The 72,089-nt window shown below is 35.1% G+C and overlaps 1 protein-coding gene across 1 annotated transcript; it reads right to left on the bottom strand.

The window, feature by feature from the left end:
• Nucleotides 1–19,030: 19,030 nt before the first annotated feature.
• Nucleotides 19,031–54,471, bottom strand: LOC143403894 (calcium-activated chloride channel regulator 4-like). The gene is made up of 14 exons (XM_076862210.1): nt 54,313–54,471; nt 52,876–53,016; nt 52,591–52,738; nt 42,792–42,900; nt 40,985–41,162; nt 40,455–40,673; nt 38,146–38,373; nt 33,583–33,760; nt 33,043–33,149; nt 28,464–28,679; nt 27,432–27,699; nt 26,074–26,244; nt 19,808–20,041; nt 19,031–19,446 (listed from the first exon to the last, which is right to left on the bottom strand). Exons 1-14 carry the CDS (start codon nt 54,469–54,471, stop codon nt 19,031–19,033), a joined length of 2,772 nt encoding a protein of 923 aa, XP_076718325.1.
• Nucleotides 54,472–72,089: the final 17,618 nt, after the last annotated feature.

Genomic DNA, 72,089 nt, shown 5'->3' on the forward strand with positions numbered 1-72,089 from the left:
TCCTCTCTAATCCATATTGAATGTTCCAAATTAAATAAAATGAAAGATAAAATTTGATTATGAATGTATTCTATGTGTATATAAATAGTTGAAACCTTTCTAATTATATATGCAAGATATAATTCAATCTGGGTCTGGGGTTGGGGCTGTAACTCAGTGGTAGAGCACCTGCCTAGCATATGTGAGGCATTGGGTTCAATTCTCAACACTGTATATAAATAAATAAATAAATGTCCATCAACAACTAAAAAAATTTTTAAAAAATATAATTCAATATTACGAACTATCAGATTCAGAGCAGAATTTTAAAATGTTGCTAATCCAGTTTAAAATCTAAATGAATCAGTCATTAGAAAAACACAAATTAAAACCTCCAAAGTATGCATTCATTTAAGTATCATAATGAAACAGGCAAATTTCATATTGCAAATACAAATCATCAAAGTAGAACCAGTCATAGAAAACTTGATTAGACAAAGAATCAAATTCTGCCTAATGAATCTATAAGGAAAAGATGAATATTCTACCTGAAAGATGAATCATATATAAATGCCATTCATAAATAAAACAGCCAATAAACATATGGAAGACTATAAATTAATTAGTAAGTAAAGAATTTAAAATAAAAACCACAATGAAATATTTTAAATATTAAGTGACAAAAATTTTAAAAGGACAGTAATATCCAACTTGGTGAGAATTTCAAGAGGAAAATACTGTCATATACAGTTAATAGTAAAATGAGTTGCTAACACTTTCTTTAGAGTAAACTGCCAATGTGAATTTTTAAAAAGTAAAAAAAGGTTCTTGTCTCTGAAAATTCACTTCTAGAAATTCTTCCTAAAAAAACCAGTAAAAGATATGAACTAAGATTTTGCTATAAGAATATTGATTTATAGAGAACGTCATTTTAAAAGAGTGAAAAATTAGAATGGATCTAAATTTCCTTGAAAAATTTTTGTTACATGCATATAAGAATATTAAACATGAGTTTATATTTCAATGTTAGTGTATAGCATTGAATTTAATAAGTTTGTAATGTACTTCAATGAGAATGAACAAAATGTAACACTACACAGTGATATAGGTGACTCTCACATATATATTTGAGTGAAAGCAGTCATTGACAAGAGTATGTACTCTAGATGATTCCACTTAGATAAAGTTCACAAACTGGCAGAAACAGTCTATGCTGTTAGAAGTCAAGATAATAGGTATCTTTGTGGGAGATGATGACTGGAAGAGAGCAGAAAGGGGGCATCTGGGATGCTGGTAATGTTCTTTTCTTAATGTTGATCTTAATTATATGGATGTATTTGGCTTCTGAAAATTCATCTAGTAAATAACCAAACCTTGTATATACTAAGCTCCAGAAAAAAGAGTAGAAAAACTGATAACCTAATTAATAAATGGGCAAAGGAACCAAACAGAAACTGTTCAAAAGAAGAAATATGAATGGTCAACAAATATACGAAAAAATGTTCAAGATCTCCAGCAATTTTAGAGAAATGCAAATTAAAACTACACTGAGATTTCATCTCATTTCAGTCAGAATGGCAATTATTAAGAATACAAGTAACAATAAATGTTGGTGAGGGTGTGGGGAAAAGAGTATACACTCATACATTGCTGGTGGGAATGCAAATTGATGCAAACACTCTGGAAAGCATTATAGAGATTCCTCAGAAAACTAGAAATGGAACCATCATTTGACCTGGTTATACCACTCCTGGGTATATATATTCAAAGGATTTAAAATTAGCATACTATAGTGACACAGCCACATCAATATTTATAGCAGCATAACTCCCAATAGCTAAACTATGGAACCAACCTAGGTGCTCTTCAACAGAGAATGGATAAAGAAAATGTTGTATATATACACAATGGAGTATTACTCAGCCACAAAGAAGAATGACTTTACAACATTTGCCAGTAAATGGATAGATCTAGAGAATATCATGCTAAGTGCAATAAGGCAATCCCAAAAACCAAAGGTCAAATGTTTTCTCTGATATATGGAAATTAACCCAGAGTAAGGGAGGGTGGGAGGAGAAGAATAGAAATTCATTGGATTAGACAAAAGGAAATGAAAGGAAGAGGGGGTGGATAGTAAAAAGAAAGACTGTGGAATGAATCTGACATAAATTTTCTGTGCACTTATGGTTACACCACAGTGAATTTCAGCATCATGTACACCCACAAGACAGGGATTCTAATTAGAATAAGATATATTCCATGCTTGTGTAATTATATCAAAATAGATTCTACTGTTATTTATAACTGAAAAGAACCAAAAAAAAAAAAAAGTCACCACTGAGAAATGTACAAAGGAAAAAAAAATGATAGTGACTGGGTTGTCGAGTAGGCCTCTCTGAAGAGATGAAAAGAGATCTGAAGAAAAAGATTTAGTAATTAAAAATCAAGTAGATGGAACAGCAATTTCAAAAGAAAAGATGACTTCTGGGTTTGAATGCTGGGTGGATCAGTGCTATTGTTTGTATAGGATGTAGCAATGTTTGGAGGGGTTGAATTTCTCAAGAGTGAAATAAGTTTTTTGGCTGCTTTTGGATGAGTCTGGCCTTTGTATCTTTGAAGTTGATTTGAAAGACCAAAGTCACTGGCAGATGTGGAAAGGGTCACGGGGGAAGTGGGAATCGAAGGAACATATTAAATGAAAGAAAATTCATGTTAAGATCTGAATCAACCTAAATGCAGGCTGATGGCTAGTTGGGAGATTAATTAAGAGGAAACATTAAATCAAAGTTTGTTATTGTAGTAACAATGAGGATATAGTTCAAGGTACATTTTCCTTAATTTAGATGGGATGACTCAGCATTTATGTCTAAAGATATCATATTTCCTTCCTGTAGCTTATGCCATGATTTTCAGGTTGTTATTGGCTTCTATTTGTGATCCTTTTGTCAGTCCTGTGACTGTTTCATTAAAATTGATACTTAGAAGAAGATGGACTTCATGCTATAATTTAACAAATTTTTACTTAAAAGCATAGTGATGTTTTTGAGGCATCATGATGAATAAAGGATTGTCTCCTGCCCTTAAGATTCTTATTTCTTGAAGGGAATAAAGACAAATAAATGGCGATTATGATACAAACAATTAAAGTAAACTCCAGGGATGAGAATGAGGTGTGGTTAGAGGAATTTAAGCCAGTGGGGGCAGGAGATGGAGGAGTTATGGAGGACTTGCCCAGGTGAGTGTTGGTGTGGATGAGGACAAATATTGGAGAGGGGGCACTGATAGAGAATGATAAGCACCTACCAGTCTTGGAGAGAGAGCTCCTGGAAGGTATTCAGAGAACTAGATGCCTTCCAGGTCATAGGGATGGAACCCTGTGTGTGATGTGAGGAGATGTGAGACTGGAGAGGGGAGACGGGAGAAGGACTTAAGGGCACTCATTATCAATTATACTGTGGGGATGAGACTATTCTGAGTGCAAAGGAGAGTCATTAGAAGGTTTTAAAGAGTGACAGGACCAGATTTTTCATTTTAGAAGGACTGGATACAAGGTGAATAGTGGTTGGAATATGCCTGGGTTGCTAGCACTGAAGTCTTGTGTGAATTAGAAAAACACTTGTACGTTAGAACACTGCGTCCCGTCGGGCACACAGGCTCTCCAATAGTGCCCTTCAACCCTGACCCTGAGAGTGGAGTTGGATGGTAATCCAGGTCCCACTCCTTGAACCTGGGTGCCTTCAACCTGTGGAAGAACTGGCTCTATTTGTAAAAGAGTTTTGTGAGGAATCCTGGTAAGAAATGCAGAAGGCCAGAAGAGATAAGCAGAGGCTCTTTAAGATATTAAGAATTGGCCATGATAGGATTTGGTGACTCACTGGGTGTAGAGGGGAAAAAAAAGGGAGAGGAATATATCTGTGTATTTATGAGTATGTTAGAATGTTTAATACTCTGTCCTTTCCTTTCTCCCTTTTACTTTCCTCAGGATGTAGTCCCCCCTTCCCCCCAAGAAATCACTGAATAGTTGAGGATTGCTGGGGAGGGCAAGTATATGAACAAAAGGGGGAAGTGGTTCACTTTGTTTGAATGGGGGGAGAGGGAACCAAGAAGGGCAGTAGATGTGGCATTTTAAAAGAGGGGCTTGTTGTCAGAAAGTAGAGGAAGGAGGCTGAAGTGGGTGGGGTTAAAAGTGGAGAGGAGTAATGGAGATGGTTTTCTGACAAAGTTATAACACAATGTGGTCTTTGACAAAACTGAAAGTCCATTAATTAAAGCTATAGAACAAGAGGATATGGTTCAATTAGAGAAAGGGAAGCAGAGGCAAGAGCCAAGTGTTGGTTAGCATTCATTCTTTTGACAAATATGTAGATGCCTTGCAAAAATTGATGAATAAAATAGGCAAAGTCTCTGCCTTTTCAGCATTAGGACTTCATTTATGTATGTATGTATGTATGTATTATTTTTTTTTGAGAGAACAGAAAAAGTTTTATTGCTTTGCTAGCAAAGGAGAAACGTAGGGGACTCCTATCCTAGAGACTGTGATTCTGCCCATCAGCAGGAACAAGGGACTTTTAAAGAGGTAATTCAAAGGCTACATTCCACCTGTTCTCTGTCTGGAGTTGTAATTCACTTGTTAATTTGGGAGATAGTCATTTCTGAGATCCCCTAGTACTATCCCCAAAGTCTGGATTACTTTGTTTCTATGGTGGGTGTGTACTCAGGGACAAATAAATCTGCCTAAATGGGAATGAAAGGTAATCTTATTTCTCCTGAGATTAGGGATGGGAAGAGATTAGTGGAGGACCAGAGAGGAAGAGAAACATGCCTATTTAAATACTAAGTTGCAGTGGCAGAGAAGAGCTATATTCAAAGCATAAAGTGGACCATTGTTACATTTCCCCACTGTCAATTTCTACATTCCATTTCTATGTAAAAATGGGTGACAACATCTCCAAGCTGCTTCTTGTTGAAAGAGCATAAAGTTGGGGTAATTAATCCAGAGTCCTTGAGGATATTCAGTATTAGAGCAATTCAGAGGTCCACAGTGGCTAATAGCAGGTGACTGGACAAGGCATATATAGGGCAGGGATCATGCTAAGACAACAATAAACCAAGACAGCACAGCATTATTTTTTGTAAACAATTAGCACAAAAACAAAAACAATTAGTATTTCAGCCAGTCTATGAAAACAGTAACTCATATCAGTGAAGAACAGATGAAGTTCATCACTGTAAGAGGTTAGGAAGATTTGTAAGTATCATATGGACTTAAAAAAAAAAGATTGTGACTCTGATGGTCTCTCCCCCCTCCACCCCCAGAAATAATATACTTCATGAAGGTATGATTATCCTGATATTGAAATCAGACAAAGACAATATCAAAAAGAAAGAAAACCCCAGGGACTGTAGGTGAGAAAATCCTCAAGAAAATACTAGCAAAACAAAATATTAACTATTTTATTAAATATAAAAACTATGTGCTGTGATCAAATTGGATTTATCCCAGGAATATGAGATTGACTTAACATCTAAAAACCAATTATCATAATACAGGATATCAATTAAAAGGCAAAAAAAACCACATGATTATCTCAATAGAAAAAAAAAAAGTATACGAAATCTTTGCTTAGCATCTGGATGGCCATCTTAAGTAACAGCTGCCATTTTAAGAAAAATCTTGCTTTCTTGCCCAAGGGAGGTTCTGAGAAAAGCTCATCACTCCCTTATACCAACCCAGCACTTCACCACCTGCATTAGGACCCACCTGGCTCTAATCCTTGAGCCTGCCCCATAAAAGTCCTGAACATCAATCCTGTTTTGCCTCTCTTGTCTATGGAGAGATGTGTCCTTATTTGACAGCTCTGATGAATAAACTCTCCTGTATATCTCTGCCTAGTCTCTGTCTTTCCTTTCTTGTTTGTCTGTCTCCCAGTTCCTCGCTTTCCTTTCAAATCCAAAATTCTTCTTTTTTTCCCCATTTATATCCCTTCCTCTTCCTTCACTCCACTCTACCTAATCCAAAGTACCTCTATTCTTTTCTATCCCCCTGACCCTTATTTTGAATAAGCATCCATGTATCAGAGAAAACATTTGGCCTTTGGTTTTTGGGGACTGGCTTATTTTGCTTAGCATGATGTTCTCCAGATCCACCCACTTAGGCAAATGCCTTAATTTCATAATTCTTTAAGGTTGAGTAATATTTCCTTGTGTATATATACCACAGTTTCTTTATCTATTCATCTGTTGAAGGGCAGCTAGGTTGGTTCCACAGTTTAGCTATTGTGAGTTAAGCTGCTATAAACACTGATGTGGCTGCATCACTGTAGTATGCTGATTTTAAGTCCTTTGGGTATAAACCAAGGAGTGGGATAGCTGGGTCAAATAGTGGTCCCATTCCAAGTTTTCTGAGGAATCTCCATACCGTTTGCCATAGTGGTTGCACCAATGTGCAGTCCTATTACATCCTTGCCAACATTTATTGTGATTCTGCCCATCAGCAGGAACAAGGGACTTTTAAAGAGGTAATTCAAAGGCTACATTCCACCTGTTCTCTGTCTGGAGTTGTAATTCACTTGTTAATTTGGGAGATAGTCATTTCTGAGATCTTCTAGTACCATCCCCAAAGTCTGGATTACTTTTTCCCCACATCCTTGCCAATATTCATTGTTGCTTGTATTCTTCATAATTGCCATTCTGACTGGAGTGCAATGAAATCTTAGAATAGTTTTGATTTGCATTTCTCTAATTGCTAGAGATGTTGAACTTTTTTTCCCACATATTTGTTGATCTATTGTATTTCTTCTTCTGTGAAGTGTCTGTTCTTAGCCCATTTATTGATTTTTTTTTTTTTTTTTGGTGTTAAGTTTTTTGAGCTTTTTTACATGTCCTGGAGATTAGTTCTCTATCTTAGGTGCATGTGGTAAAGATTTACTCCCATTCTGTAGGTTCTGTCTTCGCATTGTTATTTCCTTTGCTGAGTAGAAGCTTTTAAATTTAAATCCATCCTATTTATTGATTCTTGATTTTACTCATTGCACTTTAGGAGTCTTGTTAAGGAAGTCGAGTTTTAAGCTGACATGAAGATTTAGGCCTCCTTTTTCTTCTATTAAGTACAGGGTCTTTATTCTAGTGCCTGTCTTTGATCCACTTTGAGTTGAGTTTCATGCAGGGTGAGGGATAGGGGTTTAATTTCGTTTTGCTACATATGGATTTCTAGTTTTCCAGCACCATCTGTTGAAGAAGCTATTCTTTCTCCAATGAATGTTTTTGGTGCCTTTGTTTAGTATGAGATAACTGTATTTACGTGGATTTGTCTCTGTGTCTTCTATTCTGTACTACCTGTCTATGTGTCTGTTTTGGTGCCAATACCATGACATTTTTGTTACTACAGCTTTGGAGGATAGTTTAAGATCTGATACTGTGTTACCTCCCGGTTCACTTTTCTTGCTAATGATTGCTTTGGCTATTCTGTGTCTCTTATTTTTCCAAATGAATTTCATGATTGCTTTTTCTAGTTCTATGAAGAATGTCCTTGGGATTTTAATAGGAATTGTATTAAATCTGTATTACATGTTTGGTAGTATGGCCATTTTGACAATTTCAATTCTTCCTACTCAAGAACGTGGGAGATCTTTCCATCTTCTAATGTCTTCTTTAATTTCTTTCTTTAGTGTTCTGTAGTTTTCATTGTAGACGTCTTTCACCTCTTTTGTTAGATTAATTCCTGAGTATTTTTTTTTGAGCCTATTGTGAATGGGGTAGTTTTCCTAATTTCTCTTTCAGTGGATTAAACAGTGATAGATAGGAATAGGTGTTGATTTTATATTATGTTACTTTGCTGAATTCATTTATTTATTTTTTTAAAGAGAGAGAGAGAGGGAGAGAATTTTTAATATTTATTTTTTAATTTTTGGCAGACACAACATCTTTGTTTGTATGTGGTGCTGAGGATCGAACCTGGGCCGCACGCGCACGCATGCCAGGCGAGTGCGCTACCACTTGAGCCACATCCCCAGCCCTCATTTATTAATTCTAGAAGTTTTTTGGCAGAGTTTTTTGGATTTTCTAAATAAAGAATTATGTCAATAGCAAATAATGATAGTTTGAGTTCTGTTTTTCCTATTTTATCCCTTTAATTTCTTTCTTCTAATTGCTCTGGCTACAGTTTCAAGGACAGTGTTGAATAGAAGTGGTAAAAGAGAACATGCTTGTTTTGTTCCAGTTTTTAGAGGGAATGATTTCAATTTTTCTCCATTTAGAATGATGTTGGCCTGGGACTTAGCATAGATAGCTTTTACAATGTTGAAGTATATTCCTATTATCTCTAGTTTTTCTAGGGATAGAAGTGCTGTATTTTGTCAAATTCTTTTTCTGCATCTATTGATAGTATGATGCTTGTCTTTAAGTCTATTAATGTGATCCATTATGTTTATTGATTTCCACATGTTGAACTAATCCTGCATTCCTGGGAATCCCACTTGGCCATGGTGCACCATCTTTTAAATATGATTTTGTATGCATTTTGCCAGTATTTTATTGAGAATTTTTGTATCTATGTTCATCAGGGATATTGTCTGAAGTTTTTTTTTTTCCTTGATGTGTCTTTGTCTGGTTGGTACCAGAGTAATACTAGCCTCACTGAATGAGTTTGGAAGCCTTTCCTCCTTTTCTGTATCATGGAATACTTTGAAGAGTATTGATGTTAATTCTTCTTTGAAGGTCTTGTAGATCTTGGTTGAGAATCCATCTGGTCCTGGGTTTTTCTTGATTGGTAGGCTTTTGATGATGCCTTCTATTTCATTGCTTGAAATCAATCTGTTTAAATTGTGTATGCCCTCTAATTCAGTTTGGGTAGGTCATATATCTACAGAAGTTTGTTGATGTCTTCAAGATTTTCTGTTTTATTGGAGTGTAAATTTTCAATATAGTTTCTAATTATCCTCTGTATTTCAGTCTTGTCTGCTATGATATTTCCTTTTTCATCACATATTTTAGTAATTTAAGTGTTCTCTCTCTCTTTGTTAGCATAGCTAAGAGTTTACCAATTTTTTAAATGTTTTTTCAAGGATCAAATTTTTGTTTCATTAGTTTTTTCAATTGTTTCAATTTTATTGATTTCAGATGATTTTAATTATTTTCTGTCTCCTACTGCTTTGGGGTTTGCTTTGTTCATCTTTTTCTAGGGCTTTGAGATGTAATGTTAGATCATTTATTAATTGGTTTTCTATTCTTTAAATGAATGAGCTCAATGCAATGAATTTTCCTCTTAGCACTGCCTTTATAGTGTCTCAGAGGTCTTGATATGTTGTATCATTGTTCTCATTTTTATCTAAGTAATTGTAATTTCATCCCTGATTTCCTCTATTCATTTATTATTTAATAACATATTATTTAGTCTGCAGGTATTATAGTAGCTTCCATTTTTTATTTTACCATTGATTTATAATTTTACTCCATTATTAGCTGGTATAATACAGGGTATTTCTCTCTCTCTCTCTCTCTCTATATATATATATACACACACACACACACACACACACACACACACACACACTAACACACACACACACACCACACTTTGTATTTGCTTAGAGTTACTTTGTGGCCTAAGATATGGTATATTTTAGAGGAGGATCCATGTGCTGCTGAGAAGAAAGCATTTTAGTTAATTGATGGATGAAATATCCTATCTATGTTCGTTAATTCTAAATTATTGTGTTGATAAGTTCTATAGTTTCTTTGTTTAGTTTTTGTCTGGAAGATCTATCCAGTAGCGAGAGAGGTGTCTTAAAGTCACCGGTGTTATTGTGTTGTGGTTTATTTGATTCTTGAAATCAAGGAGGGTTTTTTGGGTGCACTTAGATGCTCCATTGTTTGGGGCATAAATATTTGCAATTCTTATGTCTTGCTGATGTATCATTCGCTTAAGCAGTATAAAATGTCCTTTTTTGTCCCTTCTGATTAGCTTTGGCTTGAAGTCCACTTTCTCTGATATGAGGATGAAAACCCCTACTTGTTTATGTGATCCAGATGAGTGATATGTTTTTTTCCCCATCCTTTCACCCTCAGTCAGAGGATGTCTTTGCCTATGAGATGAGTCTCTTGGAGGCAGCATATTTTTGGGTCTTGTTTTTTAATCCGATCTCCCAGTCTATGTCTTTTGATTAATTAGATTGATTAGTTTAAGCCATTAACATTCTAGGTTATTATTTTTCTTTAAATTTTTTATTGATTTATTTATTTTAGTTAGGTATATATGACAGCAAAATGCATTTTGATTTATCCCACTCCAGTCATAATGGCAAATATCAAAAAATCAAGCAACAATGAGTGCTGGTGGGAGTGTAGGGAAAAAGGTACATTGATTCTTTGCTGGTGGATTGCAAAATGGTACAAGCACTTTGGAAAGCAGTAGGGAGATATATTAGAAAACTTGGAATGGAACCACAATTTGACTCAGCTATCCCACTCCTAGGTCTATACCCGAAATACTTAGCATGCTACAGCAGTGCAGCCACCTCAATGTTTATAGCAGCTCAGTTCATAATAGCTAACCTGTGGAAACAGCCTAGATGCCCTTCAATAGATGAATGGATAAAGAAACTTGGTATATATACACAATGGAATACTACTCAGCCTCAAAGAAGAATGAAATTATGGCATTTACAGGTAAATGGATGGAACTGGAGAATATCATGCTAAGTGATGTAAGCCAATCCCCTCAAACCAAAGGCCAAATATTTTCTCTGATAAGTGAATGCTGGTCTATAATGGGCACAGGGCAAGGGAAGAATGGGGAAATTTTGGATTGAGAAGAGGGGAGAGAGAGTATGGAAGGGAGGGAAAGAAGAGGGTGTGTATGGGGGGAAGATGGTAGAATGAGATGGACATTATTACCCCTATGTATGGGTATGGTTGCATGAATGGTGTGACTCTACATCATGTATAATCAGAGAAATGAAAAAAGATATGCTTCATTTCTGTTGAAAAAATTAAAAAATTCTATTCTTATTTTGCATGTTAATCATTCTCATTATGATGTGCCTTGGTGTGGGTCTATTGTAATTTTGTACATTAGAGGTCCTGTAAGCTCTTATATTTGATTTTCCATTTCATTATTTAGGTTTGGGAAAATTTATGGTATTATTTCCTCAAAAATATTGTGCATTCCTTTGGTTTGTAGCTCCACACCTTCATCTATCCCAATAAATCTTAAAGTTGACCTTTTAATTTACCCCATAATTCTTAGAAGTTCTGTTCATAGTTTCTTACCATCTTCTCTGTGTGGTCAATTTTATTTTCAAGATTCTATATTTTGTCTTTATTGCCTGAGGTTCTGTCTTCCAAGTGGTCTAGCCTGTTAGTGACACTTTTCATTAAATTTTTTATTTGGTTTATTGATTCCTTCATTTTGTGGATTTCTGTTTGCTTTCTTTTAAGAATCTCTATAGCTTTATTGAAGTGATCCTTTAACTCCTGAAATTTATGTCTGATTTCAGTTCTTACATTATTCTTTACATTGTAGATCAGTTTAACAATGTAAGTTCTAAACTCCCCTGAACTTTCTTTTACCCTGTTGCCAATGGATTCTGTAATTGGAGCATCTTGGTTTGTTTGGGGTATTTTGTTTCCTTTTTTTAAAATGTTATTTGTGTGTCTCCCCATCTAGCAGTGTGGATCTGAGGAAGTATAGTTTCTACCCTATAGATTTAGTGATTCTGAAGGTTTTCAGTACCTTGCCTTTAAGAGGGAGACCAATATTAACAGTGCCCAATGCAAATAATATACAGTCTTAAACCAAATATTTCCTATTAAGACATCTACGGTTTTGTCACATGATAAACTCAAATGATGTTTTCAATTATTGTCTGTAATATCAATAGTAAGTTTGTAAAATGGTTATAATTCTAATCATGGACAAAGAGAGAACATAAGTGGTGTTGGATGTGATGTTTATAAGGAAGGAGAAGATAAGATAGAAGTAAAGGATTATAAGAAGAGTGAAAGAGGAATCAATAGAGGTTGGCTGTTAGCAGGAGAAAAGAGAGAAAGAGAATCCAGGGGAACAAGTAAGTGAGAGGATATATATGTGTGTATGTATACACACACACACACACACACACACACACACACACACACATATATATATATATATATATAGAGAGAGAGAGAGAGAGAGAGAGAGAGAGAAGTAAAAATAAGAGAATACACAACAAAACTGTAATATACTATTCAGATGTCCCAGTCCTCAATAAACTGATGCATGAAAAATATTTGGTTTTAAAAATGGTAGAAATGTGAGAGAGAGAAAAGAAAAAAAGAAAAACATCTCGATAGAAAGTTGAACAATTGTTTCTGTTGGAGTTCAAGAGTTTCTCAGCTTCCCTTCTCAGCCAATAGGTGGTGTTGTTTGGAGTTTGAGGATAGCTCCACCCTCAGGATGGTGAGGGTTGCTAGGGTGGAAGGGCTAGTCCTGGAGGTAGAACTCCTGGAGGTGGGGTATAGCAATTGCCAGTCCACATTGATAGACTATACCCCTGGAATCTCCTCTGGGTTCCACTTGTGTGACGTAGGAGCCTGATCTTAGCCCTCTACCTTGCCTGCAGACCTCAGAATTCCTGGTTTCTGACTTAGACTCCAAACTTAATCTCTCCTACTCCTGCCATTTTGAATTCCCAATTCTCTCCCAAGCGGTCCTGAGGGCTGAGTGCTGGGGACCTGTGCACCTGTCACGGAGAGCTATTCTGTATCAAGACCAGATGCTGAGAGCTGTGGGCTGACCACATAGCTGTGAGTTCTGGGCCTGGTTGGTGGCTAGGGAGGGGTTTGGAGACTGGGAATTAGGGAGCTTGAGTGCCCTATTGGGTGTTGGATCTTGTGGGACCAGGGGATCATTGGATGTCAGACTGGGGAGGGGGTCAGGGACTAGGCTGGTGACAGGGCCTCACAAGTGCTGGCCCAAGTATGCTCTGGGAACCTGGTGGATGCTGGACCAGCTGGCTGGGTGAGCCGAAAGCAAGATGCTCTCATACCCACTTCTAACCTTCTAACCCATTGTTTTCAGCCCTTTCTGCTTCAGGACTCACAGAACTGGGGAGAGCCCAGCTTTCCATAGGTTTGCTAGGCTTGGACAGGCTCACATAGACCTAGCTATGAACTCATGGATCTGGGTTTCAGTTTCTATAGTCTCTGCCATGCTTCAGGCCTAAGATCTCAATGTTATTTTAATTTACAATTAGACACACTACCAGGAATGTGCTCACATAAAGGAAGATACAGCAAGATGGTAGCTATTAGAACATATTAGACCATGTGAAGAAACAGCAAGATGGTAGCTATTAGCACATCTATCAGGAAGACCTCACATGTAAACAAACCTGCATGCACCTTGATAATGGAGTTCCAGGCCCTTGCTCATGTCCCAAGATGGAATTGGGCATGTGGTGATGGTGGTGGTGGCGGCAAACCTGCAGGCATCTTGATATTGGACTTTCAGGTCCTGGCTAGTGCCCCAGATGGAGGCTGCCACCTCTCTAGATGGCAGTGGTGGCGATGGTGGTGGTGTCCCAAGACAGAGGTGGCTACATTCCGAGATGGGATGGAGGCATTGGGTTGGGTGTCAGTGTTGGGTGGCATGGCAGTCTGATAGTCAGTCTCTCTCTCTCTCTCTCTCTCTCTCTCTCTCTCTCTCTCTCTTTTGGTACTAGGGATTGAGCTCAGGGGGCATTCAACACTGAGCCACATCCCCAGCCTCCTGTGTATTTTATTTAGAGATAGGGTATCACTGAGTTGCTTAGTGCTTTAGTGCCTTAGTGCTGTTGCTGAGGCTGGCTTTGAACTTAGGATCCTCCTGTCCCAGCCTCCCAAGCCACTTGGATGACAAGTGTGTGTCACCACGTCTAGCCTGATAGTCTCTTTTGATAGTTATCAAGCACTCCTGTCTAAGAAACTTTCCTTTATAGCTTCCGGCTTTACTTATTTTTGGTGGGACTGACAGAAGTATACATCTTATAGTAAAAAAAAAAAACAACTATTGTTTTTCCTTTTGGATGCCCATGTATGGCTGTCCTTTGACTGTAACTCTCTTGCCAGGTGTTTAAGACCAAGCTGGTCAATTGACCTTTTTCCTACATATTGTTAAGAGTCAGCTGAGTTTCCTCAGGGTGTCACTCTTGGGAACTTGTGAGAAGCCGCTTAGTTTCTCTAGAGGAATCTGCAGGATAGAGCAGGGTCTTGCTAACCATGCATGGCTTTTGTTGGAAGCATCAGGGACATTTTCTTCTCTAATAACTCTCCTTTTTGCAGAATGTTCACTGGTTGGTGTCCTGTTCTCTAGGGTCCCATTGATCCCTGTGTTTGGGATATTGTGTGGCCCAGAGTTGCAAAGCCCTTAGAGAAGTAGGACTTTGTCTTGAAAGCAGTGTGGGGGCTATTTAGGTTTTGCTCAGATTAATTTGGGGTGATTGTGGTTTGGGGAAAGACTGATGATACAGAGAGTCTTTTCCAGAAGATAAGGAAGGCTGAACTAAGGTAGTGTTACTGAAGTGGCAGGAGTAGGTGCGGAGAGAGGTCAGGGTGAAGGGGATGTCACAGACAGCTTGTTCACATATTTGATCTAAGGGGTAATAAAATTGGAGGCTGAAGAGATAGCCTGCCTTTTGTTAGGTGTCAATGACTAGGTGGTGAGATACTTTTCTTTCACCAAAATAGAAATTCAGCAGATAAAGGTGAAGAGAACGAACTTAGTTTCATAAGAATTATACTATTTATTGACCCAAACTCACAAACCTAGATCTAAATATATCTTGAAAGCACATGTTGGCTTAGATTGCATTAGGTAATATTCCTGAGGATGAAGTGAGGATTAGAGGTGCAGCTGGCAGACTACAGTGGACTTTCCTATTTTCTTCAGATAGCATTATCTGACACTAGACTCTTTGGAATTTGGAGAGTTCTGATTTGCACTATAAAGAAGGCCTGATTGAGACTGCAAACACATTTGAAAAACTGTAATGCAGGTTTGGAGAAAACCACAACATTTTGATAGATGATAATTACAAATCCAGTTACAACTTCAAATTGTGGAATAAATGATGGCTCTGATTTTATGCTACCAGACTCTTACTGTCCATTTCTCTTAGGTCTCTAAAACAACTTGTAAAAGGCACTCCCTTATTTCCTGAAGATCAGGTGACAACAGATAGCAGGACACACAGCCTATAGGACTTTGCTCATGATCCTAATGCAGTTAAATGTACCAAGACCTAATGTGCTGATTATCACATAGATTATCAAAGAAAATAGGGCACTGGGACCATAAATCATATAATTAATTTTCAACTATTATCATATAAAGAGGCGTTATTTATTAAACTATGCTGTCAGGTCTAAGGCTTTAAAACAACTTCCTATCATAAGGAACAATATAAAATCATCCACAAAGAACACTTATTTTCTTTTATGTTCGAGTAGGACTGCCACAGGAGGATGCAGACATTGTGTTGTAAAACTCCAGTGGTTATTCATGAAGAGTATGATTTGAACAGATCCCTTTAGAGTTCTGTGATATGGTAGCCCTAGATAAGAGTGAGGGTCATATGAGAGGAAAATACAGAAACATCAGGCTGATATAAAGCACCAGAGCAAAAGTATTGCTGGGAAGCAGAAGCATACAGTAGATGTTAAGGAGCATAGGGTGTGAGATGAAGACAAGTACTTGCCAAGAAGTCATTATGTAAAAAGATTAGGAAAAGGAAGAATGAAGGATCCTTGAAAGAGGGAGAATGGATGATGAAAGTAAAAACAAAAGAGTTCTCTGTAGAATGGAAGGAAGTAGAAAGACAAGTAGGAGTTTGGTGTCCAGAGAGTAGGTCTGTATGTCAGTAGATTTGTCACCATAAACTTAAGCAGTGATATTGTTGAATATGATTGCTATGAAACACGTTTACTTGAGCAATCTCAACTCACTACAACATAAGCATGAAAAACCTCAATATTTCCTGGTAGCTATAATTGTGTATGTTCTGTTGAATTCCCCATCTTATCCCAAATGGATTAAGCCCAGCCACCTTCCACAGTGTCCACTTTGTAAATAAGAAACTCTCCACTCCTTGGTGTACCAAACATACATGAAAACCCATCTCTTTAATTTCAGCAGTATAAAAATGCTGTTCATCTAGTGGTCCAGTCATGCTGAGAGGTTTACCATCTCTTGACTTTCATGGTCTCCTAAGAATCACACTATACTTGGCAGTGAAATTTCAGAACATCTCACTTTCCTTTAATGTCAACTAATTGCTCTCTTCTGGTTTTCTTCTATATTGAGAGTTTCTTAGAACAGTGGGAATGGTGGATAGGACTACAATTTTGGCTGACCCAGCATTTCTTACTTAATGTAAGAAGTAGAAGCTGGAAATTTTCTAAGCTTGAAAGCTGGGATACACAATACTCTTTGTTTTCAGATTTGGTCCATCATAATTGATTTTGGCAAAAAGAAATTCATATAACTATTAAATTCTATTCAATTTAAATAGCAAAGGTTTTATGTTGAGAGGAACTCTGTGGACTCCTGGACAATCTGAAAATGAAGAGAAGGTCATGTTGTGAAAATGCCAGGATTTTTGCTATGGGCTTGGTGAGTTTCATGGGAGATAGGGTTGCTAACTCAGGGTGTGTCTTAGAAAGGGATAGCAAACTACTGGGATCTAGTGGAGCCTACTTATTGTACTGGAGTATTTGGGAGGGAAATAATCAGGCTGGCAGGCTTTACTTCCAGGGATATAGGGTAGATAGGTGGGAAGGACACAGGGAATATATGACTGCTGTATAATATTTCTATTGGCAACACAGAATTTTGGATCTTCATTCTCTTCTTGATATAAGGCCAGTTGTCTTATACTTATTTCTTTTCCAGATTTTCTTCATGTTCACTTCTATAGCCCTAGGCATCAGCACTGACTTATCTGGTACTAGACCCCTAGAGGAACTATGATTGCCAATAGACCTTCTGTCTGAACAGCCAGTCCCCAAATGTCTAAATGCAGATCTCATGTTCCACTGAATCATGACAGTAAATCAGAGCATCCCTGTAATCAAAGGTTTCCCACTTTCATTTTCTCATGCTCTTTTTCCATTCCCATTTAAATGGTAGGGCTCATCTTGCCACATCTGCAATTTAAATGGGAAGTAGAGAAGGAAGCAAATTAATTCGTAATAAATTAATTATGCCAGGCTAATAAGTGTGATTGAAAATTGTTAGGGGTGATACTAGACTCAACTGACATAGTTTACATTTTGGTTTACTTCCAAACCAGCAAATAACTCCTGCCAAGTGTACCTGAGATAAGGATGCAAATGAGAGGATACTGTTCTTCAGGTAATCAGGGAGCTGAATTTTGGTGGTAAAGTTTCCAATATAAAGTGGGAAAACTGCCAGTTGAACGAACAAAGAAACCATATACTTGTAAACTTAGACTTAAAAGTCTACCTACTTAAGGAAAATTCTTTCAGCACCCAGATGGGCCATAGTTATATGGTCTGTGTTCCAGTTTGTTTACATCATTAGGGCCTCAGCATGCATGGCCATATCTTGCCATTGAACTCTGCTCTTCTTCATTTCCATGCTCTTGTTATCGATCTCATTCATTACTGTTTTTAATGCCATCTACATACTAATAGCAGTGAAATGTACATCTTCAATTAGTAACTGATGTTGAGCACTAGGCCTTGGGATCCAATTGTCAGTGTAACAATACTGATTAATATTTATTCACATGTTCCTCAAATGTCTTATCACCAAGGTCAGCTATCCATTACCTTTATAGATATTTCTTCTCCCTGAGTCTTTCCACTTCTCAGTAAATGGCACTTCCATTTTTCTGTATTTTCTGTTTGAAACTTGAAATTCATCATTGACTGGCTTTCCCTTTTTCTCCATACATGACCATATCTTCTCTGCTCCCCTTAATTTATTTTTAATGTACCCACTTTTCCTCATCATTCTCCTCTAAGCTAAACTCATTTCTTTCTGTAGACTATTCCCATAGTCTTATCACAGATAGTATTTCCCTTTATGTGTCTTCAGATTCCCTTTGCTACACAGCAAACACAATCATTGTTTTCAAATGTAATGTATAATATAGTTTGTCAATAACTTTCTCTGTACTTAGAATGAAAGGAAAAAAAATAAAAAAAGGGAAAAAAATTAAAAAAATAAAAAAATTTAAAAAAACACAAAACAAAACAAAAAAAAGAATGAAAGGAACTTGGACTTATTTTCATAATTTTTGGGCTTGTCAGGATGTGGTAGACAACTGTACCTTGAACACTTTCTTTTGAAATTAAGATGATGATGTTTTGAATTCTGTTTCTTTCCTTTAGTCTGTGACTCAAAGGATAAAAGATATAGTGTGTATTAAAAGTATTTTTCATGTTTTTAACCTGAAAACAAGGGCAATATAAAGTAGCTTCATTAATTCTTTCCCACTATGAAAGAAAAAGTATCTAGGGATGTGTTACTTCTTAAGGACACAGGCACAGATTATATGTTTATATTGAGATGAAATAAGGAAAACATGACATCACAGATGGTGAGTGATTTCAATGTTTTTACTCTCAATTTCTATAAACCACAGTAAACATAACCTTGGTTATTATAGCACAATATCAGATGTGATAATGTTAATAATTCTCAATAAACTGAGACCAAATCTGTTTTTTTCCAAATATATTGTTCTTTTTTTCTATTTGTTTCAACTATATGAATATATAATTTTAACTTCAATGAAGTTTGAAATAAATTCCAAAAAAACTTTTGTATAAAATAACATAACAGACAACAATAATATAAAAGCTCTTTTATTCATCACTATATATGATAAAATGAGTAAATACAATTATTGATTATTAAAGTTGATTTAGTCTATATTTTGAATATCTTTGGATGTTTATATTTAATAAAGTATTCTTTCTAGACCTCTTAAAATTATTTTTATGAGTTAATTATCCAAAGAAGAATTTAAAAATTCACAGGTATCCCTCAATTTTGTTGATCATATTAAAACCAAGTCCTTGGTCTACTTGCATTTTTTTTCTTCTTTAAAATATAAATGGTGGTACTTAAAATAATACTAACAACTACCACAGATACAACCACTGACAACATCAAGGTAGAAATGTTAACTCCAGGGTTTGGTTGGCTTTCATCAGGACTAGGATCTGCTTGGGGGATAAACAAAGCTACGTGTGCAATGTTGGATACTTTTGATATCAAATTGCTTTTGTCTACACTTTGAATGGCAATGAATATGTGGGTTGCATTTTCTTCTGAGATGTTTCCTGGTTTAAATGCAAAGGTTTCCTTGGAGTTGGCCTCTTTTGGTAACAGGTTGGTAGTATTAACTTGAAGCGCATCATCAAAATTGTCTCTTAGATCCATAATACTTCTACTTATTCTTATGATATACTGTTGAACTAAGAAAAAAAGTTATGCATGTTGTAGGATCTAGAGTATACCATTTTAAATTCCTTTTTATTTATTCTTTTAAAAATGACTAATCATGCAAAGAGATGCTTATATTTACATCATTATTTACCTTTTGATAGCTGTTAAATTCTGACTTTTACAACTTTGCCAAATGCTAACTTTTTTTTTTTTTGGTGAGAAAAGTTTGGACCAGGTTAACATGTGTCATTTGATTAAGTCAAAGAATCAGATTATAAAACTAATTTTTTGTTAAGTCATCAATTAAAAACTTCCCCACTCCTCCACCTTTATACCTTCAATTTTGCAATGAGTACCTTTCATTTATAACCATAAAACATTCATCCTTACCTTTTCCAACATCAAAATTATCTCCTGGTGCTGTCCATGTTAGATTGATCTGATTCCCCTCAGATGTGGCATCAAGGTCTGTGATTTGACTTGGTGGGAACTGGTCAGGCAAAGGAAGCTGTGGAACTTGGGATACCACAAATGCACCTCCAGATGCTGTTCTGCTGAAACTCTCCAAAAATGTTTGAGTATCCTCATCATTTTCAGGACTTGGTAGATTCTCTTCAATTTTACCTGTGTTAAAAATTTCCTGGTTTTTAAGGAACAGAACAGTACTAGTACTTTTAAAACTCAACAAATGAAATTCTCCACTGGTCTTTTACTTTTTCTTCATATACATGTCACATTTTACTAAGTTTGGTGACAAAGTCAAAGATCAAGAAAGAAAAAAGTGTTGTGAAACTGTAACCCAGAAGTATTATATAAAGGTTATAAAAATCATTTGCTCAGTATTGTTTTTAATGATTTCTAGAATATTCCTACACCTGATGTTTTTAAATATATAACATCTAATTGATCAGATATTCTTCTCTTGACTACTACAGATTACCCCTTTACTATCCTATGTCACACAAATTATATAGCTAACTTGGTAATTCAAACACTGCCTATGCATAGGTGATACTGTTCTTCAAAAGTTATGAGATTCATTGACTTTGTTTTTGTGCGTTCAAAAATCTTTGGTAAGGGAATTCTATCTTTAGCATCCTGACCAGGATATTGCAGGATACAATCAAATAATGAATTGTTTTGTAATTAAGGGTACTTAGAATGGAAATAATGTTACATAATTCAATAACTGCCCTTTTACAGTCACATGATAATTGTACATATTTATTGAGTATAATATAATGTTTTAACACATGTATACATTGTGTAATTGTCAAGTCAGGGTAATTATATATCCATCACCTTTTATCATTTTTTGTAATTGTGGGAACATTTAGCACTATTAATTTATTTTTCTTGCCTAGTTGCTTTGGCTAGGACTATTGGTACTGTCATATAGAACTGGTAAGAGTGGCATTCCTGTAATATTTTCTGATCTTATAGGATAAACTTTTAGATTTTCAACACTGAGTATAATGTTAACTTTAGGTTTTTCATATTTGGGCTTTTTATGTTGAGCTACTTTTTTTCTAGTTTGTTGAATTTTTATCATGAAAGATTTAAATTTTGTCAAATTCTTTTTCTGCATCAATTGAAATAATCATTGTTTTATTCTGATAATGTAGTATACTATACTAATTGATTTTTATTGGACTATCCTTGCCCTCAAAAAATAAATCCCACAAGGTCATGGCATATAATCTTTAAAATATACTACTAAATTTTGTTTTCTGATATTTTGTTGGGAACTTTTGTTTCAATATTCATAAGGAGTTGCAATGTCTGAATGTTTGTCTCCAGAATTCATATTCTGCAATCCTAATCCTTTTGGTGGTAATATTAGGTGGTGGAGCCTTTGGGAGGTGATTAAGTAATGAGGGTAGAGTCTTCATAAATGGAATTTGTGTCCTTATAAAGGAGGTTGAGAGAGTCCTTACTCTTTCTGTTTCGTGGGGTTAAGGCTAGAATACAGATATAAACCACGAAGTGGGCTTTCACCAGACATTAAATTACTAGTGCCTTAATCTTGGACTTCTAAGACTCTGGAACTATGAGAAAAAAAATTCTGTTGTATATAAACTACCCAGTTTGGATTATTTTTATGATAGTAGCTCAAATGGATTAAGACAGGGATACAGTATGCAATGTTTTTTCTTGTAATATTTTTGGCTTTGATATCAGTGCTGGCTTTATAGGATGAGTTTGGAAGTAATTGCTCCTTTTCAATTTTTTGGGGGAAAAGTTGAGGATTGTTGTTAGTTCTTTAAATGTTTTGTGGAATTCGCCTGTGAAGCTATCAGGTTCAGGACTTTTCTTTGTTGGGATTCATTCTTCTTACTAGTTAGAGGTCTATTCTGATTTTGTATTTCTTTTCATTATAGTCTTGGTAGAGTTTGTGTATCTAGGAATTTCTCATTTTATCTAAGTCATTTAATGTGATTATTTACAATTTTTTTAATACTTTCTTCTAGTTCTTTGTGTTCCTCTAGAATTTCGAATATTTGATTTTAGTGATTTATCTCTCTTTTTTTAGTTTATCGAGATAAAATTTCATCATTTGTTAACCTTTTCAAAGAACTCTGATTTTATTGATTTTCTCCATTTTTCTATTTTATTTTTGTCTATTCTGATCTGTATTATTTTATATCTCTGCCAAATTTGAATTGTTTGTTTGTCTTTTTCCTAATTCATGAAGTTGAAATGTTAGGCTGTTGACTTGAGATATTTATTCTTTTTTTAATGTAAGCATTTAGAGTTGTAAGTTTCCCTCTTAGTTCTGAATGTATGTGCACTTAAGAATTGTTTTTTTTCTTGTTCAGTAGATTGTTCTATATAGATCTATCAGATTTTGTTGATTTATTGTGTTGTTAAATTACTATTTTTCATTATTTATTTTTTCTCTGCATGTTCTCTCATTATTGAAGTCTCAATAATTGAAGTCTCAAATTATCATTGACAAACCTTCTGTTTTAGTATTAAATTCTATCAAGTTTGTATTCATAGTTTGAGGGTATATTACTAGGTGGCTATATGTTTATAATGGCTATATAATTTGCTGTGTTAAATGAACCTTTTATTAATATATAATGCCTTTCTTTGTCTCTTATAAACTTTTTAAATGTAAAAATCTATTTTGTCTGATATTAATGTAGCATTCCAGTTCTTTTGATTATTAGTTTCATGGAGTATCTTTTTTTTAATATGTATTTTTTAGCTTTAGGTGGACATAGTATCTTTATTTTATTTTTATGTGGTACTGAGGATTGAACCCAGTGCCTCATGCATGCTAGGCGAGAGCACTCTTCCACTGAGCCAAAACCCCAGCCCTGGGGTATCTTTTTATACTTTTTCACTTTCAAGCTATTTTTGTCCTTGGATCAAATGTAAATCTCTTATAGCCTTTATATAGTTGGATTTAAAACAATCTATTCTGCTATAATCTGTCTTGTGTGTGTGTGTCTGTGTGTATGTGTATGTGTGTGGGGGGGTGTTGCTAAGGATCAAAACCCAGATCTTGTATATGCTAGGCAAGCACTCTATAACTAAGCTACATCACAATTTTTATCTTTGTCTTTTGATGACAGAATTTAGTCTATTTGTATTTAAGGTAATTACTAATAAGTAGGGCCTTACTTTTGCTATATTTATATTTGTGTTCTATATGCCTTATAGCTTTTTTGGTCTCTAATTTCCTGTATTACTGTCTTCTTTTTGTGTTTAGTTAATTTTTTTGTAGTAAAACATTTTATTTCTTTCTTATTTTCTTTTATGTTTATATTATAGCCTTTTTGTTGTAACATAGATTATATTTAAAATCTAAATTAATAACATTCTAATTTGAAATCATACCAGCTTAACTGCAAAGGGATATAAAACCCCTACTCTTATATGGTTCTGTACACATCGCCTCTCAAGTACTGGTGTTATAAATTGTATTGCCTTGTGTGTCCAAAAACATGGGCAAATAATTGTTTTTACTCATTAGTTTCTTAAATCATGTTGAAAATAAAAAATGTTGTAGAAATCAAAAATACAACAAAAGTAGCTTTGATAATTTCTCATGTATTTTCCTTTTTCAGAGATTTTTATTTCTTAATTTGGCTTGAGAATATTTCCTGATTTTTTCATTTTGAACTGAGAGATTCTGTTTAATATTTTTTTTTTCAGGGCAGGTCTAGTGATAATTAACTACCTTAACTTTTGTTTATTCCAGAAAACCAACTTTCTCTTATTTTTGAAGGATAGCCTTGTTGGATACTGGATTTCAGTTGACAGTTTTCTTCTTTCAGCCTTCAGATATTCTCCCTGCCCTGTTCTATCTACTCTTTTTCTTCTGAGACTATTACTATGTGCATATTGATCCACATGAGTTCTTCCACAGATCCTTTCAGCCCTTTTCACTTTTCTGCAACTTTTTCTTTCTGTTCCTCAAATAAAATAGTTTTATTTTCTTAACTTCAAGTTCTCTGTTTTTTCATTCTTCCCACTAAAATCTTTAGAATCTGTGTAATAAATTTTTAATTTCAGTTTAATTGTCAGCTCTAGAATTTATTTTTGGGTCCTATTTATATTTTTTAACTATTGAAATTGCCATTGTGTTCACATTTTTTTTTCCTTGACTGTGCACATCTTCCTTTAGTTCTTTGAGCACCTTTTTAAAGGTTGTTTCAAAGTCTTTGTCTAATCAATCTACACCTGGTCTTCCTCAGGGACATTCCTTATCAATTTATTTATTTATTTTTTTGGATGGGCCATACTTTCCTGTTTCATTATATACACTGTGATTTTTGTTGTTGTTGGAAACTAGACATTTGAATATTATATGTGATAATCCTGGAAATCAGTTCACCCTTTTTCAGAGTTTTCTGTTTTAAAGAAATAATCATAGAGTTCCTTTATGACATAAATGAGCCTGAGGTGTAAACTTAAGGATTCTCTACTCTTTTGTGAGCCTATGTTTTTCCTTAGACATTTCTAAATTACCTACATATGTGGTTGCATTTGAATGTCATGACCTTTAAGTGTTGGGATCCCAAAAGTGGTAATAGGGAAAAATGACAGAGAAAAAAATAATCTGTCTCTTTAAGTCCCTTGAAAATTGCTTCAACTGGATGGGCTGCTTCTGTTTCTATTCTCCATAATCGGAAAGAACATTTAGCTAGTAGTGAGGGTAAGGTTTTATTGCCCACCCTGACTCATTCAACCACCCCCAGAGTATGGGCCATATGCCATGGAACTAGAAGGAAAGAGTAATTGCTATGAGAATAAGAGCTGAAATTAACCTGTTTCCTGCAAAGTATAATTGAAATCTTCCGCTGGAAGCTGAAAGCATTCAAATAAATTCTGGAGTTCCATACTCATTATATTAGACAAATTATGCCAGTACAAGTATTCTCTAGGTAGAGATATGGATTCCTGGTACTGCCTACTCTGCTGTCTTCCCTGATAGCAATTCATCAAGAATGTATACTTTTTTCAATTTTTTCTTTTTTCACTGTGTGCATTATAGTTACACATAATGGTGGGATGGATTTGTGTTACATATTCATATATGCACTTAGTATAACAATATAATTTGGCTGATATCATTCCCTAGTGTTTCCCTTTTTCCTCCCTTCGTCTTTTTACTCTACTGATCTCCCTTTGATTTAAGAATATATTCTTTTTTTTTTTTTTGATACTGGGGTTTGAACTTTGGGACAGTCAACCACTAAGCCACATCTCCAGATCTATTTTGTATTTTATTTAGAGACAGGGTCTTACTGAGTTGCTTAGTGCCTCACTTTTGCTGAGACTGGCTTTGAACTTGTAATCCTCCTGCCTCAGCCTCCTGAGCCACCTGTAATTCACAGGTGTGTGCTACTGTGGGCGACTAAGAATGTATTCTTAATCCTCATCACTACGTGAAATCATACATTTTTTCCTTTTAATTTAATAAATTGTTTTCTTATTAACATTTCTTTTATAGCATATGTAATCTGAGGGATAAATTTTGCTACTGGTTTGTATTTAAGTTCATGACATATAGGCTTGTTTCCTTTGGCCTGAGCTGAAAATTTGATTTATTATTGTTGATCTTTGTAAGGTGCTCCAAATTAATATAATAACATCTGACATTTACTGAATGCTTACTAGACACCAGATACTATGCTATGTCTTAGATTAATTTGGAGGCAAATCTCAATATGACTGAGATCATCAGTACAGAAATATGAGAAGTTATATAGTTGGCCCTTTATTTTTGCAGGTTCCATGTTGGAAGATTTCACAAATGATGGATCAAAATTATGTTTTTAAAAATATTTATGTTTGACCCTTGTACTGAATATGTACAGACTTTTTCTTATCATTATTCCCTAAGTAACATAGAATATCAATTATTTACATGGTATTTAAATGGTATTAAGTATTATAAGTAATCTAGAAATAATTTAAAGTGTGCAGGAATATGTGTATGTGTTATGCAAATACTATAACATTGAAATAAGAGACTTAAACATCCATGAAGTTGGTATCTATGATGGGTCATAGAACAAATCCTCCATATACTTAGAAATAACTATACTTTGAGTTATAAAATCTTTAAAGCTTTAACCATATCACCCCATAAATATTATTCAAACCAGCACTGGATTTCTGAGGTAAGAATTACTCACCATTGACTACCCAGTCTGAGAGACGTGCAGCAGTATTCAGTGGGTGTTTTAAGCTTCTCATGGCAGTATTTGTTCCTCCATAAGCCTGCACTTTTAAGCTATATATTCCATTTTCTTCATAAGCTGTGAAGTACCTGGAGTATACCCCATCATCCTTGTAAGAATCAGCACCTTAGTATAGAAAGAAGGAAGAAGTTATTATTGAAAAAAAGAGAGATTTATTATTTTCTAAGCCAAGCATATAGGGCTACCGTCTCCAAAATAGAGAATATTTCCATTATGCTTTGGTAGAGCATAATATCTTGTGTTGATAGTTTTGAAGAATTATGAAATATATAGATTTGTGGATATATTTTATACTATTTATGGCATTATAAATTCATGTTATTTAATATATATACAATAAATACCTCACATGTATATGATGAGTACCTCATACATATGTGCATGTATGTATGATAAATACCTCTGGCCCTTAACATATTATATTGAGATTGTCCTATTATCCTTCTTATTGTTTTCCCAGCTAAATGGCCTAATTTTAGCTTTATATAAACATTAATTATGCCATCTCTGTTCAATTCAAAAGGCCTTACTAAAGATGTATCTTTGTTTAGTATTGAATTCTTATCCTCATCAACTACCAAGTAGACTTAGCCTCCACTTTATTTATTTTTTAATCCATAGTTCTTGCTTTCTTGATTCATTAGCTCTCTGGTTTGTCAGTGGAAAAATCCCATTTACTTTTAGAATGAATATCTAGGGGACTCAAGAATACTGTGTTATAAGTATACTTCTAGATTATTACCAGCATTGGAGTTCCTCATCAAATTCCCAATTCATTTTCCAGGGGGTTTTATACTCTAACTCAGAGATCCTGAAGTGATATCCTTAGTCCAGGATCATCTGCTTTTCTCTGGATTGTTTTCAGAAATGCATGCTTTCTTCCAGCTATGGGAATTACTCTTCTCTCCCTTTTCCTCCCAAGGGCCAGGGTTAATCCCATCTGACTGCTTGGCTTCATCCTCCTTGGCCAGACTCTTTTGATGATGCTCCCCCTAAGAAGCAAATGTGTATATTGATTCTATCCTTGCTCTCCTGAAAGAGACCTTAACTGGTGATAGACAATTGGCTCTCTAGTGACAAACAATAAAGATGACAATAAATAACATTTATTGAGTGGTTAGCATTCGCAAGACACTTGCACTTTGTGGGTTTAACCTTATAGAATTTCCTGCTGGTTCTGCTATTCCTCCACTCTTTGGGTACCTGTCTTTCTGCCCCAGGCTACCACAGAGCCCCTTACTATATCCTGGGATATAACAATATAAGCTTATTCATAAAAGTCTGTGAATCACCTGCACCATTGTCCAAAAGTTCCAAAACTTGTGTTTTTCCACTGTTTGATTCAATAAAAGCAGTCACACTGGCTCCAATAATGGGGACATATCCTTGTAGAACTTGTGCATAAATGATCATCGGGCTGGGGAAACTGTTTGTGTCTTTGTTCATTTTAGCATTCACTGTGATTGGAGGCACAGAAGAATTTGCTGCCCGAGAGGTTACTGTCATTGTTAGTGTTTCTGGGTTTGCTTTGGCCCGAAGACTGTAAGTCCAAATGCCCACCTAAAATTTTCATGGAAATATAATAAGTTGGCAAGCCATTTTCTGTGTTTCCATTATGCAATTTGAAAAAAAAATCTTGTAAGAGAAACCAAACAGACTTTTGAGGGATTTCATGATATCCCATGATAAGAACTAAGGCAATTATTTATAGAATCTTGATTAATGTCATGAATAGTGTCTACACCTGGTGAAATTTCTGGTTAGAAATACATAGTTTGAAAGGTGGTCTATATTTAGGTCTTTATTCTTTGGCTTGAACCTATACTTTGCATTCTTTTTTTAAATTTTTTTTTTAGTTGTATATGGACACAATATCTTTATTTATTTATTTTTATGTGGTGCTGAGGAACAAACCCAGTGCCTCACACGTGTTAGGCAAGCGCTCTACCGCTGAGTCACAACCCCAGCCTTATACATTGCATTTTAATTGGAGTTAATTAGGAAGGAAATTTTAACAATGTGTATGCCATGTTCAAAAGATCTCTTACATTTACTCTTCAAAACTTTTTTAAGGTAAATTATATTTTATGCGCCACCCCCCGCCGCTTTTTTCTTCTTACTCCTACTTAAGTTCTTTTTTTTTTCTCCTTCCATAAAATTCTTAGGATCACACATAGATGGAAATAACATTCTGTTTTACCATAATTTTGAACATGATATCATTATTGGCACACAGACATTTAAAAATTACATTTACAGCATTAAAGAATTTGTTTTTATGTTCTGAAAATTTTTTGAAAGAAATATAGAAGCTGATTGCTTACCCGTGCATTTCCTGGAATACTGAGATAGGCCATTTTGGAATGACTGTCCACTATGAAACTTCTCATCAGTGTTCCATTAGGATCCCAGAGAGAAATAGTAGGAGGCTGATTATCCCATGTGATGAAAAAGAATGAGTCTTTTCCCACTGTGCTATCAATTACTAGAGAGCCATTCATCCAGGGATTGTTGTTCAGTGCTAATCCCTTACTTTCAAGCTGTTTAAATATATTTTAAAAAATTAATGGTTGCAGAAGAGAATATTATATTCTTTTTAAGATGATTCTTACTTTTTGGCCTGAGAGCAAACTTACATATTACATACAACCATAGATTCATGATCTTTCTAAAGCTGATTGGGATGTGAGAATTGTCAGAAAGCACAGAAATATGGGGTCTGAGTAAAGAATAGAGTGCATTGAAAGTCTTAGAGCAGAGACTGGGTTATGCAGTTGGAAGTATAGCTCTATTATTATTTCATAGTTGTCATGGCAAATACCCACCCAAGGCTTTAGCATTTAAGGATGGTGCAACAATAGAACATAATTAACGGTAGGGGGTGTACTTGTGTGTGTTTGCACGAACCCTTGTTTGTATATCTTCATGACCTAAAAGAAAATACAGGGGCTGGAGATGTGGCTCAAGTGGTAGCGCACTTGCCCAGCGTGTGTGAGGCACTATGTTCGATTCTTGGTACCACATAAAAATAAAATAAAGATATTTAAAAAAATAAAATACATATTGGTGAATAGAGTAATTATTATTTTATTTTTTTGGTACTGGGGATTGGACCCAGGGCACTTAGCCACTGATCCACATCCCCAGCCCTTTGTTATTGTTTATTTTGAGTCAAGGTCTTGCTAACAGGTTAGGGCCTTGCTAAATTGCTGAGGATGACTTTGAACTTGAGATCTTCCTACTTCAGTATACTGAGCTGCTGGTATTATAGGTGTGCACCACTGCACCCAGCTGGATAGAATATTTAAGTAGAGATAGTCAGGGGGACCTCAACACAAAAAGGAATATTAGCATATAACTGGGACAATTTCACCATGGTTTTTTTCTCCATGTGAGAGTTTAATTTTTTTTCACAGACAATAGAGTGAGTAGTCCCTGAGTAAAAAATATGTCCGGGAAGAGAACAAACAAATAGGGCAAGCTGATGTCTATGAAAGTTGAAATCCTGAGAGGAAAGAAAATGAGATGGAATTTCTCTGAGAGGAGCTTTGAAGAAAAAGTTTTTAGAAACTTTGCAGATAATCCTTAGTCAGAAAATTCAACTTTATGACCAAGAAGATGTTTCCTAGAATGGTGTCATTTCAGGAACAGTGGGAAGTACCACTTCTATTCCAATGTAGTCCTAAACCCACCTTGACTCCATTTCTGAAGGAAGTAAGAGAATTCTACCATTCAAACATCAATGATTTGATTAAAATCTCAGTCTTCTATTAAGCCCTTGAGTGGACAAAGTATTATCAAGTTAAATATGAATGTGAATACCTTTTAGGCTTTTATCAGAAATTACTAATAAAGGAAGAGCTCTGGCTCCATAGTAGTACTTAGGGAAGATAATCCAGTGGAGTGTGGAGTGCAGCTTTCCTTCCATATATCACCTGCCATCATTCAAGTACAAGTTCTCCCCAACTTATATGTTATCATCATTCTTTAGTTAGACCAGTTGAAAAGCTCAGAATGACCTGTATTCTCCTTCAGTTTTACCTCTCTTGACAGCCAGGTACATCTCTAAACCAATTTGTAGAACAGGTTTCAGCTAAATTTACAGATAGATTTTCAAATCAATCTGTGCCTATTCAAAGTCTGCATCCTAGGATATCTGCTCTTCATTGTTGAGAGGAAGAAAATAGGTTTATTAATATAGGCTGTAATTTGACGAACTAAAAGATGGGATACATTAGTTTTGATATAAAGTGATATGAAATAGACTTGGTAAGAGTAAATATGGCAAGAAATTGATTTTTGTAAAACATTTTGAAGGAAACAATCTTTGTTGACATTTGTACACATCATGTACATGAACAAAGAAGAGTCAAGGCTACTCAAAGATTTTGAGTCTAAGTAACAACAGTAATACTATTGAGGTTCAGATGTTGGGAAAAGGAATTGAATTCAGAAGAAGGTATAAAATAAAAAGCCAGTTGGACTGCTAGAAGAAAATATAAGGTTAATACTCCAACATATTGTGCAAGTACTTACTTCCCAAATAAGACTCCTGGAGCTCAAGAAATAAAACCAAAAATAAATAAGGGGGATGGCATTAAATTTAAAAGCTCTATATAGCAAAGGGAATGATTAAAAGCATGAAGAGAAAGCCTACAGAACGTGAGCAAAATCTTTGACAGCTACTCCTTTGACAGGGGATTAATATTCAGAGTACTTAAAGAACTCAAAAAACTTAATACCAAGAAACCAGATAACCTAATCAATAAATGGGCAAAAGAACTAAATAGGTATTTCTCAAAAGAAGAAATACAAATGACCAACAAACATATGTAAACATGTTCAACTTCCCTAACAATCAGGGAAATGCAAATCAAAACTTCATTGAGATTTCATCTCATTCCAGTCAAAATCATAATTATCCAGAATACAAATACTATAAGTACTGGAAAGGATGTTGGGGAAAAGGTACACATTGATATATTGTTGGTGGGACTGCAAATTAGTACCTCTCTGGAAAGCAGTATTGAGATTCCTTAAAAAACTAGGAATGGCACCACCATATAATCCAGCTAACCCATTCCTTGGTATTTATCCAAAAGAACTAAAAGAGTATAGTATAGTGATATAGTCACATCAATATTTATAGCAGTGCACCACATAATAGCAAAGTTATGCAACCAGCTCAGGTTCTTCAATAGGTGAATGGATTAAAATATTTTTTACACACACACACACACACACACACACAAAATGAAGTTTTACTCAGCCATAAAGAAGAATGAAATTATTATATTTTCTGGTAAATATATGGAACTGGAGAATATTGTGCTAAATATGGCAATAAATTGATTTTTGTAAAACATTTTGAAGGAAACAATCTTTGTTGACATTTGTACACATCATGTACATGAATAAAGAAGAGTCAGGATTACTCACAGATTTTGAGTCTAAGTAACAATAGTAATACTATTGAGACTCAGAAAATCAAGAGTCAAATGTTTTCTCTCAAATGTGGAAGCTAGAGCAAAGTAAGGGAAAAATCATCAGAAGACGTAAGAATAGAGGGAAGACCAGTGGAGTGGAAGGAGGCTAGAAGGGGGAGGGAAGGAAATTATGCTACGTGTATGTATAAATACACTACAGTGAATTCTACCTTTATGTCTATCTATAAAGCACCAATTAAAAATAAATAGATTAATAAACATAAGGAAGACAAGTAGAAGAGTAGAGGAGGGGAATAAGGGTAGGAAGAAAGAGAGGAAAAGAGGAAGTCTGGGGACTGAAATGGAGCAAATTAAATTTCATACATGTATGATTATGTCAAAATAAACTCAACTAGACATAACTATAATGCACTAACAAAAGCATAAAAAAACCCCAAAAAACCCACTTGGAAAAATGTTTGAAGAGTTAAAAGAAAGAACTATGATCATAGATAAGTAATGATTATTGACTCATTCCTGCTTAATTTATTTTTCAAGAGATATTCTCTCCATTTCCAACCTAAATTGTTGAGTTCAGTTTTATGATTTTGAATCTATTTCACAGTTGGCAAGGGGTGGGGTGGGTGGAAGACATGGAAGTAGGAGATTTTCTAGCAAATTCTTAGAATAATGGATATTATATCTTTGTAAAAAGTCTAACTTTAGGAATGAAAATTTGACATTGTTAGGTTTTGATGTTATTTCTTAAACTAAACATTCTGAGAAAGAAACCCTATATATCTGTCAGTGCTGTGTATTCACAGATGTTCTTTAAATTTAAATATTCTTACTTTATTAGAATAAATGGACTAGAAATTCACAATCTTCTCACTTTTTATTGTTCAGAAACTTTAAAAGTTTATAACAAATCCCCAGGAATTTTACATAGAGAGATCATATGGTTTTACATTCCAAATGAGGAACTGAGACACTGAGAGCTTAAGAGATATTTTGTGGTCTCTGAATTCATATTATACCTTACTGCTGTTAATTTGATTATCTGAAATTCTAGGGTTTGCATGAATGCTGAAATATAGAAGATAATTCCTGAATTACCTCTCCAGAAAAATGGAAATTAAAGACAACATTTACAAAAAAAATAGTAAAACAATTTTATGAAATTGTTTATTAACTGGTAAATAATATCTATCTTTATCATTTAACCAGTTTCAGACATGCTTTTCTTGTGTAACTTGATTTTTTCTTTCAATGCATTTCCATTGTCTTTATATGTATAAACCCATTTTATCACACAATTGGATAGTGTTGTATTTTTTAAAAATTTCAATATTGAAGTTTTGATTTCAAGTAAAAATTTACTATGATACAAATATAAAACTCAAAACATAACTATCAAATTTTTTTTTTGTTTCTGTCTAAGCATAAGGATAAAAGCCCAAGGAGTGGAAACTCTGACCTGAAAAGACTGCTGAGAGATATCTGTGTTTCCTAATCCAAAGGTCCTGAAAGAATCAATGAGACTGTTGCTCTGGGCTTCATCTGAGGCAAAATAATGACTTCCTCCTAAAATGCAAAGGCATTAACCAAGTCAACTGTCTCAAAAATAAGTATTTATCTCATTTTAGTGCTAAATAAGGTAACAGTATAAACAAAATCACAGTTTTGGTAAATATTATTAAAATAGACTGAAATAGATATGTGCAAAGATTAACTCAGTGTTATTTCAGAAATACCATGACCAAGGAAGTTAAGCTGCCTTAGTACCTCGCTTATCTGGAAAGTTTAGCTGGCTAACATGCATCAAATAACCACAGAAAGTGATCTCATTATGTTATCTATGTGATTAAAAACTAAAAATTCTGTTATTATATGGAACTCCAAGCACTATGAGAACAGAAAGGAGCTGAAGGGCAGAAGCTAAAGAGAAGTTGTTGTGTTGTAAGGTTATATTTATGCCTTTTAATCAAAGGACTAGAATATATAGGTCATATTTTACCTGTTGTTATGCTCATCTCCGTTAATATTGTGTCAGCAGATGGTCCTAATGCAACAGAATGAATGATGGCCCCACTTTGTTTCACTTTGTCTATGCAATTCCTTGCATTTTTGTCTTCTCCAGCAGTCACCAGTATTATTTCAGATCCATCTAATTGATGGTATTTTTCTCTAATTACCTAAAAACATAATTCAGGTCATTAATTATCAGTTGGCCCAGTTCAAATGAACTGATGAGGAATTAGAAAAAAAATTTTAGAGGAAATAAAACTATGTAGAATAGATGAGGTAAACTTTATTTTGAAATAACAGAATCTATAATCAATAAACCTTGGGGAAATTTAAATACAACTTTTATTTTTGTTTACCTGCTGCAGGGAATGTTCACTTAAATAAAGTTATAAGAAGCAGGCCTGTGGAAATCTTCCTATGTTAAATGATAGTGATGACTCAGACTGTGAAATTCAGGTCAACCACACACCAAAACCATAATTAGGTAAGTGGCATTGACTGTGTATCTGCTTTCTTTGACTTGATTACACTGTAAAAGACTTTTTACTGTATAAAGTCAGTCACATATACAATTACATAGAGAATTTAACATAAAAAAGTTGGGGCAGGGGATGTGGCTCAAGTGGTAGCGCGCTCTTCTGGCATGTGCGGGGCGCTGGGTTCGATCCTTAGCACCACATAAAAAATAAAATAAAGATGTTGTGTCCACCGAAAACTAAAAAATAAATATTAAAAAATTCTCTCTCTTTTTTTTAAAGTCAATATGCAATGTTTTAGGCAAAAAATATAAGTAATTCAATAATTCCAAATTTTAAACCCCTTGTCATGCTGATAAATACATAATACAGAAAGTTCTGAGCATCTTGAGGTTTTGTTTTGCCTCCAAAGTTATTAGCACAAAGCTATATGCTTAGGTGGTGCTCTAAGAGTATACAAGTTATACTTATTGAGTTCTATAGTTGAATAGACCATGAATCGAACTCTTTTCCTACATAAAACTACAAATCCAAACCGACTGACAACTCAAAGTTCTGAATACTAGACACTTACAAGAGTGGATAAAGAACTTAGCCCAGGAAATCAACTATATTTCTTGTTCTATGGGGGCTTTAATTGATAGTGGTTTCTAGGAACACCATTTTAAGAAAACAAGACCTTAGGGAGGAAAAAAATGCCATGGTGAATTAATAGTGACTTATTAGGTTTGGAAAGGAAGAATGGAATTGTGTATAAAATTGCAGAAGAGGGTTTAAAATGTTGGCATTCTTTATATAGCTAGAATTGAGGGAACAATGTGAATACCTTCATTACATTTTTTTTGCTTATATTAAGACAAGAAATGGCTTGTGTATATGGAAATATATGGAAAACATGCTCTGACATGTACTAAAGCCAGACTTTGAAATAGGAAAGTTTACACACATTTACAGCATTTACATAACATTTCCATCCTATTCCTACTATGGAATTGAGTGCAAAATGAAGATCCAGAGATGAAGTAAAGTTCTCTGTTCTTTACCTGTCTTTTGTAGTAGTTTATTCACTGAGCTCTTACAATGTGTCAGTCACTGTCATGGGGATACAGTAAGAGCTACATGGCTCCTGAATTCATGAAGAGAATTTAATTTAATTTAATAACACTGGGTTTTATGTCAGAGACTGAGAAGATATAGAAATGAATATCAAAAGCACAACAGATATTTATGGCCGAGTATTCTATGGTTCAAGATAAATAACAAAAAATTATACAGCAACCATTTGCTAAACATTTGCTATGCATTAATGTGTTTTTTTACATTATGTAATTTAATAAAATCCAAGGTATTTTCCTATTGTTACTCTTGCTTACTATAATCCTCCAGAATACTTTTCCTAAACCAGGGCATTTGGAATCATTGTCCTGGAACATAAATTGATCACAACTCTTTAATGCTTAAAACTCTCCAACAACTTTCTGTTGTACTTAAAATTTTTTTTTGAAAGAAGTAGCCCTTGTCTCTCTCTCCAATGACATTTAATATCCCCTCATTTACCAAACTTTAACTCCACACTTTCTATCATTTCTGTAAATAATTCAACTTTTTGCCATATTTTTCCCATAGGATTTTGCATTCTCCTTTCTGCCTGAACTATTGGCTTCTTCCTATCCTTCAAGTCTTAGCTTAAATATAACTCTTCAAAAAGGGATTTAGTGGTCTTTATATTAAAGTGGCACTGCTACTTCTTTCCCTGATATTTATCATACCATCCTGTTTAATTCCTTCACAACACTGTAATCTGTAATTATATTTTTTTCCAATTTGCTTATCTATTCATGATTTGTCCCCACTGAAATAGTATGGTCTGCCAGAGCAGAGAACTTGTATCCTAGTGTCTTTTATAGTACTTGATATGGCACATAACAGGTAGATAATAAACAGGTTGAATAAATTAAAACATGAGCAGTATTATATGAAAGCTTTTATTATCCCTTTTTATTAAGAGACAATTGAGAAAGCAGTATGGGAGATTCCTTGAAAAACTTGGAATGGAACCACCATTTAACCCACCATTTAATCCCACTCCTCGGTTTATACCCAAAGGACTTAAAAACAGCATGCTACAGGGACACAGCCACAACAATGTTTATAGCAGCACAATTCACAATAGCTAAATTGTGGAAGCAACCTAGATGCCCTTCAGTATATGAATGGATAGGGAAACTTTGGTATATATATATATACAATGGAACAATACTTAGCATTAAAAGTGAATAAAATCATGGCATTTGCAGGTAAATGGATGGAGTTGGAGAATATAATGCTAAGTGAAATAAGCCAATCCCCAAACCCCAAAGGCCGAATGTTTTCTGTGATATGAGGATGCTGACTTATAATGGCCATGGGGTTGGGGAGCATGAGAGGAATGGAGGAACTTTAGATAGGGCAAAGGGGATAGAGAGGAAAGGAGGGAGCAAGGGGATAGGAATGATGGTGGAATGTGTTAGACATCATTACCCTAAGTACATGTATGAAGACATGAATGGTGTGAAAATACTTTGTATACAATCAGTGACTTGAAAAATTGTGCTTTATATGTGCAATACGAAATGAATTACATTCTACCATCATGTATAACAAATTAGAATAAATAATTAATTTAATAAAAAATTAAATTAAATTTTAAAAAAGAGACAATTGAGGACCAGAAGGTGAAGAATTGCACTTAATATAATTAGAATTTAAACCTAGCATTTCATGTTGAAGACATACCCTAGAATGTCATGCAATTCAGAAAAGGGTGTGAGATTCTATAGGGATAAGAGTAGAAGGCAAAGCTACAAGAAGGAGAGAAGATTTTGAAGAACTGGTAGAATTATAACATGCAAAGACAGGAAAGAAAAAACATTTTGGCAGAGAAATTGCATGAGTGAAAGTATGGGGCAACTAGCACATGGTGGGCTTGGAGTACAATACGTGCAGTAAATTTTTGGAGCATAGAGGAGAAGGGAAGAACTGAGATGAAGGCTGGGAAGGTAAAAGAAGCTGGAAGGCTCCGAATAACATCAGGCAGACAAATTCAGATTTAATTTTGTAGACTTAGGGGGCAGAGAGGATTTCTAAGAAGGAAAATGACACTGATATTGATTATAAGTGCAAGATAACCATTTGTATAAAAGTGAGACTCATAATAGCAGCTATTATACATCATATATTACTTGAGAGTATAGCATTACAGTTCTAAATATGTAAATGTATCATTTCATTTAACCTTCATAATAATCCTATATTGTGGACATTCTTGGCCCAAAGTGTTGTTATACAATGTTAGAGTCTGTAAACAAGTCTGGATGGCGCCTGGCAAAATGCCAGAGGGAGTGGTTTGTAAAGTAACAAAAGTGAGCCATTAAGTATGGAGATTCCTGATTGGTTGACTGCTGTATCTAGTTTATGCTAATTAAGATAAGCTGTGCAAAATGTATAAATACCTCTGTTGTCCCACAATAAAGGGCTCTCATTCTTGCTGCATCAACGTACACAAGTTATTCGTCCACCCCCCGCAATACAAGGTAATTTGTTTGTTGCCCTAAAAATTGGTGACTTTTGCTGCCTTAGAACATTCATTTAACAACCATTTATTTAGCACTGATTTTTGCATGATAACAAGACAGACAAAATACACAAAGTGGGCTGGGGATGTGGCTCAAGTGGTAGCGCACTCGCCTGGCATGTGTGCGGCCCGGGTTCGATCCTCAGCACCTCATACCAACAAAGATGTTGTGTCCGCCGAAAACTAAAAAATAAATATTAAAAAAATTCTCTCTCTCTCTCTCTCTCTCTCTCTCTCTCTCTCTTAAAAAAAATACACAAAGTGAATTTTTATCCATTTATTCACCCAACAATTTATTCATTGAGTAAATGATTCATTTAAAAATTATTTGAGTTTGTTTCTATGGGCTTAGTGCTGTGCTTTTAATTATGTTAAAAACAGCAGAAAGTATTGCAGTAGCAATTAACAGAAATTTCCTTACAGATTAAAGAAGTCTAACTATTTTTTGAGAGAAAAATTTCACCTGAAATGCAGCTTCAATTCCAGAGCAGATGGAAATTCCTCCTGAAGCTTCTGTAGGTAAGCTCTCTAAGAGCTTTCTTCTTTCATTGTCACTTATTATTTGAACTAGCTGACTTTTGATTTGGGCAGTGATATCATACTCAACTATTCCTACCCAGGATCCATTTCCAATGGTTTGAAGCAGGAAATATTTGGCTGCTTGATTCATTCGATTTAGCCGGTTAAAATCCTAAATAATAAATCACAGGAAAAAGAACCAAATAGTTTTGACTAAAGTATAATAACAGATCACACAAAATATATTGATAAGACTTTTCTATAAATGGTAACTTGTCTTATTAAAGGAAGCAATTATAATTTTTTACAATTGATAAAATAGAAAAAATAGTGTTATATATATTACAGAACATGTGTAGTTATCAAGGAACTCATCTCTCTTTAACTAGAGATGATTCTTGGTCACTAAGCAACCAAATTAGTTATGGGGAGAGATGAGGAATGGATTGAAATTGGGGTCTGATAATGCATATTGTAGAGACTCTATTATTACTCCTTAAAGTCTCGGTGCCAGTTGGTTCAAGATAAAACTGCCCTAGAGCTCACAGAATCAATTCATGCTGTGGTGGATGGACCTCAGTCAGAGACTGGAGGCTTTCCATCAGCTGGGCACTAGATTACTAGATTCCAAAGGCAAAACTTATCAGAGATTCAAATGAATCCTGAGAGACTCAGTTCTTGCCTCTGGAAAAAAAATATATGTATATATACATGTGTATGTATATATACATATATATATTTGACTTTCAAACATACCTTCCCCATTTGGTGAAGAATGTATTTTTGATCTTTAGCATTCTCTATTGTGCCTCAAATATGCCATCCTACTGGGTACTTCATCATATTGCATCTGTTTGTTTGTAATCCATTCATTTCAACAATTATTTATTGATTATCCATATGTGATAAAGTCTGCTCTAAGGCCATAGGGATGCAAAGATGATTCAGAAAAAGTTTTGATTTCACATGAAGCTCCCAATGTATTAGGGAAAGGCATTTAATCTCTTCTGGGGAATGAGGTTAAAATGATAATTGACATGAATTCAAGTCCTAGAGAAGTTCCCAGTCTGTTATGGTTTAGATATGAAGTATCCCCCCAAAGCTCATGTATGAGACAGTGCAAGAATTTTCAGAAGTGAAATGATTGGTTTATTGAGAGCCTTAACCTAATCAGTGCATTAATCACAGATATGGATTAATTGAGCAGTAACTGTAGGCAGGTAGATATGGCTAGAGGAGGTAGATCACTGGGGATGTGACTTTGGCTTTATATTTTGTCCCTAGTGAGCAGAGCTCCCTCTCTTCTTCCTGTTGCCATGTGATGAGCTGCTCTCCTCCACTGTGCCCTTCTGTCATGGTATTCTGCCTGACCTCTGGCCCACAGTCATGGAACCAGCTATATATGGACTGAACCTCTGTACCATGAATCCCAGATAAACTTTTCCTTAGCTAATTGTCCTTGTTAGGTCTTTTGGTCAAAGCCATGAAAACAAAAGTGACTAAAACATAGTCTTAGGAGAGATGTTGTATCAACATAATATATGGAGACCATCAGAAGGACCCTTAGTCCATCTACTCCTGGAGAACATAGATACCTTTACCAAATTTTGAAGGATGAGTCTGAGTTAACCTGCTAAAAAAGAAAGAGTGAGAAAATGTTATGTATTCAACTAGACACTCCTCAAATACATGGATCTCTATTCTTAAAGTCTAGCACAAATACCTACTATTTACTGAATGTAGAAATTACTGGTTGGATATTGTCATTTCTCTTTCATGGTGATGAATTTTACTTGGTTCTCTGAACATAAATCATTTATATAGGTGGTACACATCAGATAAAGCTGCATTAAGAGTTCTTATTGATCTTGTTCCTTGATCTGAATTATAGAGTTTGGCAGCCTCCAATCCACTTTATTTTCATGTCTTTCAGTTATTTACAGTAGATAAAAAAAAAAAGCAAAGAAAATATTTCCGTATTTCAATCTATAATTCTGAGTCTCTAAATTAAAGCATTACTAAGGGCCTAAAAGTCTTAATACTAAGACTTCACCCTTTTCTGGAACAAAAGGATACTTCAGTTTGGCCTGTTTAACTCTGTTGGCAACTTTCCTTCAATAAAATATTTCACTGTCCTTCTTGAGGTCCTTACTACAGAAAATAGTGTCACTTTCTGTCATTGTGCAATTTAAAATAACCCATGTACAGGAAGAGCTCAGAGGGTTCTTATCTGTTTAATCTTACGAAACTTACCTTCATGTTTTCAGACTTATCAAGAACTAAACACACAATTCTTTCACTGATCCTCAGCAATGAGAAGGCAGGTGGAGGGGGCAGTGCCACCATAGGCATGGTGTTTTTAAAATCCTCAGAATTGCTGATTACTTCCCATGTACTTCTGAAATTGCACTTTACATTGTGTAGGCTTGGAGCTTCTTGGTTATGGTTTTTTGCATTACAGAATTCAACAACCTGGGAGGTTAATATAATGAAAAAATATTTTATGCATTTGAAAATCTGTAAACCACCCAAATATCAATCTCTTAGGCAATTTTGTTTTTTGAATAAAATATGACTCGTTCAATCAAACTTATAAGGCACATTTTCAATAATTATAATGATAATAACTAAAACCAAGAGCTTACCATGTGCCCATCAATGTTAAAAGAACTTTTTATTAATACTAATACATTTAATCCCTTAGTACACCTGTAGAGATGTTTTTAAAATATATGTTCTTTGATTATAAATTCTTATAATATTTTAAGTATTGGCATACTTACAGAATCAATACTTTGCATAAACATTATGGATGCCTTTTCTGTTTGAACTTTATCAGGTAAGAATTGACAGCCTTTTTCATACAATTTTGTTGTAGAATTAATTCTACATGATCTATTTAAACAACTGTTTCCTTGACACTTATAAATTCTATTTCTGCCGGTGATACCTGTGGAACACCTGAGAATATTTGGCAATTAATCTTTGAGGCAATTTAGTCATTAGCTTAAAAAAATCTTTATAGGTTGTATTTATGATGATCACAGTTTTTCTTCATATTGTATACTGTATACATCCTATTTTGCTTTAAAGAATTAAAAGTTCCTATCAAAGCAATTATCTATCTTCCAGATATTGCAGAGGGAAATTTTTGGTAGGACTTCCTGATAGATGAAATTGCTGAGTTCTTTATGGGATTAGTTGCTGCTGTCTTGTTTGCCCTATAGGCTAGAAGTTCCCCTCTCCCAGATCTCTTTCCTGCTGGCCTTATGTTGGTAAGTCAGGCACCTGGATGAGGGAATTAGAAAACCAATCACTCTGGATATCACCTTAATTTTAAGTTCTTTGTAGATTTCTTTTTAAAGGAGACTTCTCCAGAAGGATATGTCATGACATAGCCACAAGTGTTTTGATTATTCAAGGAGAATTTTTATCGAAAGGGAAATGTGACTGTGAGCAAACAGTGAGGTGCTGTCAAGAAGGATGATACAATAAAAAATTATGGAGGCAATTTAGACACATGTTTTATTGCATGGAATCAGCCACAAGTGGTAGTGATTATAGCAAATATACTGGGATGTAACTGTTATCTCATCTTTTCCATAGGCTCTAGTTCAAATTGGAAATGATGACTGGATTTCACTGTCATTTAGTGAGTATCCTAAATATGTTTCTTCCATTGCCCAAAACTTGGTGAATCTGTATGAACAATCATGATGCATATTCTGAAGCAGGAACTAGATATTTAGGAGGAATATGACATAAACAAATGTAATCAATGTAATACTTTTAAAAATATTCCCCTGAAAACTGATGCAATGGAGTAGAGGAAAGGTCTTTGTTGAAATCCTGTACCTTTCAGTTTGTTCATTATGATAAATCCCTAGCCCCAGGAAGACATATGACATTCATGAAGTTGATGGCACCCAATCAAGAGGATAGTCTATTATTACCTATGATGCTAGGTTGAAGTTCTCAAATGACCTTTATAAATACCTAAGAAGTTCCTATTTGACTCCTTAAAGCTGTTTGGTTTCTAACTCAGTCCACATTTAGCAGTACTTACCCATTTTTATTTATTCTTATATAATAGGAATAACTTTGATCTCCCAACATATGGTAAGTCTATCTATCTAGTGCACAACTTCAGTCTGAGTTCTGACAGCTATGGTAGAGAGGTGTAAAATATGTCAAATTGTCTACAAATGCTCTGGAAGTTATGTGAACTTTAATTAGATAATCAGCTGCTTTAAACTATATATACACAGACACACAATAATACACTTATGTATGTATATGAGATTTGTAGATTCTGTAGAACTATATATATATATATATATACACACACACACACACACACACACATACACTAATTGATGTTTTTATTTATACATATAAGTTATTTTAGGAAATAAAAACATGAATTATATATATATATATATATATATATATATATATATATATATATAAGTTATTTTAAGAAATTATTACATATTGGGGCAAACATGAATGTCATTTGAAAAAAGTCAAAGAAAGGAAAATAAGACCAGTTAAAAACCTCAGGTCATCAAAGAATTTGAGTATGCATGCCTTGTTGCTTCAATTTTTTTTGACTTGGAGAAGTAGTAAGGCTTCTCTTCGTTGTACTCATCAAATACTCCCCAGCGGAGATGGGCCCACTCATGGACAAACACTCTACCTGTGGGAAAACATTTTCAAATATACAGTTATATCAGGTGACAATTTTTTCTGTTGAATATTTAACTGTCAACATTTAATGTTTTTATATAGTATATTATATGACATTACAGTTTATTACAAAATACAGCATATCACTATTTTTTAATTACACAAGTTTGATAAAGAAAACATTTTTTGAGTATTTGCATGGACCTCAAAAGATTGTTCTTCAGACATTTGTAGCTATATATTAGGAGAGACTAACATTTACAACATAGTTTGTAAGTTTGTTCAGGTCGGGAAAGACAACATTCTTTTTGCATTATTTATCTTTATATATCTGTCCACCTAATTATTCATTTATTATTTTATTCATCTAAATTTTGTTGCCCACTTTTAATTGTGTTCTTAAACAAATTATTTTTCTATGCCACAATTTCTTATGCTAAAATGCATTCTCAAGAGAATAGTAATGTTTTTAATGGGGCAAAAATTTGTTCTTGGGGATAAAAAGTCAGATATTACAATGATGCGAGTCTCAGGATCCTAAGTCCAAAGCTAACAGTGTAAATAGTTATATAGTGTTTCTGGGACAGTAAAATGTCATAAGGGACATTAGGAAAAATTGCATAAGAAGGTTCAATTACATGAGTAAAGATGATAAAAAGATGAATAAACTCTACTATAGATTATATATAATTACAGTGATGTGGAAATAAAATGATTCATTCAAAGTGCTTAATACATCATTAACCTGCATTATATAACAATTACTACTGTTATTAATTTTATATTTATCATGGCACTAGGCATCAGAAAATATGAAGATGAGTAAGACACAGTCCTTGGCTTGGAACTGCTTAGAGATGAGAAAATTCAAACCTTTTATTTTTCCTAAAGAACTCAGTGGATGGAAGGATATAAATAAATCAACATTGTAAGTTGCAGGAAGGAAAACAAGTGAGGGGAATTTTGCATTAGCTATGATAAGTAAAAACTTCTCAGGATCGGGTGCAGTGTCCCATGCCTATAACCCTAAAGACTTGTGAAGCTGAGGCAGGAGGATCACAAGTTCAAACCCAGCCTCAGCAACTTAGTAAGACCCTTAGCAACTTAGACCTTGTCTCAAAATAAAAAATATAAAGGGGCTGGAGATGTAGCTCAGTGGCAAAGCAACCCTGGGTTAAATATCTAGTACTAAAAAACAACAAAAAAACCAAAAACAAACAAACAAAAAACCAAACCACCACCACCAACAAAAAACCAACCAGCCAGCCCCTCACCCCCCATCCCTGGAAAAAACACAACAGCAAAAGAAAACAAAACTTCTGAGAAAATGGAGATTAAAAAAAAAGGAGGGGGTCAGAAATATAGTCTGTTCTGTTATGCTTTTGCATTGTAAATTTACCACATGAGATCTGAAAACAAGTGAAAATACCAGTATTATACGGAGTTCATGTTTTTTCATTTTTGTCCTTGCTACTCAAAATATCATTTTGAATCATCAGAATGAACACCTCCTAGGAGCTTATTAGAATTAGCCCTGACCCAGATCCACCCACACCAGCCTGTGGTGATCCCAGGCTCACAGCAGGCCCCGTCCACCCCTCCCCCAGCAGGGCAGAAACCCACCAGAGACTAGTTTCTGGCACAGGACCACCCTTTACGACCAGTAAGTAGACTACTGCGAACCCAAGATCCAGCCCAGACTGCCCACACCAGCCCTCTTGGTTCCCACACTCTTGAAGCCCCAATTCACTCCTCCTCCCTATCACCCCTCCCCCGGGGGGACAGAGACATGACAAAGCCTAGCCTCTGGCCCAAGACGGCCCCCTCCTGCCAGCAGACTACATGGGGAGGTCAAGCCTGGTCCAGATCCACCCACACCAGCCTTTAGGGGTCTCAGGCACACAGCAGGCTCGGTCCACCCCTCCCCTGGCAGGGCAGACACCCACCAGAGCATAGCCTCTGGCGAAGGACCACCCCTTCTGACCAGCAGACTACTGAGGGAGGTCAAGCCCAGAAGCCCAGATCCACCCACACTAACTTGTACAGGACCCAGATCCAGGATGAGGCAGCATTCATTGAGGGACACCAGGAGGGTCTGGAAGCCTAACATCAAGGTGAGGTACAGACAATCTGCATGGAATATAGGGAATAAACTGTACTATCTTAGATCCACACTGCAAGAAAGAAAGACACATAGACAACATGAAAAAACAAGAGAGGAAAGTGCCCCAAACAAACCAGGACACTATAATAACAGAACCCACAGACAGTAAAGTTGATGAAATGTCAGAGAAGGAGTTCAGAAGGTTCATAATTAAAATGATCTGTGAATTAAAGAATGACTTAAATGAGTAAATACAGGCAAAAACTGATCACTCCAACAATGAGATAAGAGAGCAAATACAGGTAGCAAAAGATTACTTCAAGAGAGAGGTAGAGACTCTAAAAAACAACCAGTCAGGGATCTTTGAAATGAAGGATACAATAAATCAAATAAAAAACTCAATAGAAAGCATAACACAGACTACATCACTTGGAAGAAAAATAACGTATACAACCTGGAAAATAAAGTTGATCACATAGTGAAGATAGTTAGAAACCATGAAGAGAACGTCCAAGAATTATGGGACAGCAACAAAAGAGCAAATCTAAGAGTTGGTATAGAAAAAGGCACAGAGTTTCAAACCAAAGGAATGCACAATCTCTTCAATGAGATAATACCAGAAAATTTCCCAAATATGAAGAATGAATGAATTGGCAAGCCAAATACAAGAGGCTTACAGGGCACCAAATGTACAAAATTACAACAGATCTACACCAAGGCACATTATAATGAAAATATCTAGCATACAGAATAAAGACAGAATCTTTTAAGAGAGAGCACTCAAATCACATATAGGGGGACACCAATTCATATCTCAGCAGATTTTTCAACCCAGACCTTAAAAGCCAGGAGATTGTGAAACAACATATACCAAGCTCTGAAAGAAAAATGGATGCCAACCAAGAATCTTATAACTAAGTTTTAGATTTGATGATGAAATAAAACCCTTCCATGATAAGCAAAAGTCAAAAGAATTGACAACTAGAAAGCCTGCACTACAGAACATTCTCAGCAAAGTATTCCAAGAAGAGGAAATGAAAAACAGTGATGAAAATCAGCAGAGGGAGGGATTACACTAAAGGAAAATCTAATCAGAGAAGAAACCAAGACACATTAAATACCAAAAATAAACAAAAATGACTGGGGATACAAATCATGTCTCAAAAATAACCCTGAATGTTAATGGCCTAAACTCACCAATCAAAAGACATAGAATAACAGATTGGGTAAAAAAAAAGACCCAACAATATCCTGCCTCCAAGAGACTCATCTCATAGAAAAAGACTTCCACAGACAGAAGGTGAAGGGTTGGGAAAAATCATACCACTCACATAGACTGACATAGACTGTGGAAGCAGGGGTTTCTATCCTCTTTTCAGATAAAGTAAACTTCAACTAAAGTGAATGAAAAAGGATAAAGAAGAACACTTTACATTGTGCAAGGGAACCATACACCAATAAGACTTAACAATTATAAATATATATGCTCCAAACAATGGAGCATCTACTATGTTCAAGAATCAAATAGACCACAACACAATAATTTAGGTGACTTTAACATACCTCTTTCATCACTAGATAGATCTCTCAAACAAAAGCTGAACAAAGAAACACTAGAACTCAATAATACAATCAATAACTTAGACTTAATTGATATATACAGAATATTTCATCCTTCAACAATTGAATACACTTTCTTCTCAGCAGCACATGGATTCGTCTCTAAAACAGACCATATATTATGCCACAAAGAAACTCTTAGCAAATATAAAAAAAAGGAGAGATGCTACCCTGTATTCTATCAGATCATAATGGAATGAAATTAGAAATCAATGATAAATAAGAAATAAAATCCGGGACTAGGCTTGTGACTCAGTGGTAGAGTGCTCACCTAGCACATGCAAGGCCCTGCGTTCGATCCTCAGCACACATAAAAATAAATAAACAAAATAAAGGTATTGTGTCCAACTATAACTAAAAAATAAAATATAAAAAGAAAGAAAATCCACTCCAACACTGAAGACTAAATAATATGACTAAATGAATGAACAATGGGTTACAGAAGACATCAAGGAGGAGATTAAAAAATTTTATCAGTGAATGAGAACACAGATACAACATATCAAAATCTCTGGGACACTATGAAAGCAGTTCTAAGAGGAAAGTTCATTGCATGAAGTTCACTCCTTAAAAGAAGAGAAAGTTAACAAATAAATGACTTAACATTATAGCTCAAAGCCCTAGAAAAAGAAGAACAAATCAACATGAAAATCAGTAGAAGATAGGAAATAATTAAAATCAGAGCTGAAATCAATGAAATTGAAACAAAAGAAACAATTGAAAATGTTGACAGAAAAAGTTGGTTCTTTGAAAAAAACAAATAAAATTGACGGATCCTTAGCCATGCTATCAAAGAGAAGGAGAGAGAAAACTCAAATCACTAACATACATGATGAAAAAGGAAATATCACAACAGACACTACAGAAATACAGAAGATAATTAGAAATTATTTTTAAAACTTGTACTCCAATAAAATAGAAAATACTGAAGGCATCAAAAAATTTCTAGAGTCATATAGTTTGCCCAAATTGAATCAGGATGTTATACACAATTTAAACAGATCAATTTCAAGTGACGAAATAGTGGACACCATCAAAAGTCTAACAACCAAGAAAAGCCCAGGACGGAATGGATACATAGCTGAGGTCTACCAGACCTTTAAAGAAGATCTAATACCAACACTCTTCAATTTATTTCAGGAAATAGAAAAAGAGGCAGCACTTCCAAACTCAATCTATGAGGCCAATATCACTATGATTCCTAAACCAGGTAAAGACAAATCAAAAAAAGAAAACTTGAGACCAATATCTCTAATGAACATAGATGCAAAATTCTCAATAAAATTCTGGCAAATTGAATACAAAACACATCAAAAAGATTGTGTACCATGATCAAAGTGGGATTCATCCCAGGGATGCAAAAAAGTTGGTGCAACATACTGAAATCAATAAATGTAATTCATTACATTAATAGACTTAAAGATAAGAATCATATGATCATCTCAACAGATGCAGAAAAAGCATTTGACAAAATATAACACTCATTCATGTTCAAAACACTAGAAAATTAGGGATAACAGGAACATATCTCAACATAATAAAGGCTATCTATGCTAAGCCTCAGACCAACATCATTCTAAATGGAGAAAAATTGAAGGCATTCCTTCTAAAAACTGGAAAAAGACAGGGATGCTCTCTTTCACTACTTCTATTTAACAGAGTTCTTGAAACACTGGCCAGAGCAATTAGACAGATGAAAGAAATTAAAGGGATACACATAGGAAAAGAAGAACTCAAATTGGCACTATTTGCCAATGATATGATTCTATACCTAAAAGATCCTAAAAGTTCCAACAGAAAATTTCAGGAACTAGTAAATGAATTCAGCAAAGTAGCAGGATATAAAATCAACACCCATAAATCAAAGGCATTTCTATATATCAGTGAGAAATCCTCAGAAAGGGAAATGAGGAAAATTCTCCCATTTACAATAGCCTCAAAAAAAAAAATACTTGGGAATCAACTTAACAAAAGAGATGAAAGATGTATATAATGAAAATTGCAGAACCCTAAGGAAAGAAATCAAAGAAGACCTTAGAAGATGGAAAGATCTACCTTGCTCTTGGGTGGACAGAATTAATATTATCAAAATGACCATACTTCCAAAAGCACTATACAGATTTAATGCCAATTCTGATCAAAATCCCATTGACATTCCTCATAGAAATAGAAAAAGCAATAATGAAATTCATTTGGAAAAATAAGAGACCCAGAATAGCTAAAGCAATCCTTAGCAGGAAGAGTGGCATCACTATACCAGACCTTAAACCATACTACAGAGCAATAGTAACAAAACCAGAATGGTATTGGCACCAAAACAGACTGGTAGAACAATGATACAGAATAGAGGACAGAGACTAAAACACAAAATTACAATTATCTTATATTAGACAAAGGGCCAAGAGCATGAATTGGAGAAAAGATAGTATCTTCAACAAATGGTGCTGGGAAAACTGGATATCAATATGCAACAAAATGAAATTAAACCCCTATCATTCACCATGCACAACACTCAACTCAAAGTAGATCAAGGACCTAGGAATTAAACCAGAGACCCTGCATCTAATAGAAGAAAAAGTAGACCCTAATCTCCATCATGTGGGATTAGGCCCCAAATTCCTTAATAATACTCCTGTGGCGCAAGAATTAAAATCAAGAATCAATAAATGGGATGGACTCAAACTAAAAAGTTTCTTCTAAGCAAAAGAAACAATCTGTGAGGTGGATAGAGAGCCTACATCTTAGGAGCAAATCTTTACTCCTTACACATCAGATAGAGCACTAATCTCTAGGGTATATAAAGAACTCAAAACGTTAAACACCAAAAAAACCAAATAACCCAATCAATAAATGGGCCAAGGACCTGAACCGACACTTCTCAGAAGATGATATACAATCAATCAACAAATATATGAAAAAAATATTCATCATCACTAGTAATTAGAGTAAAAAAATCAAAACCACTCTAAGATTTCATCTCACTCCAATCAGAATGGCAGCTATTATGAAGACAAACAACAATAAGTGTTGACCAGGATGTGGGGAAAAAGGTACACTCATACACTGCTGGTGGGACTGCAAATTGGCGCAGCCAATATGGAAAGCTTGGAAGTATGGAGACTTGTATGGAGACTTCTTGGAAAATTGGGAATGGAACCACCATTTGACCCAGATATCTCAGTCTATACTCAAAGGACTTAAAAACATCATACTACAGGGACACAGCCACATCAGTGTTTATAGCAACACAAATCACAATAGCTAAACTGTGGAACCAACCTAGATGTCCTTCAATAGATGAATGGATAAAAAATGTGGCATATATACACAATGGAATATTACTCATCAATAAAAGAGAATAAAATCATGGCATTTGCAGGTAAATGGATGGAGTTAGAGAAGATAATGCTAAGTGAAGTTAGCCAATCCCAAGAAACAAATGCTGAATGTTTTCTTTGATATAAGGAGGCTGTTTCATAGTGGGATAGGGAGAAGGAGCATGGGAGGAATAGACGAACTCTAGATAGGGCAGAGGGGTTGGAAGGGAAGGGAGGGGTCATGGGATTATTAATGATGGTGGAATGTGATGATCATTATTATTCAAAGTACAGCTATGAAGACATGAATTGGTGTGAATATACTGTGTATACAACCAGAGATATGAAAAATTGTACTCTATATGTATAATAAGAATTGTACTGCCTTCCACTGTCATATATAAATTTAAAAAAAAATGTAAATCTCAGGCTCACCTCTGACCTAGTTGGTTGAAATCTGCTTGTTAACATAATATCTACATACTTTAAATTATTCTTACAGATTAAAATTTAGTAACACTGGATAAAGTTTTCTTGAACAAAAACTATTGGGTCTAGAATTATAACCCTGGATGGAGGAAAAACCACTATGATAGGAATTATAAGAAAATTTAAAATTGCCTGTACCAGTGGCTCTTTTTACCCAAGGTATACTCTTAGCTTAGGTTACATCATTCTCAGCTGAGGGCAGATTCCTCTACCTTGTCACAGATTTTCCTTCTCCCTTTCTCTTTCTCTGATTCTTTTTTAAAAAAATTTTACAACAGATTTCATTATGTTGCTTAGGCTGGCGTTGAGATCCTGGACTGAAGAAATCCTCCTGCTTCAGCCTCCTGAGGTAGCTGCCTGGCATTTTCATTCTTTAAATAGCTTTTCTGTGTGTTTGTGTGTGTGTGTGTGTGTGTGTGTGTGTTTGTGTGTGTGTGTGTGTGTGTGTGTGTGTGTTTAATAACTTCTGTGGCAACAATACTGAGTCATTGCATAGGTGGGTAAAGTCATCTCTCTAAGTACCTATTATTATTGTTTTTTTAATTGTTAGTTTTACAAAGTTCCAAAAGTTTCTCAAATCAGGAATCATTTTCTAAGCCTATTTTTTTTAAAACAAATCTTGTTGTTTTTAGGGCATAGTTTTGAAGAATATGAATTTTTTTAAAGAAACATATATAGTATATATGCAGAAGTTTCTAAGAGGAAGAGAGGAAATTTATGTCAATCATAGGATAGAGCTATGGCGGGGGAGTTGAGAAAAGAACAAGAGCTTGAGAAGGGACAGAGGCATTGAAAAATTGGAGAAAATTCTCTTCTATGATAGGCAGAGTTGAAGAGAGGTGCTAGGGGACATGAGTTATAATGTAGAAAGGAAAAGGTAGGGGCTTCAGTTTGCTTCATAAAGACATCTGTTGATTTATGGGAGTGAGAAGAGTGGCTAGTTATCTTGAGAAAAATGGTAAAAGCTTTAAAGCGGTTGCTATGGGAAATGAGAAAGGGAGCTGAGAAAAGTCAAGAAAAAGTTTTTTGAGTACCTTTGAGGGCATCAATGAGTTTAGAAAATGTGTATTTGTAATGATGTCAATTGGTTTTGTAATTTTCTTGAACAACCTGAGAAACATAGAAGCCAAAAGAGAGACTGGATCATTCAGTACAGGAGACTTCATAAATTGAATCAAAGCTCAGGATAAGAGTTAGTTGGGGGAATCAAACTATTTGTATTTATGGTTGAAGTGACTGAGTTTGCTATATATGACCGGAAAGAAAGTACAGATACACAGATGCAAAGAATTAGAGGGACCAAGGAAAGCAATTCTGGTCAGGATAACACATGGGAGAGAGGTAAGATTGGGATTGAGGGAATGATGGAGCTTTCAAGGTTGGAGAGGGGAACTGATACAGATATTGGCGACTAGAGCTGGCTATGTTGGTAGAGACAGGGATGAATGACCGTTCACTGAACTGGCAATAGGAGAGGGAGAGGCAATTCTGGGGCAAGGGATTGCATGAAAGTTTTCATTGAATAGTGACATGTGAACTGGACTCTCCTTTAACAGTGATTTGCATTTTTATCTGTAAAATAATTTCTTTCATTTCTCTGAACAAAGGATCTTAATATTTAGATTGAACCTAGTGAAATTTCCATTTCAGTAGGTCCAAATGATCAACTATAGACAATTTCATCTGATACAAGCAAATAATTTAAATAATAATATCAGCAACTAACAGCCTGTGGATTTTTCTCTTGATCAAAAAGTGGCATGATGACTCTCTCCAGCTTACTTTGCCTCTGTTTTCCATGGAACTTACATATGATTGTTAATAACCACATGTGGATAACTAGAAAATTGAAATCTAAAAATTATGCCTTAAGAAAATATTTATTAATTATGCTCTCTGTCCAAATTTCTGAACACATTATTATACTGTATTATGTACATTTACATGAATTCTCTATTTTAATTTTAATAAATTTCTACAAGGTAGAAACTCAACTATTCACCATTTTACCAGGAATAAGCACAAAAAGGTCCCTTGTTTAAGTTTACACATAGCTAATAAACAGAGGAGTCAGGATTTGAAACTTGAGACTTCTTCTCCAAGGCCTGTTCACTAAATCTGGGAACAGAGATGCTTGTTTAAAATGAGATGTTTCGTCCACATTTCCTACCTGATGGTCCATACTCATTGTGTTTTCTTCCTAGTATGAAGTCAGGGGTGAAATGAGTGTATTCTCCTTTTTCTCCACACTCTGTGAATTTCCTGGTGTATGGTTTATCTCTGCCTGGGAGGGCTGGTGCTGCAACTCTAACATCGGCCTGAGAATGTTTAAAAATTTATTAAAACATCATAAATAGAAATTATAATATTAAATCTTAAAAACCATGAAACAGTGAATTGAGGTTAAAATTAGAAAGCAGCAGAAAGCACTTAAGAGAAGACTTTGGACAATTACGTGTTTGTAGGTCTCATGTTTCGGCCTCCTATACTGAGGATTTTCCTTCCAATTCTCAGGAATTAATATAGATACATTTTTGAAAAAAAATCTTTTTTCTGTGGCTTCAAATAGGTACGTAGATGCGGTAGTAACCATGTCCTGTTATCAAATGAAAAAAATGTATGTGAGTGTGGCTGAGTGAGAATGAACTGATGGAGCAGAGCTTATCTCTGACATCTCCCCTTTGTACCTGTCAACACAAAAGCACCTGCCTGATGAACATTGTCTCCACCCACTGTACCATTGCTGCAACCTGTTAGATTCAAACTATTGCTTTGTCCTGCACATCGAAAGGCTTCTCAGTCTTCTGTTCTCTTACCCTAAAAGGCAACTGCTTATGTTTGGTGTTTAGAAGAATCAATTAATATGAATATGCACATGAATGGACTTTGGAATAATCTTCTTGGCCCAGTACTGGTGTTAGTGCTTTCTTGGTTGATTTATATAGTGTTCTGAAGTTCAGTTTCCTCACCTCTTTAATGGACCATTGCTACACACCTATCTTTATGGTTGCCATAAAGATGTAACGAATTAGTAAGTACCTTAAACTTCAATGCTGCAATAGCATTTGTACAGATAGAGTGACAAGTGAAAACCCTCCACCATTTTCTCCACACTGCAGTTAGAATGATCCTAGGACATGTAGGATAGTGTACACCACCTCTGCATAAACCCTTCCATTGATTCTCATCTCAGAGTAGAAACCACATCTTTCCAGTGGTCTGAGCCCTGCTTCCTCTCCAACATCAGCTAGCCCCATGCTTCCTCCTGTTCATCCACATCATTTCTTTTGTCACAGCAAACATGCTGTCACCTACCACTGTGCCCAACCCACAGGTTGTCAGTGGGCTCTTGCATCGGACTCTGCTGAGATGTTACTTTATCAGTGAGGTCTGCCCTGACTATCTACATAAAAGAATATCCTCCCCTGATTGCAGCCCCACCCACACTCTATACCCCCTTTCTTGATTTAGTGTATTCCATAGCAACCTGCTAACATCTGGTCTGTTAATTTACTCATTTTTATTATTTAGATCTCTCTTCCATTCTCCATGAGACCAGAGACTTTTTTCTTTCATTCACTGCTCTTTCCTCTAGCATAACATAAGCATTCAATAAATACTTATTAAAGAGCAGATAAATCCAACTACTAATTTACAAATGAGGAAACTAAGGATCAGGTGGGACCTGTGCTTTATTTAAAATATTGTGTTGAGATGAGGTAGAATCCCATCTGGAACCTCCATCTATTTTTATCCTTTCCAACACTGTCCCCACTGCACCATGTTGCTTTTAAATTTTCTGGAGATTTCAGAGTTTCCATAATAATTTTTCACTATAATTATTTTTTTTTCTTTTTCATGATGCAAGGAAAAGGAATTCCATCAATCTTACCTTTATTTTTTCAATTAATTTTCCATCTTCTGGCACACCAGAATCTATAGCAATGACAAGGCCTTCATATCCATTGTCGTTCAGCCTCACAAGGGAAGTTTTTGACCTCTGTATCAGGAATATAACTAAGAAGGAGAACAAACCTCTGAATAACCCCATTGTTCCTTTCTGGTTATTCAAAAGGCTTCTTTGACTTTGTCTCTGTCTGTCTATATATACCTCTAAAAATTATCAGTGTTTGCTTATTATGAGATGTTGACTGTTTAAAGGTCAATATTACATGTATGAGAAGATATTTGACTTCAATTTACATTAAAGTTTTATTGTATGTTACTGTAAAGGTGATCAAGAATCATAATAAAAATCATATCTTTCGATAAAGTGCACTACACATTTTCCTCTTGAGACATTTTTATCCCTAATTTTGGTTAATTTCCTAAATATAGACATAGGCTATATTTTATGTAGAGTGGAATGTGAAAATTCATAAAAAATCATAATAAAATGAGCAGACACTGAAATGCTAGTACTCTTCTTCAGTGCTATAGAGCAACTGAATTATCTTAATTATTTATCATCTAGGAATAATGGTGTTAATAATGGAAGAGAATATTAGATCATTAGATGTAAATAATCCCAAATTAGGTAAAATAGATTTGAAACCCAAATTAAATATCTTAAAGACTTTTATAAATTAAAGATTTGATAAAGTGATTAAAAAATCTTGTCCATTAAAGAGTGGAAATCATTTGTTTTGATCCAAGTATATCAAAAACACCTAGGGGAGATCCAAGATGGTGGGCCAGAGGGAGACATCATTCTGTCTCCCTCTGTTTCCTGGGACTCAAGTAGTGAGAATACTGCTTCTCTGTGAGGGATATTCCTGCTCCTGCGCAGGAATCACAACTCCAGGCCTCAGCATCAGAACAGGTCTCCCAAGTACTCACCCACATCGGGACCATTGACATCACCACCCATGCAGAACTTTTGGCCACTCGCCTGAACAGAAATCCTGTGTGCTGCTCCCATGCAGAACACCTGGAAGCTACCCACATGTGGGAATTCTGGCGGCCACGCCTGTGTGGACACCCATCTACTAATGTGGGGCTCCCCTGGTCTCCTCCATCTTGGGACTCTGCAGCAATAGAGATAGTCCCCTACACACAGTAGTCTGACTGTGTTGAACCCACCCTAATTTAATTTCAAGATTGAAAGCCATCTCATCACAAAGTCATGAAAAGTTTATTTCTGTTTTACTCTAAAATATTAAGATTTATCTTTGGCCTGACCATAATTTGATGTTTTAAAAACTTGCTTGGGATTCTTGCCCACGCTTTGAACTTACCTGTGCCCGGTTCTCCTTGACCAGATAACAACCCTCCCTGAAATCCCAGCTGCTCCTCATTAACTTTGATGTTGGAATCTGAGTTTGCTCCCTACCTAAAGATGTTAAACAATGTAGAACATAAATCTACTAAAACAATGTAGATCATAAACCTACTATCTGCCCTTGTATTACACTTGCGTGAACCCTGTCAAGCTGTAAATTCCCAAGACACCTCCCTTTTTGTAACTTTTTGTGTTATAAAAACTTCCCTGTTATCAGACCAGCTGCTGTTCTCTGGCCCTGTTTTCCCAGGTAAGGCAGCTGCTGGCCATCTCTCTCGGTGTATACAATATAAGCTTGCTTTAATTTGGTTTTGGAGTCGGTGGTCTTTTCTTTGCATCGTGGTTCAACACCTGCACCTGGGAACTTTAAAACAGGCTCTGAAGACAGCCAACAGCCACACACTGCATGCCACAGAGCTCCTCTCTGAACATATCCTCAAACACCATTGCATGGCTCCCCCCACCAGACCCAACACACCATTGCTGAAAGCAGCCACCTCCAACTTGGTTGGCCAGATATCCAGTTTCTAATTCCCCCCTCTCTCCAGCAGCTGCTGCCCTGGCACAGTGACAACCAACACAAAATAACTTGTAGTGGCAGGTGCACAGTGCACTCAAAGTGCCACAAACAAGACTCCTGGAGAGAAAGGGCCCTTATTAGGAACTAGTAAGGGAGAGGGTGAGTGTGATACAGTTTTGATGCTAACATAGAGACCAGGAACTAGGAGGTCTTCAGGAGAGATAAGGAGAAAAAAACAGGCTCTCACATCATATGAGCAGGCCCAAAAAGAGATCCTTGAGGTGTAGTCTCCCTTTGGGAACTGGTGGGTCCACAACCCACTTCCAGGTGCCCTTCACCCAGGACCAACCCTCCAACCCTGGTTACCTTTACCATCCAGAGGGTGGAGGTACCAGCTAACAACAAACTACCCCACCTACTGGATGAGAAGGGAAGCAGGAAAGAAACTGATCTCCAACCAAAACAATCCTTGTTTCTTCCTTCAAGATGTTTTTTCTTCTTCTCCCTGTCTATTCTCCTTCCCTCACATCCCCAACATATGTGAAATAAAGTATTTCACATGAATTAGAGTTTTGAGGACTGGGATGTCTGAATGGTATATTACAGTTATGTTGTATATTCTATTTTTTTCCTCCAATTTTTACTATTTTATTATTTTCTATTATATATATATATATATGTGTGTGTGTGTGTGTGTGTGTGTGTGTGTGTGTGTGTATTTTATGTACTATACTGACTTCCCACTTACTTGTCTACCAAAAGTACTTCCTCTCTATTCTCCTGCTACTAACTTTTTTCCTTAGATTTCTCTTTCGCACTTCCTAAGATATAAAAACTTTATACCCTCACCTCCTTCCTCCTCAGCATATCATCCTACACCTAACTCCTGGTTCTTTGTTCACTGTCAGAAACTGTAAACCCTTTTACAAGCCTACTGATTATATTGTAGATAATAATTAAATTTACCAATTCTGCACACGTGACCAAACTGTAAATGTCTTAATAGCAACTACTTGTTTTTAGGTTGTATATTTGTTTATACTGGGATCTGTTAACATTGTCCTGTCCCCCAAAGGAGAGGCATTGGAACCCTAAAGGGGCACTATAAGCCTATAGGGTAAAAATGTTAACTCCACAGTTCCACACCGCTGGAAGGGAAGACACATGAGTAACATGAAAAGACAGTAAAGTGCCCTAAACAAATCAAGAATTAGAATCAATGGCCAGCATAGCAGAAGGAATTACAGAGAAGGATTTCAGAATATACATAAATAAAATGTTTCATGAATTAAAGGATGATATATCAGAGCAAATATAGGAAGCAAAAGATTATTTTGACAAAGAGCTACATAAGCGAATATAGAAAGCAAAGATTACTTCAATAGGGAGATAGAGGTTCTAAAGGAAAACTGAACAGAAATCCTTTAAATGAAGGAAACTATAAACCAAATTAAAAGCTTAATTAAAAGCATCACCAACAAATTAGACCACTTAGAAGACAGGCCCCCAGACAATGAAGGCAAAATATATAGTCTTGAAAAGAATGTAGATCACACAGTGAAAATGATAAGAAACCATAAGCAGAATATTCAAAAAACATGGGATAGCCTAAAAAGACCAAATTTAAGACTTATTGGGATAGAGGAAGGCATAGAGCTCCAAACCAAAGGAATGAGCAATCTATTCAATGAAATAATATCAGAAAAATTTCCAAACATAAAGAATGAATTGGAAAACCAAATTCAAGAGGCTTACAGGACACCAAATGTACAAAATCACAACAGATCCACACAAAGACATATTATAATGAAAATGCCTAACATACAGAATAAGGAGAGAATCTTAAAAGCCACAAGAGAAAGGAATCAGATTACATACAGGGGGAAACCAATCAGGGACACTAAAAAAAGGTTTTTCAACCCAGACCCTGAAAACTAGAAGATCCTAGAACAACATAGATCATGCTCTGAAAGAAAATGGATGTCAACCAAGAATCTTGTATCCAGCAAAATTAACCTTTAGATTTGATGATGAAATAAAAACCTTCTCTGATAAACAAAAGTTAAAATAATTTATAGCTAGAAAACCTGCACTACAGAACATCCTTGGCAAAATATTTTATGAAGAAGAAATGAAAACAACAATGAAAATGGGCAGGGAGGTAGTACACTAAAGGAAAAACTAATCAAAGGAGAAACCAAGTCAAGTTAAATACCAAAAATAAACAAAAATGGCTGGGAATACAAGTCATGTCTCAGTAATAAGCCTGAATATTAATGGCCTAAACTCACCAATCAAAAGGAATAAGCTAGCAGATTGGACTTAAAAAAAAAAAACAATATGCTGCCTCCAGGAGACTCATCTCATAGGAAATGATATACACAGACTGAAAGCGAAAGGTCGGGAAAAATCATACCACTCACCTGGACTGCGGAAGCAAGCAGAGGTGTCCATCCTCATACCAAATAGAGTGACTTCAAACTAAAGTTAATCAAAAGGGATAAAGAAGGACATTTCATACTGTTCAAGGAAACCATACATCAACAAGACATAACAATTATAAATATATATGTCCCAAACAATGGAGCATCTATGTTCATCAAACAAATTCTTCCCAAGTTCAAGAGTCAAATTGATCACAACACAATAATTTTTTGGTGACTTTAACACATTTTTTTTTCACCACAGGATAGATCTTTCAAACAAAATCTTAAAAAAGAAACTGGAACTCAACAATACAATCAATAACTTAGACTTAACTGACATATATAGAATATATGTTGAAGGATGATCTTCAACAACTGAATACACTTTCTTCTCAACAGCACATGGATCCTTCTCTAAAATAGACCATATATTATGCCACAAAGCAACTCTTAGCAAATACAGAAAAGTAGAGATGCTATTCTGCATTTTATCAGATCATAATGGAATGAAATTAGAAATCAATAATAAAATAAAAAAATAAAAATTACTCCAACACCTGAGACTAAACAATATGCTACTGAATGAACAATGGTTGCAAATGACACCAAGGAGGAGATTTAAAAAAATTTTAGAAGTGAATGAGAACACTGATACAACATATTCAAATCTCTGGGACACTATGAAGGTAGTACTAAGAGGAAAGTTCATTGCATGGAGTTCATTCTTTAAAAAAAGAAAAACTCAACAAATAAATGATCTAACGTTACATCTCAAAGCCCTAGAAAAAGAAGAACAAATCAACACCAAAACTAGTATAAGACAGGAAATAACTAAAATCAGAGATGAAATCAATGAAATTGAAACAAAAGAAACAATTGAAAAAAATGACAAAACAAAAAGTTGTTCTTTGAAAAAATAAATAAAATTGACAAACCCTTAGCCATGCTAGCAAAGAGAAGGAGAGAGAAACCTCAGATTACCAACATCTATGATGAAAAAGGAAATATCACAACAGACACTACAGAAATACAGTAGATAATTAGAAATTATTTTGAAAACTTGCGCTCTAATAAAATAGAGAATATCAAAGGCATCGACAAACTTCTAGAGTCATATGATTTGCCTATATTGAATCAGGATATATACATAATTTAAACAGATCAATTTCAAACAATGAAGTAGAAAATTCCATCAGAAGCCTACCAACCAAGAAAAGCCCAGGGCCAGATGGAGTTCTACAAGACCTATAAAGAAGAACTAATACTTATACTCTTCAAATTCTTTTGTGAAATAGAAAAAAATGGAGCACTTCCAAACTCATTTTATGGGGCCAATATCACCCTGATTTCAAAACCAGGCAAAGACACATCAAAAAAAAAAAAAAAAGAAAAAAAAAAAAAAGAAAGAAAGAAACCTTCAGACCAATATCTCTAATGAACATAGATGCAGGATATAAAATCAGCACCCATAAATCAAAGGCATTTCTGTATATCAGTGGCAAATCCTCAGAAAGGGAAACAAGGAAAACTACCCCATTTACAATAGCCTCCAAAAAAAAAAAAAAAAAAGAAAGAAAAGAAAACAATACTTGGGAATCAACCTAACAAAAGAAGTGAAACGAAAACTACAGAAAACTAAAGAAAGAAATTAAAGAAGACCTAAGAAGATGGAGGATCTCCCTTGTTCTTGAGTAAAATTAATTAAGTATGCATAATTAATAATATCAAAATGACCATACTACCAAAATACCACCATACAGATTTAATGTAATTTCAATCAAAATCCCAATGACATTCCTCATAGAAATAGAAAAAGCAATCATGAAATTCATCTGGAAAAATAAGAAACCCAGAATAGCTAAAGCAATCCTTAGCAAGAAGAGTGAAGCAGGTGTCATCACTATACCAGATCTTAAACTATACTACAGAGCAAAACTAACAAAAACAACATGGTATTGGCACCAAAATAAACTTGTAGAACAATAGTACAGAATAGAGGACACAGACTCTAACCCACATAATTAAAGTTATCTTATATTAGAGAAAGGTGCCAAAAACATACATTGGAGAATAGATAGCCTCTTAAACAAATGGTGCTGGGAAAACTGGAAATTGATATGCAACAAAATGAAATTAAACCCCTATCACTCACCATGCACAAAACTCAACTCAAAATAAATCAAAGACCTAGGATTAAACCAGAGACCCTGCATCTAATAGAAGAAAAATTAGGACCAAATCTCCTTCATATTAGATTAGGTCCAGACTTCCTTAGTAAGAATACTATAGTGCAAGAATTAAAATCAAGAATCAATAAATTGGATGGTTTTAAACTGAAAAGCTTATTCTCAGCAAAAGAAGCAATCTGTGAAGTGAATAGAGAGCCTACATCTTGGGAGCAAATTTTTACCACTTGCACATCAGATATAGCATTAACCTCTAGGGTATATAAAGAACTCAAAAAGCTAAACACCAAAATACCAAATAAACCAATCAATAATTGGGCCAAGGAACTGAACAGACACTTCTCAGAAGAGGATATACGATCAATCAACAAACATATGAAAAAATGTTCAACATCTCTAGCAATTATAGAAATGCAAATCAAAACTACTCTAAGATTTCATCTCACTCCAGTCAGAATGGCAGCTATTAAGAATACAAACAACAATAAGATGGACATCATTGCTGAGGATGTGGGGGAAAAGGCACCCTCATATATTGCTGGTGGGACCGCACATTGTTGCAGCCAATATGGAAAGTAGTATGGAGAATCCTTGGAAAACTGGGAATGGAACCATTTGACTCAGCTATCTCACTCTTAAGTCATACTCAAAGGACTTAAAAACAGCATACTACAGGGACACAGTCACATCAGTGTTTATAACCGCACAGTTCACAATAGCTAAACTGTGGAACCAACCGAGATGCCCTTCAGTAGGTGAATGGATAAAAAACCCTGTAGTATATATACACAATGGAATATTACGCAGCATTAAAAAATAATAAAGTCATGGCATTTGCAGGTAAATGGATAGAGTTGGAGAATATAATGCTATGTGAATTTAGCCAATCCCTAAAAAGCAAATGCTGAATGTTTTCTCTGATACAAAGAGGCTGATACATAGTGGGGTTGGGAGGTGGAGTATGGGAACTCTAGATAGGGTAAAGGAGTGGGAGGGGATGGGAGGGGGCATGGGGGTAGGAAACATGGAGATGGACATCATTACCCTAAGTACATGTATGAAGACACAAAGGGTGTGACTCTACTTTGTGTACAACCAGAGATATGTAAAGTTGTGCTCTATATGTGTAATATGAAACTTGTGTTTCCACAGATAGTGCTGGTAAAATTCTGCTGTCATATATAACAAATTAGAATAAAAAATAAATTAATTAAATAAAACAACTGGTACTTTGCTGGTCACAATATTGGCAGATAAATTATATTAATTGTTAACATTTATTCATTGGTTACCGAGGCACAGATTCATTCCCTTAGTCCTCATGGCAACTTTCAAATGTAAATACATATAGTATCTTATGTATGGATAATCTGAGGCATGTAGAGTTTAAAACTTGCCAAGATCACACAGGCAGTGAATTTCATAATCAGGATCTGAACCCAGCATTCTTATGCCAGGTACCAGGAATCTAATTACTCTATAAAGAGGCAATGTGGTTTTATTAGGCAAATAATACAGTAAGTTTTTTTAAAAGGAGAAAAGAGGTCAGGTTAGGAGTTATGATAAATCTAGAAGTCTTGTCCTAAAGTAGAATGAGTCAGGACATAACAGGACCCATAAAAGGACTGAAAATAGACTATCTTAATAGTTCAGATACAGGATGCAATGTTGAATTCTTGGCCACATTCCCAAGATAGAGGCTTTGTCATGTGTGTCTAGACTTTGCCTTCTCAGGTGGTGCCCTTTCCCTCCTTCCATTCCCTTGGGAATTCTGCAGGATAATTATATCCTCATAGAATTACTGTTGTAGAAGATTCTGGATGGACCTGTTGCAGTAAAAACCCCAGGGAAACTGTGATGTAGGTGAAGATAGGATATTGACAGTTACATTCTATGCAGTCTGGCCCTGATTCCTCCCTAGGCTGCCTTCCTATTACTCCCCTCCTCTCTTTTAACTTGCTTCAAGCAAACCAGGCATGTTCTGAACCTATGGAATCGGTACTTAGGAAATTTTTTTGACCAGTGTTGACTGAAATAGTAAATGATTATCACTTAAGCCATAAATAACAACACATCACAACGCCTAAACAAAAGTTTGTTCAATGTCTTTGAAACACTGGAGACACCTGGGAGACTTGGATCCTCTCCAATATTTGGTATATTATCTACTTCACTTGAGGAGGTGCTATTACCCCCTCAATAAATGTGGGAAGGTCTTTGTAATAGGGCTGAAAGGGAGAGATGTCCTCTTTGCCAAAGCTGTTGGGAAAAATCTCCCTCCAAACATTGGCACTGAGCATATGCAGCCTGGTGAATGTTCATAACAGTCACTTTCCTTTGGTGGCCATGTGATGAGAACCTTGGAGTTCAAAGGTATGTTCTTGACTTTATTTTTCCACCCTTCTCCCTGGCTGAGTTTCTACTTTCTTGGTAGAGAGGGAAGTGGGGAGCTGCTCCAGGGCCCTCAGAGGCATCCCTTTCCATGACTAGTCCACTTGTTACATGTTCCTGAGTGGCTGGTGCAGCTCCAAGCCCACTGTCTCCATCAGGCTGACCTCAGGAAGGCATCCAGGCAGAGGCCAGCTCCTCACATGTGAGAAAGGACTGTGCTTAGTGGGTCTAATCCAGATCCATCTTAGGCAAACAGGCTCAATTGCAACACTGGAGAGGCCTGGGTTTCCTTGCTGTGACTGGGTCAAGGAAGAGTTTTAAAAATGTCATTTGTTGGGGATTCATTTTCATGCATAACAAAAAAAATGTATCTAACATATCAAACTTGTATTTTCACAGATAAAATGACGTCAAGTTTGTTTTTTTTTTCTCTTAAAGTGAATTGATTTAAAGATAATAATAGGGAAATTGTACATTGGGTACAGGAGTGTGCCTGAGGTTGGCAATGTGTATGCATGACTTAGTCCATGGTGGTACAAATACAATCATCTCCATTTTCTTAAATGTTGAAAACAATTTTACAATATAGTTTAACTATAATTAAAGAATTCCGTTATTGATGAATATTTCTCTGCATTCAGGTTTCCAGTTCAGGGGATTATAAAATGTAAGGAAACTTTTCCCATACCTTTACTAGTCCTAGGAATTATACATTTAAGATTATTTAGCAGCTTTGGGTTGTTATTGGTATCACTTGCATTTCATTAATTTCTTCTTTTATTATTAGTCATTTCTTTTGTTACTTTTTGGTTTCTAATACAATTCTCTAGCTGCTTTACCACATTAATTGCTTAGCTAATATATTTTTGTTTGTTTTATTGTTGTTTAGAAATAAGGTTAAAACAAGTACACTGACTACTATTTTGGCCACATCCTACAAGTTTTAGTATAGCAGTGTCAATAGTCTCTTTTATTCAACTTATATACTTAACATTTGTTTCCACAGAGTTTTTAAGGTGAATTTCAATTTTTATTTCCTCTCTAATTCTACACCAGATTGGGGTATTTGATGTATTTAATGCTGAGACTATTTTGCTACAATCCTTCCTGTGTCCTTGAATATCATACACAAATTTCAGATTTATTTGTACAAATTTTTATTTCACCTTTAATAGTATCTTTAAGTTTATAAGTGCAAAAATGCAAAATTGGTAAATGTTTCAATTTTTTCAAATATAATTACTATGCACTATTCTTAAATGAAACCTTTATTATGCATAATCTTTTCAACTTCAAGTGTGGTTATATTATACTTAGTTTTCAGATCATAACTCAAAAAGTAAATCAATATATAAAGTTAAATTAATAGTTGTTTTCATATGATTAATGTAATCTTTGTGTGTATATGGAAATATCACAGTGAATCCCATTAATATGTATAATTAATGTGTGTGAATTTATAAAGAATTGAAAACTGATTTTGGTCCTGTCATACAGTATTGACATTTTGGGTTAACATTTAAGATCTTAGGAGAACTTATCTTTACTGGGTTAATAATTCTCTCTTCTACTCCCTTTGTAGCTCTAACAGACATTTTATTGACTCAATAACTTTTTTTTCAAGAGTCATAAAATAAACGTATTTGTACTTTTCCATGTTAAATTTATCATGAGAGAAGTTCCTTACTTATTACTCAGAGGGAGAATGAAAATGCCAAGTACATAAAATGGAGTGCTAATTTTCTGTCTTTTTTTTTTTTTTTTCTCTTTACCATCCCATTCCAGGCTTTCTGGGTCTTCAGATGAACAACACTGAATTCTCCAACTAGAGTCAGAACTGACTACCATGATAATAGAAGGATCTTTTGTCATAGGATTTTAAAATCATGGGTCAGTCACATGTTAGAAGAGTAATAGCCATTTTCTTTCATTATGATAGGAATATTTATATTATTATTTATGTAGGCATGTGGTTTATTATTTCATTTCTGTTCCTAAAGGAATCATATTTCTAAGAAAAAATGGCAAGAGTTTCTTTTTGCAAAGCCTAGTTGCTCACCCTTACACATTTTCTGAAGGTGATACTAGATTTCAGTTATTATAAGTTACTCGCCATTAGCGCAGAACCTGGGATATAAATGGGTTGAAATTTATCTAGGAAGTTTAGTTTCTTCCTCCTTCTTTTTGCTCTTCCCATCCTCAGTGTGTGCATTCTGCTCTGTATTCCTTGGGCTGAGCACACATGGTCAGGGTACTGTCCTTTTGAAGAAAAGGTAGATCTGGAAACCAGTTTTTCTTTCCCTACCCTCAGATTCTAATTAATGTGAGCTGTGATTCGCTTTGTACCTAGTGAGACGAGAATCTGCCTTTCAGACAATATCTTTGGGGTAATAAAAGGAGGGTCTGTCTGATTTTCAAACATGAGGAAAAGCATTAGATATCCCAACTGTGGCTTTAGATCAAACCACACTTGTTAGTTGAAATTCATTATATATACAACTAACATTTTGGTCATGACTCCTATGTCTCTTTCCAAATTAGTTCCAGACTCTGAAAGAAGATGGCTGTGCTTTGTTTTTGCCAGATTAAAGCAATACAGGGAACCAACACAAATACACCAACACAAGGAACAATGTGAAATCACATATTTTTACATTTTTGATACACCCCACTATTAAAAATGGCTTGTTGACCCTTTTTTTCTTAGTGTCCATAATCCTCTTTCCTTTATTCTGTTCTTTCTTCTTGGATTGCTGAATTCCTGGAACTCCAAATAACTTTTATTTATTCTACAAAATCGTACTTCAACTCTTTCATGTTCATCCCCAACTTACACATTCAAACCCATCATCGGGAAGTGATTATGTTTATAAAGAGCTTCTGGATAACACTAGTTTAGGAGTCACCTTTGAAATTGCAAAACACATTTCCAAGGAGGCTTTACATTTTAACTAAAGGAATTAAAATGAGGTCCTTGGACCAGTAATACCGGTTTCTCTAAAAATCTGGAGATGTTTATACATGTAAATCTCTCAGACTACCATGGGAAGGGCCTCAGCATTCTGTGTTTTAACAAACTCTCCTGATGATTCCCTTTAACATTAAAGTTTGAGAATGCCTGCTCTAAGCTATTGTTAATCAACAATGCTTTCTGTGGTAAAGGAATTTCAAACTAGCTATTTCCCAATTAGCTAAATATTCATCTGGTAAAATGCTAAGGAATAAATTAAGAGAGATAAGTTAATGTGGTATAGATGGTTTTGTGGAAAGGGAAAAAAAACCACCAAAGGATAGTTTGGAACTATTGTTATACCTAAAGAAGATATTGAGATGCACTAGGGTTAATTTGCCAACTCTAGTTTTAGACAGTATTGTAAAAAGAGTAATTATATTGGGAAAGGTACTGATAGAAATCTGTTATGATTCAGTTGTGTGTAATTGCTTAGTTTCTTGCTCAATGACCTCTTACTGGAAGGTTCAGGTCAGAGAACAATACAGACTCTGGAAATAGGTTTTTAAGCACCACAAACCCATACAAAGAAGGGAGACAGAGATGGCCGGCATAGTTCCTTGTTTCCTACCATTAAGATCTTGTATTTGACGTCCCAGCCATGAGCCCTCTCTCTTGCAGCAGCTCTGACTGGCTTTGGCTCTCAAGACTCAGTCTTTGTTCTAGCTGTTGGGAGTTACTCTTGCTTCTCACCCTTTTCCATCCAGGGGCCTGGGTTAATCCCATCTGTCCGCTTATGCTTCACCCTCCTTGTCCAGACTCTTTTTTTTTTTTTTTTTTTTTTTTATTTATTTTAGTTGTGAATGGTCACAATATCTTTGTTTTATTTATTTATTTATTTATTTATTTTTTAATTGATTTTTATTGTAGGTTGTTCAAAACATTACATAGTTTTTGATATATCATAGTTCACACTTTGATTCAAGTGGGATACTTTTGTTCCCTTTTTATAGTATGTGTTTCTAAATTGTGATTTAAATTTTTTATTTGTTTTAATTAGTTATACATGACAGTATGCATTTATGCACTTTGATATATCATACATAGATGAGATATACTTTCTCATTTTTTCTGAGTGTACATGTTGCAGAATCATATTGGTCATGCAGTCACATATATACATACAGTAATAATGTCTGCTTCATTCTGTTCTTTCCTATCTCCACATTGCCTCTCCTCCCCTCCCATCACTTCCCTCTACCTAATCTAAGGTAACGCTATTCTTCCCTAGTGCCCCAAACTTATTGTGAATTAGCATTCACATATTAGAGAAAACTTTCCAGCCTTTGGTTTTGTGGAATTGGCTTATTTTGATTAGCATGATATTCTTCAACTCCAACTATTTACTGGCAAATTCCACAATTTTACTCTTCTTTAAAGCTGAGTAATATTTCAAACAGATTTTTGAGGCATTTCATAATATCCCATAATGAGAACTAAGGCAATTCAGTTATATAACCTCGACTAATGTGATGCATAGTGTATACACCTGGTGAAATTTCTGGTTGGAAATGCATACCTTGAAAGGTGCCAATGTTACTCTTTGGCTTAAGAGTAACATTTCATGGTGCTAATTGGGGTTAATTAGGAAGGAAATTTTAGCAAAGTGTGTGCCAGTTCTAACAATTCTCTCCACATTTACTCTTCAAAACTCTTTGGGCAACTTGTATTTTACCATTTTATTTTTGGCAAAGAGGACATCTCTCCCTTTCAGCCCTATTACAAAGACCTTCCCACATTTATTGAGGGTGAGTGATTGAAAAAAATCACATGAGTGGTAACCTTGTTACTCTGCTAAACAACTTCAAAAATTCTATCACTTTATATTTTAGGGTTTGGAAGCCTGAGGATACAATGATGAATAAGGTTAGTAGTCCCAGAATACAGCTTACTATCTAGTGGTGAAAAATTCTTATGTTGATCACTTCTACATAATCAAACCCACTGAATTGTTGAGAAGATGCGGGATGATGGAGTCAACCTCTTCATCTTGCTACAACCTCAGTCTCTAGTGCTATTTTCTTCATTGTAGTCCTCCTCTTCCATGAGGCTTTTTGACCTAATGAAGCCCACAGTAGATCGTTCTTCAGGAATTTTAAGGCTCACATCTCTATTTTCTTGAAGAGGGTCTAGTATGCTAAATCTTGTCACTGATGAAGTGAGAAAATAGTTTGATTGAGTTCTCAGTCATGGAATCAGTCAGAATCTAGAGTTAAGGGGCCTGAAGACTGACAGCATTGGCTGGGATCTGAGAAAATCACAACAGGAATTCCAATAGCAGTCATTTCACTTCTAGCTTAATGCAGATGAAAGAGCTCTGTTCTAAGGATCCCTCTCCTTTTTATAGACATTTAAAGATGTTTATGTCTCAATAGATTATCAGTTTTTTCTTAAGTAATACTGTCTGTATGTTATATAATAAAGACGTATTTGGTGGTTTGAACTGAGGTATGGATGGGAAGGGAACAATTGATAATACATGATTGTTCTGGTTGTGCACTGTACAAGTCCAAGGGATGCCATTTACTTTGAAATCACTGAAATGATATGTTCTTATGTCAGGATTTATTTTGCAAGTCCTTTAATTAGATTACTGATCCCCGGGGGCTAGGTAGTTGGTTAATGAGGGTTTCCTCAGGGTTCCAAGCAGAATTCCTAGACTGTTCCTTCTCAAAATTCTTGCTGGATCACAGACTGAAGGTGCAAGAATGGGAAAAATTAAATATACCATTTACATGGATCTCAAAAACAACATCTTACTATTCTCATACCAGATAAAGTAGACTTCAAGCCAAAATTAGTCAGAAGAGACAAAAAAAGTCATTTTATACTGCTTAAGAAAATTGATTGCAAATATTAATGCCCCAAACAATGGAGTGTCTACATAGATCAAACAAACCCTTCTGATATTAAGAATAAAATAGGCCACAACACAATAATACTAGGTGACTTTAACATGCCTCATACATTGCTAAATAGGTCATACATACAAAAACTAAATATAGATGCTACAAAACTAAAAAAATACAATTAATAATTTAGACTTAACAGATATATATATATATATAAAATTTCATCCATAAATGCCTGAATACACTTTCTTCTCAGTAGCACATGGGACATTTTTGACAATAGACATATTTTAGACCACAAAGCAAATCTTAGCAAATAAACAAAATAGAGATATGAGATAATAACTTTCATTCTATCAGATCATCGTGGAATGAAATCAGAAATCAATGATAAGATAAAGAATAGAAACCACTCTAACACCTGTAGCCTAAATAATATACTTTTGAATGATGAAAAGATAACAGAAGAAATCAGAGATAAAATAAAACAATACTTAGAGGCAAATGAGAATAATAATACAACATATCAAAATCTCGGAGACACTATGAAGGCTGTCCTAAGAGGAAAGTTCATAGTGTTAAACTCATACATTATAAGAATAGAAAGATAACAAATGAATAAGCTAACATCACATCTCAAAGCCCTAGAAAAAGAATAGACCAACATGAAAGTCATTAGAAAAGAGAAGATAATTAAAATCAGAGACAAAACCAATATAACTGAGATTAAGAAAATTAAAAACTTGTAATGAAACCACCATTTGACCCAGTTATCCCACTCCTTGGCATATATCCAAAGGACTTAAAATCAGCATACTACAGTGGTATGCCACCTTAGTATTTACAGCAACTCAATTCACAATAGATAAGCTATGGAACCAACATACGTGCCCTTCATAGATAAATGGATAAGGAAAATGTGGTACGTATACACAACGGAATATTACTCAGTCTTAGAGAAGAACAAAATTATGGCATTTTCCACTAAATGAAAGGAACTGGAGTCTATCATGCTAAATGAAATAAGCCAACCCCCGCAAAACAAAGGCCAAATGTTCTCTCTGATATGCAGATGCTGACTCACAACAGGCAGGGGAGGAGAAGAGGAGGTTCACTGGATTGGACAGGGCCAAATGGAGGGCAAATAAAGGGGAGTAGGGATGGAAAGACAATAGAATAAATTGGATATAACTTTCCATTGTTCAAATGTGAATAAATGATCATAGGGTCTCTTCATCATGTACAACCACAAAAATGGGAAGTTATACTCCATGTATATATGAAATGACAAAATTCACTGAGTTGTGGCTCAGTGGTAGAGTGCTTACCTGGCATATGTGGGTTCAATCCTCAGCACCACATATAAATAAATAAATAAATAATAAAAGATACATTTACAACTAGAAAAGTTTTTTTTTAACAAATATTCTACTGAGCTCAAAAAGCTAAGCACACACACACATTACACACACACACACACACACACACACACACACACACACCTAATCAATAAATGGGCCAAATGGGCCAAAGACCTGAATATCATCAGAAGATGATATACAATCAATCAACAAATATATGAAAAAATGTTTATCATCACTAGCAACTAGAGAAATGCAAATCAAAACTACTCTAATATTTCATCTTACTTCAGTCAGAATGGCAGCTGTTATAAAGACAAACAACAATAAGTGTTGGTGAGGATGTGGGAGAAAGGCACACTTATACATTGCTGGTGGGGCTGCAAATTGGTGCAGCCAATATGGAAAGCAGTATGGAGATTCCTTGGAAAAATTGAAATGAAACTACTATTTGACCCAGCTATCCCACTCCTTGGTCTATACCCAAAGGGCTTAAAAACAGCACACTACAGGGACACAACCATATCAATTCTTATAGCAGCACAATTCACAATAGCTAAATTGTGGAACCAATCTAGATGCCCTTTAATAGATGAATGGATAAAAAATGTGGCATATATACACAATGGAATATTATTCAGCAATAAAAGAGAATAAAATCATGCCATTTGCAGGTAAATGAATGGAGTTAGAGAAGATAATGCTAAGTGAAGTTAGCCAATCCCCAAAAACCAAATGCTGAATGTTTTCGCTGATATAAGGAGGCTGACTCATAGTGGGGTAGGGAGGGAGAGCACGGGAGAAATAGATGAACCCTAGATAGGGCAGAGGGGTGGGAGGGAAAGGAAAAGGTCAGGTGGTTACAAAGGATGGTGAAATGTGATGGACATCATTATTCAAAGTACATGTATGAAGACACAAATTGGTGTAAATATACTTTGTATACAACCAGAGATATGAAAAACTGTGCTCTATATGTGTTATAAGAATTTTAATGCATTACACTGTCCCATAAAATTAAAAAAAATTAAAAATATTCTTTTCTCATGTATAACTAAAAAGAACAAATAAAACATTTTAAAAATTAAAAAAAATCAATGGAAAAAAATAGTTTTGAGAAAATTAACAAAATTGATTTGATATACCCTTAGCCAAGCTAATGGAAAGAAAGAGGGAAAACTCAAGCTATTAGAATGTCTGATGAAAAAGGAAATATCAATGCAGATACTATTGAAATGAAGAAATTTCCAGAAACTTGAAAATTATACTCCAATAAACTAGAAAATCTTGATGACATCAACACATTCCTAGAAACATATGACCTACCCAAATTGAACCAGGAGGATATAAACAATTTAAATAGATCAATTTCAGAAAATGAAATTGAGGAAATCATCAAAAGCTACCAATAAAGAAAAGCCCAGGACCAGATGGATTCTAAGCCAAGTTCTACCAGACCTTCAAAGAAGAATTTACATCAATTCCATTCAAATTATTCCATGAAATAAAAAAGGAGAGAACCCTTCCAAACTCATTCTATGAGGCTAGTATCACCTTGATATAAAAACCAAAGACACATCAAGGAAAGAATAGTTCAGACCAATATCATTGATGAACATAGGTGCAAAAATTCTCAATAAAA

The sequence above is a fragment of the Callospermophilus lateralis genome, chromosome 7 (genome assembly GCF_048772815.1).
Source record: "Callospermophilus lateralis isolate mCalLat2 chromosome 7, mCalLat2.hap1, whole genome shotgun sequence".
In the NCBI taxonomy this organism is placed as follows: Eukaryota; Metazoa; Chordata; class Mammalia; order Rodentia; family Sciuridae; genus Callospermophilus; species Callospermophilus lateralis.

What these genes read in the sequence shown, in the direction of transcription:
- LOC143403894 (XM_076862210.1), bottom strand. Translation starts at nt 54,471, where the DNA reads ATGGGGTTATTCAGAGGTTTGTTCTCCTTCTTAGTTATATTCCTGATA. An exon ending in AAAAAAATTGAAGCAACAAG is followed by an intron (nt 41,163 to 42,791) that starts GCATGCATACTC and finishes AAATATTCTCAG; the next exon opens with GTGTTCCACAGGTATCACCG. An exon ending in TTATGCAAAGTATTGATTCT is followed by an intron (nt 40,674 to 40,984) that starts GTAAGTATGCCA and finishes TTAACCTCCCAG; the next exon opens with GTTGTTGAATTCTGTAATGC.